At 47.5% G+C, this 51,380-nt stretch overlaps 1 protein-coding gene and 4 long non-coding RNA genes across 10 annotated transcripts; 2 read left to right on the plus strand and 3 right to left on the minus strand.

Annotated features, from left to right (window-relative positions):
• Positions 1-730: 730 nt before the first annotated feature.
• On the minus strand, positions 731-19,180 carry NQO2 (N-ribosyldihydronicotinamide:quinone dehydrogenase 2). The gene is made up of 7 exons (XM_077886251.1): positions 19,027-19,180; positions 14,267-14,408; positions 12,049-12,213; positions 6,367-6,497; positions 3,790-3,903; positions 2,828-2,929; positions 731-1,194 (listed from the first exon to the last, which is right to left on the minus strand). The coding sequence occupies exons 2-7, from the start codon at positions 14,271-14,273 to the stop codon at positions 1,018-1,020; spliced, it is 696 nt and encodes a 231-aa protein (XP_077742377.1). The 5' UTR covers positions 14,274-14,408; positions 19,027-19,180; the 3' UTR covers positions 731-1,017.
• Positions 18,238-22,091, plus strand: LOC144306730 (uncharacterized). 2 transcript variants are annotated; one of them, XR_013373822.1, is made up of 3 exons: positions 18,238-18,911; positions 20,572-20,740; positions 20,843-22,091. It is a non-coding gene; the product is annotated as an uncharacterized LOC144306730 (long non-coding RNA). The 2 variants fall into 2 exon arrangements; XR_013373821.1 differs by having other exon boundaries at positions 18,239-18,915.
• Positions 22,092-23,097: 1,006 nt separating this feature from the next.
• On the plus strand, positions 23,098-35,022 carry LOC144306341 (uncharacterized). Of its 2 annotated transcripts, XR_013373412.1 has the most exons (4): positions 23,098-23,329; positions 31,820-31,874; positions 33,410-33,690; positions 34,847-35,022. It is a non-coding gene; the product is annotated as an uncharacterized LOC144306341 (long non-coding RNA). The 2 variants fall into 2 exon arrangements; XR_013373411.1 differs by lacking the exon at positions 34,847-35,022 and having other exon boundaries at positions 23,099-23,329; positions 33,410-34,355.
• LOC144306342 (uncharacterized) lies at positions 24,889-39,015 on the minus strand. The gene is made up of 2 exons (XR_013373413.1): positions 38,887-39,015; positions 24,889-25,127 (listed from the first exon to the last, which is right to left on the minus strand). It is a non-coding gene; the product is annotated as an uncharacterized LOC144306342 (long non-coding RNA).
• Positions 39,016-39,308: 293 nt separating this feature from the next.
• LOC144306340 (uncharacterized) lies at positions 39,309-50,832 on the minus strand. 4 transcript variants are annotated; one of them, XR_013373408.1, is made up of 6 exons: positions 50,279-50,832; positions 49,807-49,998; positions 44,174-44,272; positions 43,985-44,092; positions 42,783-42,957; positions 42,184-42,603 (listed from the first exon to the last, which is right to left on the minus strand). It is a non-coding gene; the product is annotated as an uncharacterized LOC144306340 (long non-coding RNA). The 4 variants fall into 4 exon arrangements; XR_013373407.1 differs by lacking the exons at positions 42,184-42,603; positions 44,174-44,272 and adding an exon at positions 39,309-39,751; XR_013373409.1 differs by lacking the exon at positions 44,174-44,272 and having other exon boundaries at positions 43,985-44,089.
• Positions 50,833-51,380: the final 548 nt, after the last annotated feature.

The raw sequence follows: 51,380 nt of genomic DNA on the forward strand, positions 1-51,380 counted from the left end.
TGCTTGGTGGGGAAGGCTGTGGAGATTCAGAGGAAGAGGAAGGAGATGCACACGGAGACGTGTGTGACGGTGCACCAGCGGGAAAATGGGAGGAAGGGAAGGTGGATGGGAAAGGGTTTAGAGGTGCTGAGGAAGAGAATGCAATTTGTCATTGCATTTGTGTCCCCAGCAAAGCAGGGGACAGGGTGCTCAAGGATGAGGGAGCCAGCATGAGGGAGTGTCATGAGGAGCCGGGGGGCAGCTGAGTGGCCAGCCCGACGAGGGGATGGTGGGTGGCACCAGGGACGCTAAGGAAGGAGGGCCCCTGCGCCCAGGAAGGGGCTCCATCCTCGGAAGTGATGACGATAAGGAGGAGAAGCACATTTAATCTCTTAAACCTGCTTTTAGGGAGACCCTTCCGCTACCCATGCCTCTGCCCCAGGGTAATTACTAGTAGAGCCACTCAAACACATGTGCAGGGAGGGGAAGCCATGGGAGCGACGCTGGGAGACTTTCCTGGTAAGCCTCCCCCCCCCACCCGATGATTTTACATGCACGTTAACCAGCTGTTCACTGAAAACTTCACAGCCATCATGCATGCAAGTAAAAAAAAGAAAGAGAGAGAGAGATGGAAGAAATAAAGTCCAAACACGGCACTAAAGCACTTAGCTAGGAAAGATTAAACCTTTCTATGAAAAACCAGAAATTCCCAAGTTGAGTTATGAAATAAGGCAAAAGAAAAAAAAAACTATGCCACGCCAGGAGAGCTGTTTGAAAACAAGATTACCCACGAAGGTTGAACACAGGGAGATGGAAAGACATCAGAGGAGCCAAGCGAGCCTGGTGAATGATACTGTCAGTCGGGGGAGGATCGGTGTAAGCAGCGACGGCTGACAGGCTGGGTCTGGGGGTGGGACGCTCGGTCCCACCTGACATCAAACGTATCCAGTTCGCTTTGTTGTAATTTCGTTTTATTACAGGGTCATCTCCTCTTTGCCAGTGCCTGCAGCTCCCGCGACGCGGACGCGGCACGAAGGGTCACTGCCCGAAGTACCAAGGAGGCGAGCAGTCGATGGGCTCCTCCTCCCAGATGGTTCTCAGCCTCTGCGCCCAGGATGTCACCATGGCCTTCCTTTCTTCCTCAGAAGCGATCTCAGGGGCAAAACTGATCTGCGGGGCGAGGACTTTAAATCCACAGAAGTGCAGCGCCCCATGCTGTGGCCACAAAGACAGCAGAGAACCGATCAGAAGCCGCATCCTTTACATGTTGTTCAGTTAGAGGATTAAAAGGGGGGAAAATGGCCCGGAAATAAGCCTTCCAAAAATAAGAGCACAACTTGACTGCTGCTACTAGGTAACCGAAAACAACTGAACTGCCCTATAACCTCATGACGTGGGCCCTTACGAGTGAGACATGGAACTCTGGGCAGCTGGAAATTTCAGATCCTGAGATTAATCTGTAATCTTTGCATCTGACTCAGGCAGTACTCCTTATGGTTTTGAATGCTTAGGTGAATCATGGTACATTCATACGATGGATTATTCTGGAATGCTATGACATTATTCTAGCTATTGTGTCCATGTATGGTGTTTTGAGATGTGTTGACTAAATATAATAAGAAAAATGAAGCAGTGTTTGTGGTATACCATTTATGTAAAAACATACACATGATAACCCTAAAAATAAAATACAGGCATATAAAAATATGTATGGGCCAGGAAGAAATACATCCAATTATTAAAAGTCATTATTTTTAAGGGAGGAATTAAGAGGACTTTCCGTTTTTATATTTTATGGCCTCACTCTTTTTTAATAATATGTACTTCTGAAAAATGAAAAAAAAAATACGAAGCTGTTTTAAAAACAAGAATTTAAGCGTGGCTAACAAGCCCTAAGAGACTAGCTGAGCTGTGGAGAAGGAGGTCGAGGCCTGTAAGTTGCTACTGTCTTCAGCGGAGCGTCCCTGAATGGGATCACCATCCCGTCTCCTTTCAAAGAAGACAATGTTTCTCCATTGTTTCTCCAACCTCAATCTCCCCTCTCTGCACTCCTCCCCTTAAAACCCACAGCTTTGCCCAGGCTTGCCCTACCAGGGGGCAAGTCAGCAGGGCGAGAGGCCCACAGGTCATGGTCTCCATTTTTAAAGCAGGTCACAACTGCTGAATGTGTCACCTCCTCCTCCCTGGACAAACGTGCCTTCGTGACAATCCCAGAAGAAGGGTTTACATCTCAGTTTCTGGGTGCCCAGGATGTGGCCACCTGACCGGAGCCCGCTCCTGGGCCTTCAGCAGGGGTGCCTGACCCGGGGACACCCCGGCCTGCTGGCATATGCTCTGCCCCCCACCCCCCGTCCAGGGACGGCCCAGGGAGTGCAGAGGCAGGATGCTATCCCCCCGAGAGCAGGCCCCGAGCCCCGAGTCCCGGGAGCCCGGAGAGGGGTGTGGGCCCTGGGGACGGGCACAGCCTCCAGGGGGTGGTGGGCGTGAGGCCATCGGGAACGCTGGCCCTGGGGGCCTCCTGCCAGGGCACTGCCAGGGGATGCGGACGGCCTCCCTGTGCTCAGTGCACACGTGGGGTGACTCGGGGTGACTCGATTTGCTGCAGGGCAGATGTCAGCTAAGCAGGTTCGGCTGAGCTTCCACCCAGGAGATTCAAAGGCTGTCACTGTAATAAATACAAGTTTTCCCTGTTGGCCGACTTCTTTGGTGCTAAGGAAGAAATTTAAAAGGGCAAAATGTTCTAACTGCTTCTGCTCGGTGTGGGGGGAGTCACAATGGTCTCAGTTTCAGGCTTGTTTTGGACCCGGGGAGCGGCAGGGGCCCGGAGGGGCGGGAGGAGCGCGGGTACCTGGAGAGGCCACAGGAAGTACCGAAAGTCCCCGCTGACGCCGCTCCTCGAGTACATCTCGGCTGTGGCCCCCGTGGTTAAGGAGACGAGGGCCAGTTTATCCTGCGGAGGAGAGAGCAGACGCGTTTGCGCGGCCTCCGGGGGAGACGAACAGACGGGACGCCGGCACGAAGGTGCAGCACGCCCAGGACGGAGGTCCGAGGTCAGTTCCCTCGGGAGCGACAGGCGGTGACCCGCTCGAGCCCAGCTACAGGTGGCGGCCACCCCCCGCGGCCACAGGGGACGGACCGGAGCGAGCGGACCCAGGGCTCTGATGCGCCCCGGCCTGGAGCACGGCGGGCTGGTGATGCCTGGTGTGGACAGGTGGGACCCAGGTGGGGCCCAGGTGCTGGCTGCGGGGGCTGCCGTGAGGCTGAGCGAGGCCCTGGCACCCAGGACCACTCCCTCGGTGGTGGCATGACTTCACCATCCACGACGGACCTTGTGACCCTATAGTTTCCTTACGTGCACTTATCTTCTGAGGCTTTCCGAATTTAAAATGTTATTTATTTTAGTAAGAAATGATCTGAGTAAGAAATCCATAGCTACTGTGCACTGCGCACCCCCCGGGTTCCGTGCAATCCTCGCCCTGCAACACGAGGGTCACATTATCCTGAAGCCGAGAGGCAAGGAGGCAGCCGGCGGCTCAGTTCCGCGTCACGGAGCAGATGTCCTCTCCCGTGGGGCCCGCCGCGGCCCTCCCGCGGCACCGGGCCAGGCCTTCCTCGGCCAGGTGGGTGACTAGTTGTGGATGCATCTATATTCCTCGCTAGACAAAAGCCCCGTGACCTTAGAAACCACACTTTTCTTGCCCAAGTACACCATAGTTGGTGTTCAATCGGTATTCTGTTTACAAATAAGCAAACTAGAAACATGACCTGATGGGATGCCCTCCCCACCCCCCAGTACACAGTGATCCGTACCTTGAGGAAACCGGAATCGTAGAATCCTGGGATGTCAAAGGCGAACCCCTGGCACAGCACCCTGTCCATCCAGCCCTTCAGGATCGCCGGCATGCTGAACCAGTAGAGCGGGAACTGGGGACACATACCAAGGAGAAACAGGTGCTGCGGGCTGCTCAGGTTTCAATCCCACCATTGAATCCTTCCGGGTGGCTGGGCAGGTGAGGACAAGAGGGGGGCAGCACAGGACTGGGCATTTCCTCCCTTTCACCCCGAGACAGGCAGTGTGGTGGGGCCGGGCGAGGCAGCGCGGACAATGGTCCTGGGCGCCGTTCCGGGTGGCTCTGTGTCCCCCGTCTGACAGCCCCTCGGGCTGGTCCTGGAGCGGGTGGGAGGCCCTAGGACATTGGCCTAGCCGGGGACGTTGGCTCTGTGGCTACAGTGCCTGGGACGGATCCGATCAAGGGGCGCAAGAGGAAGGGCGCAGCAGAGTCTGCCCTCTCCGTGCCCGGGGTACCTGCCGTCTGGAGTCAGCCTGAGGGAAGTTCTGAGAAGCTCCGGATTTCTGACACAGACCAAGGCCTTACCCTTGGATTCCATACCCCAGCAGTACGATCTACCTAACGCCCACCCTGGTCCCCATAGAAGCCCTAACACTACGTCCCGAATCATCCTGAATGACGGGAGACAAACACATAATAACCCGTGACGAGCAGAAGGAAGCCCGTGTTTCAGGTGCTTTTGCTATAAACCTAACACAGGACTTGGCAGGGACGTTCAGGCGACACAGCCCGCTGCTGTGTGATGCTGGCGAATCACTCAACCGCTCTGTGCCTCCTTTTCCTGGTCTGCAGATAGGGCTTCGTACCAGCTACTAGGTGACGGCATCGTGGGGAGGATTTAAGGCCGCGATGCAGAGCTTGGGAGCAAGTGGATGCGTGGCCGGGGAAGGGGACCAGTCACTGAGCAGCGTTGACCAGTGACACTTTCCTTGCTGTTGTGCGGGAGGAACAATAGACGGACCATGCAGGCGCTCTGGGCAAAGCATCAGGAGAAGCGGAAAAGCAGAGGAAAAAGCTGTGAAATGGAGCAGGGAGAAAGAAAGGCCACTTCGAAAGAACAGGCCTCGGCTGCCGGCGCTGCCAGCGCGAGTGGGCGCCCCGTGGCCCGACCGGGAGGGGCGAGGACCGGCGGCCGAGGATGGCTCTGCGGGGCCGGGGCAGCCTCCGGGGCAGCGGCGCACCGCATGCGGCCACGTGGGAACCAGCTGGGGAACCGGCTGCCCCCGCCGCATCGGCAGCTCCGGGCCCGGACCCGAGAGGCCCAAGGGACCCGAGAGGCCCGAGAGGCCCGGCGCCAGCGACGGTGGAGAGGCAGCGGCAGCAGAGGCGGCGAGGCGCTCCCTCCTCCCGGCCCGGAGCCTCAGGTTACGAAGGGTCCGCGGACTTTGCCTCTGGCCACGTGGGTCCCCCCCGCAAACTGGTCACGCGCTCGCCCCCCGGCACGTGGTGGTCCTGGTCCCTCACCCACGCCCTGCCCTTACGCAGCGCTGGAAACACACGATCTGGACCAATTGGACCCACCCCCGGGGCTCCGGATGCGGAGACTGCAGGCCCTGGGGTCAGCGGGCGAGGACAGAGGCGGCATGCGGCAGCGGCGGGTGACAAGCAGACGGGGAGCGCAGGGCTGACCGAGCCTCGGTTCCAAGGCCCCTGAAGCCCAGCTGGTCGTCCTCGGGTCCCAGGAGACCCAGGTGCCCATGGCCCTTAGAATAAATTCCTTTCTCCTAGTCGACTCGGATTTCTGTCCACCCGACACCTTCCAAAACGCACGTGTTTATTCTGCTGCCAGGCTCAGGGCTGGCTCGTGGGCACACGCGGGTCTGGCTGTGCGGGGAGCAGCCTGCAGGAGCTAGGGCCCAGGGAAGCAGTCCTGGCCTGTGGCGATTTGTGAATGACGCACAGAAGGTGGGCTGCTGAGGCAACCAGGGCCAGGAAGGACACAAAAGAAGACTTTATCTTCATGATCAGGATATTTAGGGCACGACTTGCATTTGGCCCGAATTACCTGCATAAATGCTCGTGTGGACAAACCTGGTTTTCATGCAGCCTCTGCCTGTGTAGGGTGGGGATCAGACGGGAATGAAGGCAGTTCCACTTGCCTGATGCAGAGGTTTGTGGACTTCGGGGATAAAGGGGAATTTCCCACTATTTACCCGGGTGTCGGGATTTTTATTTTATTTTTTAAAGATTTTATTTATTTATTCATGAGAGACACCGAGAGAGAAGCAGAGACACAGGCAGAGGGAGAAGCAGGCTCCATGCAGGGAGCCCGATGCAGGACTCGATCCCAGGACCCTGGGGTCACGCCCTGGGCTGAAGGCGGCGCTAAACCACTGAGCCACCTGGGCTGCCCGGTGTCAGGATTTTGAATGAACAATACTGGCCACGTGGATCTCTTTACCCAACTAGACATAAATAAGTGTGCAAATGTGCTAACAATATTAATACCATTTCTAGAAGTGTGAAACTCAGTCATTGAAAAGAGCTTGTACAGAGAATGAATCTAATTCATTATAATAATCAGGGGGAAACAAACCTGAAATATCACTAGATCAGCCTCCTGAACCTTTTTCTGTTCATCGGTTATGTCACTGGCCAGAGACCTCTTCTTAAAGGCTTCATATGCTTCCATCCCGTAATTGAAGAGTTCGGGATTAGAGAGATCACCTGGAGAAGAACAGGCCAAATGTTCTCGCTCTCACAGACGCCCCCACAGCCCGTCCTGGCCGATCCCACTGGCATCGCGGTTACCTGGACTCCCCAAAGCAAGTCGCCAGATAGTCACTGAGAGCCCACCAGGTGTAGGGCTTTGGGGTCAGGCTATGGGAATCAAGAGGGGAAGCTACTGTCCTTACCTTCAAGGGACTCAACATCCAATAAGAGTAGATAAATACCCAAGTGATTAACATAAGAAACAAGAGTTAGCAAGCCCAGTCTGACGTTATGGCCAGATAAGCCTCCCAGCTTACAATCACGCATGTGGCCTGACTCAGGACAGCAGTGGCTGGCTCTGCTTGGTTGGGTTAGCGAAGAGCTTTGTAAACCAGGCTTTGAAGATGGAGCAGGAGTTTACCAGGCAGCCTGGAGCCCCGGGGGGAAGAGACAGGACGTTCTGGGCCTTAGACACAGAGAAGGCAGGGTGTCCGACAACCCAGCTAGCCCAGGAAAGGGCCACCAGAGGCACCCCTGGGGAAGCGGGTGAGGGGCCAGAAGGGCTGCAGGTGATGAGGGCAGAGATGCGCCAGGTCTTGTTAGCCTCATTAAGGAGCATGAACTTTTCCTGCATGTGAAGAGCCAGATGGCTCATGCAGGGAAAGTAAATAAATGCTCTGAATTGAGTTTGGACGAGCTCACTGTAGCAGCAGTGATTGAAGAGCAAGTTTGGTGGGGGGTGGACACAGTCAGGCGGCAGCGGTGGGCCGTGGGAGGACGGGTCTCGGCTAGAGCCTACAGCACTGCCCACGGCAGCTAGAACGAAAGAGATTTCGAGCTACGCCTTCAGTTGGGATCTAGTCAACCAGAAGGATTCATCAAAGGCATTAATCAGCATTAATTTGGGCTTACCGTTCGCACGAGGACCTCCTACCTATCAGGTGCTGTGCTCCACACACATTGCCTTTTCTATCTTTCCAGTCACCGGTAAGTGGAATTCCCAGTCTACCAAAGAGGAAACCGAGACTTGAGAGAGAGGCTGGTGGCTAGCTCAATGCCACCGAGGTCTCAGTGGCAGCAGGACGAGGTGGGACAATGAGGCCCGTGTGAAGCACTCCGCCACACGGGGTCTGGAGAGGAGCAGACAAAGCCCCAACCGTGTGGAGGAGAACCAAGAAAACGGAATCCATGGTCTTTCAATAGACTCATAATTTAGAAATATGTCCGTGTTCTTTGCTTCTTTTTTCATCTGCCTGTGTTTGATTTTCATTCAAAGAGCATCTACTGAGTCTGTCCTCAGTATAAGGTTCTGTATTGACAGGAAACCCCAAGAGGGTAACTGCTGTAGGCAAGAGGTCATGTTCTCTCAGGCAGGTTCCAGGTGGGGTTTTAGCTACTCACAACACGTGGAACCTACAGCAGAGCCTGGGGGTGGTTCTGGTAATGGTAAATAGAGATGATAAAACGTGCGTAGGCCAACTGTATTCTAGGTAAATTTAAAAAGTAAATCTCAAAGTAAAGGTATCCAAGTATCAGAGGAAAATAAGAATATTTTTATAAGTGTGGGTTTGGGGTGGCCTTTCTAAGCAAGACAACGAAACCCAGAGCCATAAAAGAAAGACTGGCACATGGCTTGAGATAAAAGTTGGGAACAACGTAAATACAAAGCAACAGGGGAACTGGCAAGTAAGTCATATTACGTATGATGGAGCACTGTGCAATCATTAAAAAGACTTCCAAGGCTCTAAGTGAATAAGGCAAGTCCCATGACGTGGCACCATTTAATTTACGTCTGTACCTGTAGAGTTTTGAAACTATAATTGACATGGATATTTGATGTAAGATCCATGGTAATCTACACCAAAAGGTTAAATTAATTTGTCTCTTTGGACAGTGTAGGACGATGGAGTACAGGTGAAAAGGGGCTTGTACTGCTTACCCTACGTTCACCTTGTTCGCTGTATTTTATTTTTTTTTTTTAAAGATTTTATTTATTTATTCATGATAGTCACAGAGAGAGAGAGAGAGGCAGAGACACAGGCAGAGGGAGAAGCAGGCTCCATGCACCGGGAGCCCGATGTGGGATTCGATCCCGGGTCTCCAGGATCGCGCCCTGGGCCAAAGGCAGGCGCCAAACCGCTGCGCCACCCAGGGATCCCTGTTCGCTGTATTTTAAAATATTTTTTACAATAAGTTTGTATTACTTTAACCACTTAAAAACCAGTGGCTCCTTAACATAATAGTCTGTTTTCCTAGTCCTTGCTCTGTTGTTCTTTTTTTTTTTTTAAGATTTTATTTATTTATTCACAGAGACGCAGAGAGAGAGAGAGAGAGGCAGAGACACAGGCAGAGGGAGAAGCAGGCTCCATGGAGGGAGCCCGACATGGGACTCGAGCCAGGATCTCCAGGATCACGCCCTGGGCTGCAGGCAGCACTAAACCGCTGCGCCACCAGGGCTGCCCTCTGTTGTTCATTAAGTGAAAATTGTTGATTGATTTATTAAAACAAAAGAAAGACACGAAGACACAGGATGTTAGCTATTACCATCAATACTAAATATTAAATCTTCAGATAGCATTACTACAATTGCAAACAGAAGGAAATTAAAGGTATTAAATACTGGAAAAGCTGAGGCGAAATTGTCATTATTTGCAGATGATTTGGCTGCATTATCAGGAAAGTCCCAGAGAATCAGCTGAAATCTACTACGAACGGTGAGGAAATTAGTCATGGCTGGATACACACACATGCGCGCGCGCATACACACACACATATGCACACAGGCAAACAGTAATCCTCTTGACTTAGAGAAACAAAACCAATTAACAAAAATCATGCAAGATCTGCATGAAGAAAACTTGTAAAGAGAGCTGCAGGGTTGTAAAAGAAGCTGTGAGCAAATGAAAAGCCATACTATTCTCCTGGATAAGATCACTATAATAAAAATTCATCTGTAAATTTAATGGAATCTCAATAAAAATATCATCTGGTTACTTTTTGAATCTGGGAAGTTAATTCAAAAGATTTTATAGAAAAGTAAAGTAAAACTAGCTAGAAAAAATAGAAAATAAGGCAAACTAGGTGACCTAGTTCTATCAGATATTGTAGCATTTGCCAAAATAATTAGAGCCACGTGGTACTGAATCCATGAGCCAATAGGAAAAACAACAACAACAACAAAATACAAAGTATAGGACAGGATCAAATGTACCTGAGAATTTAAATCACAATGAAGGTGGCATTTTAAATGAGAAGCTGGATCATATAATAAATGGTGACGAGACAACTCAGTAGACGCTTAGAAAAAATACTGGAATCATACCTCACATCATATACCAAAATAAACTTTAAGTAGACAAAATATTTTTTAAAAATATTTTGAAATTTGTCATATTGAATATGTCAAAAACTAGGCAAAACTATCAATACTTTGAAATTTGTCATATTTGAAATAGGTCAAATACTAGGCAAAACTATCAAATTAAAAAAATCTTAGAATGTAGATAAGCGTGACACAAAATCTAGAAGTCATGGAAGAAAAAGACTGATCAAAAGCCAACTAGGTAAATAAAATCCTGCATGGAAAAAAAAAAAAACAAACACCATAAGCAAAGTCAAAATAAAAGAAAACATAAATTTGGTAAAAATGTATTCACAATTCATACCCCACACTAGAAACTGACTTTTTAATATAGAAAGAGCTCTTTAAAACCAGTAAGAGATAGAAGAGAAGAATAAACAAGGGATATACACAGACAATTCCCAGGAAAGAAAATATTAAATATTTTATTAAAATACTAATATAAATATTTATAAGTATAATACAAAATATTAATATAAATGAAAAGCTAAAAGCTTTTAGCTTTTCAAAAAGAATACTTAAGAAAATGCCTTCAAAACATCATGTAAAAAATCCAGTCAAGAAACGGGCAGAAGACATCAACAGACATTTCTCCAACAACATCCAGGCGGCCAACAGACACATGAGAAAATGCTCCACATCACTGGGCATCAGGGAAATACAAATCAAAACCACAATGAGATCCCACCTCACACCAGGGAGAATGGCTAAAGTTAACAAGACAGGAAATAACAGACATTGGAAGAGAAAGGGGAACCCTCTCACCCTGTTGCTGGGAATGCAAGCTGGTGCAGCCACTCTGGAGAACAGTGTGGAGGTTCCTCAAAGAGTTAAAAATAGAGCTGCCCTACGTCCCAGCAATTGTGCAAGTGGTTATTTACCCCAAAGGTACAGATATAATGATCCGAAGGGGCACCTGCACCCCAAAGTTTATAGCAGCAATGTCCACAATACCCAAACTATTGCAAAGCCCAGATGTCCATCAACAGATGACTGGATAAAGAAGATGTGGTGTAAGGAATATTACCCAGACATAAAAAAGAATGAAATCTTGCCATTTGCAACAATGCGGATGGAGCTAGAGAGTATTATGCTGAGTGAAAGAAGTCAGTCAGAGAAAGATACCATATGATAGCACTATGTAGAATTTAAGAAACAAAACAGATGAACATAAGGGAAGGGAAGGAAAAATAAAATAAGGTAAAAACAGAGAAGGAAACAAACCAGAAGAAGGAAACAGACTGAGGGTCGCTGGAGGGGAGGTAGGTGGGGGATGGGGTACCTGGGTGATGGGCATGAAGGAGGGCACATGATGTAATGAGCACTGGGTGTTGTATGCAATCGATGGATCACTAAACTCTACCTCCAAAACTAGTAATCAAAAAAAAGAAAAAAACCCCAAAAAACCCCATTATGTCGTATACCTTAAATATATATAACTTTTGTCAATTATGTCTCAATGCAGCTGGAAAACAAAGAAAATGCGTCTTACATAAACACAAAGGCAGTATAGCTCTCTTACAATAAGAGGAAGGCAAATCAAAACTATCCTGGGAGACCAGTTTTCACTTGACAGTCTGGCAATGATCAAAAATCGGTAATGCAGAGGAAGTGAGCACTTGCGAACATCGCTGGTGCCAAGTGTAAACTGGCACATTTACCATTTGATATTATCTATGAAAATCAAGAATGCACCTTCCCTCTGGCAGCAATTCCACCTCTAGGTGACATCTGTATACGTAGGAAAATGTGTGTGGCTATGATTCTTCCTTGCGGCGCTGTTTGTGACAGCAAAGATCAGGAATGCCCTGGAATGTCCGTCAGTAGGGGCCACCTCACCTAGGACACTTCCACACAATGAATACTCTGATAGTAAAAACGGCTGCAATGTGCAAAACAACCTGTAAAGCCTGCTACCACTCTGAACAAACAAAGGGGACAGACGATGGATGGATATGCCCACAAACGCTTTGCACAGCACAGGTGTCTCTGGAGGAACAGAGACAAGTGAGCACCCTGGTGACCTGGGGGGCAGACACTGGGTGGCTGGGGACAGGGATGCGAAAAAGACTTGCCACGTGGACTCGTTCTGCTTCAGAACTGGGTACTATGCACCATGGTTAGTTTTTTCAAAACATTTTTTTCCATGAAACACCTAGAAAGAAGAAAGTTAAAAAAACAAAAACTGTTCACCCCGTGACTCACCTATGACATCTTTCCTCGTGGCCCTCGGCTCAAAGTCCATGGCATACAGATCGGAAACGGTGATGGCGCAGCCCTGCCTGCTGAGCTCATCCACCGCCACTTTCTTCAAGGATCCATTGAAAGACTTGGGTTCTTGGTGTGCATAGACAATGAGGACTTTTTTGCCTGAATCAGAAAAGAAATGACTCTCTTAAAGAACAATTCCTCTTTGTCAAAATTCCACGAAGACTAAGGTAACAACGAAACATGTAGGCGCATCATAGGCTCAAGCTGAGAAACACCAACCTCTTTTATGGGTGATAGTTTTTAAAATAATGAATGTTTTCTAAAATCCAATTATAGCTCACCATCGCCTGGGTTTACTAATATACAAACATAAAATGAGTCAAATTATGATTCCTCAAAAATAACACCACGAATTTCCTTAAAAGCCCAAGCTATTGTGGGTCTTCCCCATCAGAGGTTTTTGCTCTGTGGACGAACACCAAAATTGAAAGTCACCACAACTAATCTCTCCTGCTAACCCTACTTCAGCAGGCACCAGCTACGGACACACAGCTCTGCTTCCTCCTCCAGGCCCACTGAGATGGAACACCTCAACAACGTAGGGAAAACAGACCCTAATCCCAGGGGGAGGCAGGGCCCAGATGGAGCCCTGCTTTGGGTGGCAAGGCTGATGACAGAGATTCTAAGAACAGTCCGGTCTTACGGGTCCTGGCTGTGTCATGAACACCAACAGCCTGTGAAGCAGGATTTCCCTCGCTCGGGTGAGATTACGTACTGACTGATTTCTCCCGGGAGGCGGCGTTGGTTTCTGTTCACATTTGCCCTTGGTAATGTCGAAGGCTAAAACGCTTGAACTCTTGATTCTTTTTTTTTTTTTTTTTAATTTTTATTTATTTATGATAGTCACACAGAGAGAAAGAGAGAGAGGCAGAGACACAGGCAGAGGGAGAAGCAGGCTCCATGCAGGGAGCCCGACGTGGGATTCGATCCCGGGTCTCCAGGATCGCGCCCTGGGCCAAAGGCAGGCGCCAAACCGCTGCGCCACCCAGGGATCCCTTGAACTCTTGATTTAAAATTTTTCATTATAGGCCCATGGGGGGAAATACAAATGGTACTTTGAAGCATACAGTTTTGGGCACTCACATGGGTGTAAAGGTTGGATTCTATGGGTTAGGTTAATGGTTAACATTTTCATTTTAACTCCTCAGACTCATCCGTTACACAGGAACTCTACCGACGGATATAAATGAAACATCTCCATCGATGGTTCTCAATGGGGGCTGTGTTGCCTGTCTGGGGGGACGGTCCCCAACGTCTGGAGACACTCTGGGTTTTCACAACTAGGAAGAGGGCGCTCCTGGCATCCAGCAGACAGATACCAGACGTGCTACTGAACATCCTACAATGCACAAGATGGCACCACCAAAGGATTACTGGCCCAAGATGTCAGTAGTGCTGAGGTTAAGAAACCCAAATCTACACCACACTGTGTCAAACAAGGTGCATTTTTACATTCTGAAATGAAAGAATTTTTATGTCATGGATTGTTGAAAGAAAAAAAGGTGCAGAATGGAGTGTGTGTGTGTGAGTGTGTGTGTGTGTGTGGTGTTTAGCAGGGAAAAAATTAAAAATTGAGTCATACTGAATTTTAAAACCATGGTTGGGAACCCTGGGTGGCGCAGCGGTTTAGCGCCTGCCTTTGGCCCCGGGGCGCGGTCCTGGAGACCCGGGATCGAATCCCATGTCGGGCTCCCAGTGCATGGAGCCTGCTTCTCCCTCTGCCTGTGTCTCTGCCTCTCTCTCTCTCTCTCTCTCTCTCTGTGTGTGTGACTATCATAAATAAATAAAAATTAAAAAAAATTTAAAAAAAAATTAAAAAAAAATAAAACCATGGTTACTCCTGGGGTTCATTCGCTCAATAAACATTTACCGAGCATGACTATAGTCTGGGTATCGTTCCAGGGACCAGAGGCAGAGCAAAAACAAGAGGAGCGTGGCCGTCACTTTTGGGGAACTTATATTCTGATGGGGTTGAAATGGACAATAAAATGACTAAGAAAATATAAAACAAGGTAACTCCAAACAGCGTTTCCTATTAAAAACAAAACAAGTTTTATACATTTCGGTGTTGTCTGGATTTTTATTACATACTTAATTTCTAATTAAAATTTTTACTTAGAAAAGTTTATCTCCCTGCACAGCTAATAGTCACCTGCCATGTCCTAAGAAGACGGATTCCCCGCCTCTGACTACTACCAAAGGGAGGGTCTGCTGTTGCTCCTGGGCACAGAAGGATCGAGCGTGGCGAGCTGCAGGCTTTCAACGTGGTCGATCACCTCGGCGACCCCAACAATCTGGAAGAGAAAACAAACACCTGAACACTTGAGGGAAGCGTGGAGATGTGGTGCGGTCAACGTACCAACGCCAGGCCTCAAGAAGGACAGGCCGACGTGTTTGAAAAAAAGCTTTCTCAAGAGGGACAAGGAACCACCTGGAGACTTTAAGTCTCAGAGGACAAATCACACAAGGTGCCAAAACCAAGACTTTTTTTTTTTTTGAGAGGACTAGACCCTTCCATGAAGGCAGCCAAAATGAAGGGGTTCTAGAAAATGAGATATGATAAGAAGCAGGAAGATGCCTCTGTGCCCTTCCTCCCTCTCCCACATTCCCCCTCCCCCAAATAATCAACACAGCTGAACAAAGGGCAGGAGCATTGGCAAAAACTCGTAGTTACCATGTCTCCTGCAGTGTGCACAGTCCCAGGATGACTGCGAGAGCGAGACAGGTGGGCGTACATACGGCGGCGTGCAGAGTTAGGCCCTGGGGAGGACCCCTGGGTGGCTCAGCGGTTTAGCGCCGCCTTCAGCCCAGGGCCTGATCCTGGAGACCCGGGATCGAGTCCCACGTCGGGCTCCCTGCATGGAGCCTGCTTCTCCCTCTGCCTGTGTCTCGGCCTCTCTCTCTATGTCTCTCATGAATAAATAAATAAAATCTTAAAAAAAAAAAAAAGGCCCTGGAAAAACGTGAATTCTCTCGAAAGGCCCTCAAGGCCAAGAAAGGCCTGGCTCCCCCCTCCTGGCTCATCAACGCCAGGAGACACCCCCGCTGCCTGTGCCAGGAAGGGCACCCCCAGAGCCCGTGGCGGTGGAGGTGCTGCACCCCGCTGTGCCAGGCCGCTTCTTTCTCAGAGACAAAGGCCGAGGGAGATGGGGCTCCTCATGGCCAGGTTGGGGTCCGGCCCAGGCTCAGCAGCTGCCGCCAGCCCAGGCCCGCAGGGAGGTGGCCAACAGATGGGCAGTGCCAGAACGCCGTGGCTCCTCAAAGGGGAGTTCAAATCCTTGCTCATTTGCTCAAGTGGACTCCTGCCCCAACAGTTCTGACTCCGCCTCTGGCTACCCAGCACCCCCTCTTGTTTTTTTGCCAACAGTCCCTGAATTCATTCATTCATTCATTCATTCATTCATGTAGCTACAACATTTCCCGGCCTTCCACTCAGGGGTGAAGCAGCAGCCACTGTGTGGGCTCCTGGGGTGCATCCCTGGAGGGGGAGACCGGGGGTGGGAGGGCATTCCAGCCCCTGCCACTGGCCTGCATCCGAGCTGCACTGTGGAAGGTGGCTGGGGTTCAGTCACCTGGGGGTAGAGGCTCTGGACGAAGAATGGCAGAGCAGAAATATGAGAGCAACTGGATTCCTGATGCTTTCTTGGAGCCGAGATGGTTCTGAATTGGCAACCTTCAGACCTCTTGGTAGAGGAGAGCAACCTCTGAATCGGGTTTATGCAGTTGGGAGTCGACTTTCCATTCACAGCAGTGAGTGGGACACAACTCAGTCTGTGCAGTCATTCAGCTGGGTCACCGGCCGGCCGGCCAGCGACTGCACTAGGTGGGGAGGCTGAGACCCCGGGGGTAAGACCAGGGAGAAAGGAACATTCTACTCTGGCCGGGGCTGGTGGGGGTGGGGCACACAAAACCAGCAGGCAGAGAAGGCAACCAGAACCTTCTAGATAGTGATGAGTGCTAATAATGCTAAGTAATCGTGACCGTGACAAGACGACAAAGTACTTTTGCGACTAAAATGGCAGAGGTGCATTTGCTATTTTACATAGAACAGTCCAGGAAAGTATCTCCGGGAATAGGGAGGTGAAGAATGATATGGGCCTTGTTGGGCAAGGATCAGAGGTTCAGGCAGAGGGAACAGCAAGTGAGGAGCCTGAGAGACGGACTGGCCTGGAATGTTCAAGAAAGCCTGTTTGACTGGTCTGTGGTTCCGAAAGAAGAAGAAAGAACAAGAAGGAAGAAGAAGGAAGAAGAAGAAGGGTGGGGTCTGTGGGACAGGGGCAAGGATTTTATGATTTTATGCCAGTCCTAACTGCGCACAAGCAGGGGGAGCGGCAGGCAGAGAGAGAGCCATTGGAGCATCTTCAGTGGGAGAATGATAGGCTCTGATTACTTTTTAAAAGGTCACTGCAGGCTCAAGGAACACCATAACCCAAGATTCCATTTTGGTTTGCAGAAAATGCTTTAATTTTAATGCCCATGACAAGGCATGCATTCTTCTTGTAGGCCCAGGCCCCACCATTCCCTCTTGTTTTGCTTAGATCAGTTTACGTATTTACATCACACCCTTGGCCACCTGGTGTTTGAGTTTGTGACTCCCATCTTGTCCATTCTTCTATTTGTAGAGTAAGAAACGGGCCCAAGAAATGAGCGACTTGTCCAAAATCAGAAAAAAGACTCCAAACCAGGCTCTTTTACTAGATGTTTGGTGCCCTTCACTCCTGCCTCACCTTCCTTAACAGGCCCCTGCACAGCAGCAGTTTTCTTTGTTAGAAAGGAGGCACTTACCTGGCTCAATGAAAAAAGGAACCGTGTGGTGTATAAAAATTAATAAAGGGAGATCTCATTTACAATGGAGTCAGGACACCTGCAGGGAATCTGTCACCACACTTTCCCTCACAGCTTAACTCACTTCCTACACATTCATTTCACAACCCCAGGAGGAGGAAGAAAGATTTTCTTGCCCAGTTTTCAGTCAGGGACAAACCACCAGAAACCATCACCACCCTGAACTCCTGCTTTCCTCTAACGGATTCAACAGATCTTTGTTCCAAGCAGCCCTTCCCAACTTCCTCCTTTTTCTTTATAAAGTAAGGTTCTTCTCCTTTGTTCTCCAGACTGATCTATGGTTTGCCATAGTTTGCATGTTCCAAATTACAATTCCTCTGTTCTTTCTGAATAAACTCATTTTTTTAAAGGTTTTATTTATTTATTCATGAGAGACACACAGAGAGAGGCAGAGACACAGGCAGAGGGAGAAGCAGGCTCCCTGTGGGGAGCGGGATGTGGGACTCGATCCCAGGACCCCGGGATCACACCCTGAGCCCAAGGCAGACGCTCAACCAGTAACCCACCCAGGCATCCCTGAATAAACTCATTTTACTGGTAAAAAAAACTGGCTCTCTTTTTTAGGTCAACAGGTTCTTAAACTACATGTACCACAGTAAATGGGCTCTGATTTTTTTGTTTTGTTTTGTTTTGCTCTGATGTTTTTTAATGTATACTATTTCATCTTAATCAGCACCTAGGGATCCCTGGGTGGCGCAGCGGTTTAGTGTCTGCCTTTGGCCCAGGGTGCGATCCTGGAGACCCGGGATCGAATCCCACGTCGGGATCCCAGTGCATGGAGCCTGCTTCTCCCTCTGCCTATGTCTCTGCTTCTCTCTCTCTTTCTCTCTGTGACTATCATAAATAAATAAAAATTAAAAAAGAAAAAAAAATCAGCACCTAGAAGCTGATTTTGAAACGTTTTCAGTTGATTTCTGTGAAAGTTAAAAGGAAAGGTCATTTAGAAAGGAGTCGGAGGCCAGCAGGAGTCGCTCTCACACGCCATCACTGGATCAACCATAAACCCAAGAGGGAGATGCACCTTGCGCATAGATGCTACATTTAACTGTCCCAGCCAGGAAAGAAAGGTTTGCTCCTGCCCCAGCAACAGTCCAGCCAACGGGAGGCGGTCACAGTCAGCCAATGAGAAGCCACTATACTTGGAACTCTGGATTGACTCCAATGGACTTTTTGGTTATAACAGCCTGCCCAACCTCCCCTCTCCCAGGATTCCTCCCTTTTCTTCTGGGGATTTTCCTACGGCTTTAGCTAAGCTTCTGTCCCAGATTTCATTCCTCCGCAATTCCCAAATAAACCCATTTTTGCTCCTAACATAACTGTCACTTTTACTAAGGTTAACGTTTCCTACGCCTCTTTCCCTGTAGCCAGGCTCTGGAGCCGGCCACTCCAACAGCGAGGTACCATCTCACTAGGCATGCATGCCCATTTGTGACCACTTCTCTTCTGGGCACCTGAGTTATTTCTATTTTCCCCTCAATTATAAATAGCACTCCTAGCCGGTGTATCCTTTAATACATATTCTTTTCGTTGTTGTTGTTTTTTAAAGATTTTACTTGACAGCGCACCAGCAGGGGGAGCGGCCGGCAGAGGGAGAGGGAGAAATAGACTCCGCGGAGCAGGGAGCCCTATGGGGGACTCGATCCCAGGAATCTGAGATCATGACCCGAGCTGGAGGCAGACGTCCAACCACTGAGCCACCCAGGGGCCCCGACATCCTTTTCCTGTACTTCTTTAGCGAATATCCTCAGAAAGACAAAAGGCTGGAGATTATTTTTCTAGGCTCTGCTACCGACTGCCACGAACCCAGCACAGCCCAGGCCGGCGCCCCGCGGGCCTAGTGACGACACCCCCGTCCACACTGACCCGGGGCTGCCCTGCCTCGTCGGTAGCCCCAGGGTCCTCCCAGCACGGCGCTCCCGGGGCAGCGGGCCCGCTACCGCACCGGCCACGCCGTAGGTAAGAGCTCAGTCCAAGGCCGGGCCCAACGGGGAATGGCCCGCGGTGCGCTCGGCGGCGTCCGGGAAGGGCCGCTCCTCAACCCCGCACCCCGGCGAGCGAGGCACTCACCCCGCGGGCAGCGGCAGGACCCAGCCCGCAGCCCTGCACACCGCAGCTCCCGGAGTCCGCGCCGGGTTCCCGCCCCGCGGGGCGCCGCGCACCTTCAGCCGCCGGGCGGAGGCCGCGACTGCGCTCGGGGCGGCCGGGCCGCGTGGACCCGAGCTGCCCCCGAAGGCCCCGGAGCCCCGCCCACGTCCCGGGCCCGCCCCCGCCCGCCCCCGCCCGCCCCCGCCCGCCCCCACCTAGGCTGTCCTGACCTTGCCTCGCCCCCGCCCCCGCCCCCGCCCCCGCCTGGGCGGTCCTGACCTTGCCGCGCCCCGCGTCCCTGCGCCCTACGCCCCGCCCCCCGCCTGGGCGGTCCTGATCTTGCCCCGCCCCGCGTCCTGGCGCCCTGCGCCCTGCCCCGCCCTGCGCGCCGAGCCCCACCCCCTCCTGGGCGGTCCTGACCTTGCCCCGCCCCGCCCCCGCGGTCCTGACCTTGCCCTCCCCCCGCCCCCGCCTGGGTGGTCCTGACCTTGCTCCGCCCCTCCCCGGCTCGCCCCGCCCCCGCCCGGGCGGTCCTGATCTTGCCCCGCCCCGCGTCCTGGCGCCCTGCGCCCTGCCCCGCCCTGCGCGCCGAGCCCCATCCCCTCATGGGCGGTCCTGACCTTGCCCCGCCCCGCCCCCGCGGTCCTGACCTTGCCCTGCCCCCGCCCCCGCCTGAGTGGTCTTGACCTTGCTCTGCCCCTCCCCGGCTCGCCCCGCCCCCGCCCGGGCGGTCCTGACCTTGCTCCGCCCCTCCCCGGCTCGCCCCGCCCCCGCCTGAGTGGTCCTGACCTTGCTCCGCCTCTCCCCGGATCGCCCCGCCCCCTCGCCCCGCCCCCGCCCGGGAGGTCCTGACCTTGCTCCGCCCCTCCCCGGCTCGCCCCGCCCCCTTGCCCCGGCTCGCCCCGCCCCCGCCTGGGTGGTCCTGACCTTGCCCCGCCCCTCCCCGGCTCGCCCCGCCCTCTCGCCCCGCCCTTCGCCCCGCCCCCGCCTGGCGGTCCTGACCTTGCCCCGCCCCCGCCTCACTCCGCCCCTGCCTGGGCGGGCTTGACCTTGCCCCGCCTCGCCCCTCTGGCGGGGGCACTGGACCTTGGTTGCCTAGGCAGGTGTCCAGGTTCCAAAATGAAAGTACTTGACACAACACAGCAGTAAAGAGGCACGAACACCCAACAGCCTGTGAAAAAACCCAATCTCGAGAGGCTCCCTGCTGTAGGATTTATGTGACATTATTGAAATGACAAAATATAGAAACGGAGAACAGATTAGTAGTTGCCAGGGCTTGGGAAGGGGGTGGCTGGGGGCCACAGGGACGGTTGGGGTGATGGGAATGTCCCGGCCTGTCTCAGCGTCAGTATCCTGGTTGTGATACCGCACTATCCTTTGGCCGAATGTTCTCGTTGGAGGATTCTGAATAAAGGGCACAGGGGATGTCTCTGTGTTGTTTCTTTGTTTCTTTCCCTCCCTCCCTCCCTCCCTTTCTTCCTTCCTTCCTTCCTTCCTCCCTCCCTTCCTTCCTTCTTTCCTTCCAAGGCTCCTGGACCCTGAGATCCAGCCCAAGCCCGGAGCTGAGATGGAGGGTGTGATGCTCAACCGGCTGGGTCACCCAGGTGCCCCTCTGTGTTGTTTCTTAAATTGCATGTGAATCTACAATTTTCTGCAAAGAAAAAGATCAAAAGAAGAAGGTCCAAGGCCAAGAAAGGTGCGTGAACCAGAGCCTCTCTGTGTCTGTGTGTCTGAGAGAGAGAGAGAGAGGTGGCTGGTGAGCAGCTTAGGCTCATGATCTCTTTTTCTTTTTCCCCAGCTCTTTCTGGTTTATGCTACCTCATTTGAGAACCCACCTACCATTGTGACCTTCTCAAGGACCCTCCCCAAACTATGCTTTGATTTCTGGTGTCCTCAGATGACCCTATAAAGCAGAAGTAAGGTTTCCCCTGTGTTCATAATGTTCCTGATGAAAATACCTGCAGCTGTTTGTAGGCCAGTTGGGTTGCTATGGATGTTTCCTGCTGTCGATGTATCCAGAAGTGAGAATATGGCCTCTCTGAGATGCCCTCGTGCCTTATCCTGTGAGCCCAGGAGGCAGCTTTCATTTTAAAATAACGCTTGTCAGAGGAAAAAGTGCTCGAGGCATTGTCTAATGTGCTATAAAGTCCCCAAAGGTGAAATATTTTATCTCCTTTTCTCTTGACTCACTGAGGGGACGTCCTCAAATCATCTCTGTGTCACAGAAAGAAATGAGTCATCCTAAAATGTAGATGCAGGCTCCCTGCAATAACTGAAGGTAGATATCCTTGCGAGGAGGGCAAGTAACCCTATTGTCAGGTCTCTTGTGCTACGGGGACGTGTAAGACCTCTGGGTGGTGTGGATGCCATGGGAAGACCAGGGAACCGAGGAGCAGCAAGTGCCAGAAGCATCTTGGAAGTTCCTGGTATGGGAACTGAAAGAATCGGGCCCTAAGGGGGACCCAGACTCAAGCTCATCTCTGAAAACAGCAGGTGCAAGGAGGGGTGGCCGCTCCGGGTTCATTATGCTTCTGTGTGACCGGACAGCACCATCTCGTGGTTACGAGGAGCAACCACACAGGGGACCCAGCAAGACCCTCCCTTGAGGACAGCCACTGGCCCTCCCTTGGCTTTTTGAGCAGTGTGAACCCACGTGGTTGATTCCAGGACAGTCCAGTAGGAGCCCATCTACAAAGAGAAAATAACACAATTTCCTGCTAATCTGGCGCTGGGAGCTGAGCATTTACTGCAAACCAGTAAGACATGACTGTAGCTGTAGTCTGAGCTTAATAAGCAGGTGGTGCTATTAAAACAAAATGAATACACTTGGCGGCAGCAATGATGAACGTCACCTCTAGGGGGTTCTCAGATTTCTATTTTCATTCCACCCCTTGCTATGAAGAAATGCAAGAATTAAATTAAGTATTCTAGACAAAGAAACAGTTAAGCTAGTAACACACTCCCTTTTCTTCCCAACTCCCTAGCCTCATGTTTTGGATGAAAATGAATATCGGAGGTTTCATTAAAGCTCATATAAGCAATTTGAACTATCTCCTAGAGGAGTAGTTTTTTGGATTTTATTTGATGACTTTTCTTTCACTTTGCTAATGGCATCCCCTTTCCTTTGGGAGGTGAATTCTTTGTAATAACATGTTTTTTTTTTTTATCGTAGTAAAATGTATGTATGATTTGCCATTTTAACCATCATAAGCACACAACTTGGTGGCATTAGTTATATTCACAATGTGCTGGAACCATCACCATTACATATATCTCCACATTTTTAATCACCCCACAGGGAAGTTCAGTAAGCGTTAAGCAATCTCTCCCTACTCCTCTGCCCCTCCAACAAGTCCTGGTAACCTGTTTATTTTCCACCTCCATGAACTCGCCTATTTTTGGATATTTTTACAAGTGGAGTCACACACTATGTGGCCCTTTGTGTCTGGGTTATTTCGCTTAGCATGGTGCTTTTGAGGCGAGAAATGTTGGGTCCAAGGATCCAGATGGGGCATCCCACAGGACCAGCCAAGAGGGCCCTTGGCTTTGCACAGGATAGAAATCAAACTCAAGCTCGAGAGAGATTGTGGCAGACAGCATGTCTGGGAGAGTAGGAAAGGGAAAATGAATGGGTCTGGTTGTCGCTAGGAGTTAGGGGTTAATATAGGCAAGGGGTCCAGAGTACACGTTCCTTCACGAATCAGGGTAGGGTCTGATCAAGGGCGAGTGCAGGTGAGTGACAGGTGTTTCATAAATCCTCAAAGGCAGGGGGTATTGGTGCTAGTGTTGGCCGAGGCTTCTTTGAATCTAATGTCCTGGAACACGTTTGAGACCCGGTTCTTCTTAGATGTCATCAGGTGTTTGGGGCCCTACAAAAAACTCCGAGAACAATGAACTCTTCTCCCCTGCGGTGGTTTACTCAGATGCCAAGTACACAACCCGAGTACATGGAGTCTGATAGAAAAACAGAGAGAGCGCCTTACTGAAAATGCAGTTCCTCAGTTTCCCCGTGTCATCCTCAATGTTCGTCCATACCGTAGCACGCATCGCAACTGCATTGCTTTCTTTTTAAACAAGATCCCTGTGCTTCCCTGCCGTGAGGGATGCTCCCCGCAGGGGAAGTGTGCATGTGCATAGCTTGATGAACTGTGACCCGGGGAGGCTGGAGGCACTAAAGCTGTGTTTGAGGCAGAAATGAGTCACAGGGTGAGTCACCAAGCAGGAGGCTCGAGGGCGTAGGCTCCCGGCAGCCTCTGGCACCAGCTCAGCTCCAGCCTGACCTTGGGTACATAAAAATGACCAAATAATATGCCATTGTACGTGTATAACGCATTTTGTTTTTCCATTCATCTGTGGGATTTGGATTGTTGGGCTATTGTGGATAATCCTGCTGAAAGTACTGGTGCACAGGTGTCTGAATCTCTGTTTTCAAGGCTTTTAGATACATACCTAGGAGTGAAATTGCTGGCTCTTCCAGTAATTCTGTGTAGCTTCTTAAGGAACTGGCAATCTGTTCTCAACCGTCGGTCCTCCATTTCACATTCCCACCAGCTACGTGCAAGGGTTCTCATTTTTCCACATTCTCACCAACATTGCTTTTTTTTTTTTTAATTTTTTTATTTATCTATGATAGTCACACAGAGAGAGAGAGAGAGGCAGAGACACAGGCAGAGGGAGAAGCAGGCTCCATGCACTGGGAGCCCGACGTGGGATTCGATCCCGGGTCTCCAGGATCGCGCCCTGGGCCAAAGGCAGGCGCCAAACCGCTGCGCCACCCAGGGATCCCGCTTTTTTTTTTTTTTAAGATTTTATTTTATTTATTAATGAGAGACACAGAGAGAGACAGAGAATGGCAGAGACACAGGCAGAGGGAGAAGCAGGCTCAGGGAGCCCGACATGGGACTCGATCCCGGGTCTCCAGGATCATGCCCTGGGCTGAAGGCGGCGCTAAACCGTTGAGCCACCCGGGCTGCCCCTCACCAACATTTCTTATGTTCCTTTGAAAAATTATTATTATACCTAAAAAACTTATGTTGACCTTAAATGAAACAGTTATTTCTTTTAAAGATTTTATTTATTCATGAGAGGGAGACTGGCAGAGACACAGGCAGTGAGAGAAGCAGGCTCCATGCAGGGAGCCTAAGGTGGGACTCGATCCTGAGACTCCAGGATCAGGCCCTGGGCCCAAGGCAGGTGCTAAACCGCTGAGCCACCCACGGATCCCCCTGAAACAGTTATTTTAATGGCAAAAACAGGTTTATTTAGGAATAGCACAGAATTGCAATTTGGGACACGCAAACTATGGCAAAACCATAGGCAAGTCCAATAAATAAAGGAGAGGAATGTTATTTCATGAAGAGGAGGGAGAAAAGTGGGAGGGACTATTCTGAATGAAAGGTCATCGGAAGGGCACCTGGGTGGCTCAGTTGGTTAAGCTTCTGCCTTTGGCTCATGTCATGATCCCAGGGTCCCAGGGTCCTAAGGTCACGCTCCCTGCTCCATGGAGAGTTGGCTTTTTCCTCTCCTTCTGACGTTCTCCTTGCTTGTGTTCTCTCTCTCAAATAAATAAATAAAATCTTTAAAAAAGAAAGAAAGACAGACCACAGGAGAAGAACAAGAGTTCAGCATGATGACAATTTCTCGTTGGCTGAGTCGCAGGGACCATCGGCTTCTTATAGGAGATGCAATGCCCATCTTTTCCCTTTGGGAGCCTATAGTTGATGATGATTCTTTTGGGGTCTGTAGTGGGTAATTCTACCTTAATTGGCATCAACTGCTATTGTTACAGGACCCTGAGACCAGGTTCTTGAGTCTCAATGTCATAGAAATGAACATTGAATTGGAGAGAAAGAAAAGAAGTGGAGTTTATTAGAGATAGCCTGTGCACGAGGGAGCCGGCAAGAGGAACGGCACTCCCTACAGGGGTAGGGCGCCCAGCTTATACGGGCACTTTTGCGAGGGGTGAGGGGCTAGGGGTTGGGCAGGGCCCTTCAGACTCAGGCTCCTTCTCTTGTCGTTACTCTTCAGTGGTCACAAGACAATCACAGGATGCCTTTCTTCTTGGCTGGCTTTTTTTAGGGCACCTGAAAAACAGAAATACTTGTGCAGGCAGGTTTGAAATGGTTATTTCTGTGTCAGCTGTTACTTCTGTTTTTGCTTAAACAACCATTTCTCCCTGGTGACTTGTTCTCTCTCCTTTGTTCTCTTTCCAAGAAGGAAGTATTTGTCTCTAAGCATATGGAAACTTTGCACCCTTGCCTCCCACCAGTGACTTTCCAGGGATTAAGTCTCCCTTTTTCCCTATACTGCCTCTGTAGGGCTCCCCTTTCCGGCCTCAGGACTCATACTTTAATAGGATTTCCCTTTATTAATTTTCACACATCCTAATAGGTGTGAAATGGTATCTCCTTGTTTTGATTTGTATTTCCCTAATGGCTAATGAAGGGGAGCATTTTTTCATGTGCTCATTAGCCGTTTGTATGCCTTCTTTGTGGAAATGTCTCTGCATGTCCTTTACGCATTTTTTAATTGGGTCGTCCATTTTTTATTGAGTTGTAAGAGTTCTTGATATATTCTGTATATTATCAGGTAAAGAATTTGCAAGTATTTTCTCCCACTCTGTATATTGTCTTTCACTTTGAAGGGGTGAGCGTCCTAGTCCTCTGAAAGCAATTGACCAGATATCCTTTTTCTGAATTCCCTTTTATTGATATTTTACCTTGCTGCTGAGTTCTCAGGAAATAGATCCTGGATGTGGGAGGGAGGTACAATTTCTGTTTAATGAAAATACTGGTCATCCTGAATATTTTCAAGTTTCTTTGGATATTTCAGGTTAAGCAGATGTCATATATTTTCAGGGTGTTCTTTGTCTCTAACTGAAGATCATCCAAACTTGGGAATGTCATGAGGGAATCCAATGGCTTTTTCCTCAAACTTAACTGGAAGACATTGACCCCTTCCAGTTAGTTTCTTTGAGAAAAGAGCTATTACGTCCATCTCCTTATAAAACCCCTGGTTTCTAAGAAGTTTCTGTCCCTGTGGTACTCTGGAAATGGAAAGGTTTGTCAAAAAGTGTTTGTCAAGAGTGATCAATATTGATTCCTCAAATGTTGTGGGTAGGACTGTAATGGCAACATGGTATGAATTAACTTTTTGCATTAATGTTAAGTGGATGGCATCTAAACAAAATGGTAGAGACTAGATTCACATTTTGTTATTAAATAGTTCATGTTTTTCCCTTTTAAAATGTTTTTAAAAGATATTATTTATTTATTTGAAGAAAGAGAGAGCAGGGGGAGGGGCAGAGGGAGAGGGAGAAGCAGGCTCCCTGTATGTCGGGGCTCCATCCCAGGACCCTGAGAACATGACCTGAGTGTGGAAGGCAGATGCTTAACCAACTGAGCCACTCGGGTGTCCTCCACCCCAACCTTTCAAAGATTTTATTTATGAGACATTGTTATTAAATAGGTTTTTGATGTTAGCCATTCTTACTTTGAATAATTAATGACTCAAATATGAGAACACAAAGCTCTCATATCTTAACTTATTCTGAGGATTTAGCTGACAGCCAAACACTGGCAAATTCAGCATGCCTTTAGAGATCACTGCTGCATGTACTGGGGCCCAACCCAAACCTTGAACTTTGTATCACCACCCCAAATCAATCACAACGTTTTGACAATTGTATGAATAGAAGTATTAGGCTTTCACTGTACACACTGATGTATAATGGGTAAAGTTTTGATTAAAAAATGTAGGTAGGGATCCCTGGGTGGCGCAGCGGTTTGGCGCCTGCCTTTGGCCCAGGGCGCGATCCTGGAGACCCAGGATCGAATCCCACGTCAGGCTCCCGGTGCATGGAGCCTGCTTCTCCCTCTGCCTGTGTCTCTGCCTCTCTCTCTCTCTCACTGTGTGCCTATCATAAAAAAAAAAAAAAAAAAAATGTAGGTAAATGATAGGACACCTGGATGGCTCAGTCCATTAAGCATCTACCATCAGCTAAGGTCGTGATCTGGGTTGGAGCCCTGCATTGGGCTCCCTGCTGGGTGGGGAACCTGCTTCTCCCTCTCCCTCTGCTGCTCCCCCTGCTTGTGCACTCTCTTTCTCTCTCAAATCAATCAATCAATCAATCAATAGAAATACATAAATAAAAATAAAATCTTATTAAAAATTGTAGCTAGGGACGCCTGGGTGGCTCAGTGATTGAGCATCTGCCTTTGGCTAAGGGCGTGATCCTGGATTCGCAGGATCAAGTCCCACATCAGGCTCCTTGCATGGAGCCTGCTTCTCCTTCCTCTGCCTGTGTCTCTGCCTCTCTCTCTGTGTCTCGCATGAATAAATAAATAAATCTTTTTTAAAAATTGTAGCTAAACGGTACTTTAAAGTTTGCACCATGGGAATAGCAAATATCATTAAGCAAGAATTTTTTTTTAAGATTATTTACTTATTTGAGAGAGAGCTCAAACTTGTATATTTTCATCAGGTCCTTACCACCTCTCAATATAAGTGTTATGTTGTTGCAGTGTCTTAATTTACTTCCCTGCAGTAGACTTTCTCATTTCCTGGCTACTCCAAACATCATGGATAATTCAGTTTTCTAAATCATTGCTTTTCCTTGGCACATAATACTCCAAAAATTTAAATGTCTTTCTATTGTTTAGAGAATGATTTTTAAAAACTTTTTAGCATTCCACTCAATCTTTGCTTTGACTATTTCTCACCCAAGCTCTAAAATAAACTGCTTCTACTGCCCTTAAAAAACCTTTGTTCCAGGGATCCCTGGGTGGCACAGCGGTTTGGCCCCTGCCTTTGGCCCAGGGCGTGATCCTGGAGACCCGGGATCGAATCCCACATCGGGCTCCCAGTGCATGGGGCCTGCTTCTCCCTCTGCCTATGTCTCTGCCTCTCTCTCTCTCTCTCTCTCTCTGTGACTATCATAAATAAAAATAAAAAAATTAAAAAAAACCTTTGTTCCAGAAAGAATTATCTATTCATTCTCACTTCCATATCTACTTCCTTTTGGCTAAATGTGAAGTAAGAAAATGGTTAGAGCAAAGCTCTACCAATTATAAGCTGTGATGCTGCACTAGATTTAAAAAAAAATTTTTTTTAACTGCACTAGATTTTTTTTAAAAGATTTTATTTATTTATAGAGATACAGAGAGAGAGAGAGAGAGAGAGGCAGAGACACAGGCAGAGGGAGAAGCAGGCTCCATGCAGAGAGCCTGACTTGGGACTCGATCTAGGGTCTCCAGGATCATGCCCTGGGCCGCAGGCGACGCTAAACCACTGCGCCACTGGGGCTGCCCACTGCACTAGATTTTTAAAAGCTTTTTGAGCTTTCAGTTTTCTCAGCTGAAAAATGTACATGATAATAAAGCATGATAGCAGGTGATCTGGATGTTACGCTACAGAAATGGATAGGATATGGCCACTGTCCTGAAGATATTTACCCTCTAATTGGAAAAGAGGGTAAATTCATTTTGCCCTTAAGACAAAATGAATTTTAGGGTGAACTTCTTGATGGCAGGGTACATGTCTGATTACTCTAAATTGGTGGTTCTAACACTTTCCATAATTCTTTGTGCATACTCCACACCATTTATTTTCTTACAATGATAGAGAAATGTGAAATGGGGAATTTTTTATTAATTTTTTATTGATTGTAACATTATATTACCTTATGATATAGTTACCTGATATTTGTACACATGGTGAAATGGTCTCCATAACAAACCTAGGTAACATCTATCACAATAAACAGTTGCAAAAAAGTTTTTTTTTCTTGTAATGAGAACTTCTGAGATTCACTCAGCAACTTTCAAATGTGCAATATGATATTATTAACTATAGTGGCCATGCTTATGTATTACATTCCCATGATTTCTCTATTTTGTAACTGGAAGTTTGTACTTTTGACCCCCTTCACCCATTTGTCACATCCCCATCCTCTGCTTCTGGGAACCAACAATCTGTTCTCTGTACCTGAGCTTTTTTCCACCTTAGAGTCCACATAAAACTGAGATCATATGGCATATGTCTTTCTCTGACTGTCTCATTGCATTTAGTATAATTGCCCTTAAATTCCATCCATGTTGTCACCAATGGCAAGATTTTGGCGGAATAATACTCCATTTTATATATGAGACACACCTTCTTTACCCATTCATCTACTGATGAACACTTGGGATATTTCCATGTCTTGGCCATTGCGAATAATGCTGCAGTGAACGTGAAAGGTAGAAATAACTTTTCAGATAAGTATTTTTGTTTTCTTTGATTAAATACCCAGAAGTGGAATTGCTGGATCATATGGTAGTTCTATTTTTATTTTTTGAAGAACTTTCATATCGTTTTTCTTTTTTTTAAAATATTTTATTTATTTATTCATGAGAGATACAGAGAGAGAGAGAGAGAGGTAGAGACACAGGCAGAGGGAGAAGCAGGCTCCATGCAGGGAGCCCGATGTGGGACCCAATCCCAGGACTCCTGGATCACGCCCTGGGCTGAAAGCAGGCACTAAACCACTGAGCCACCCAGGATCCCCCCATATCGTTTTTCATAGCGGTTGTACTTATGTTCCCACCAACAGTACACAAAGATCCCCTTTTCTCCACATCCTTGTCCACAATTGTTATTTCTCATCTTTTTGATACCAGGCCTTCTAACAGGTGTGAGGCAATAATCTCACTGTGGTTTGGATTTGCATTTCCCTTATGATGAGTGATGAGCATATTTCCATGTAGCTTTTGACCATCTATTTGTCTTTTTTGGAAGAATGTCTATTCAGATCTTCTGCACATTTTAAAAATTGAATTGTTCATTTTGCTGTTGAGTTGTATGAATTCTTTTTATTTTTTATATATTAACTTATTAGCAGAGATATGATTTGCAAATATTTTCTCCGATTCAGTAGGTTGTCTTTTCATTTTGTTGATGGTTTCCTTTGCTGTGCAGAAGCTTTTGAGTTTTATGTAGTCCCATTTGTTTATTTTTTGCTTATGTTGCTTTTGCTTTTAGTGTCCGCTTCAAAAACTTATTGCAAAGGTTAAGTCAAGGGTCTTACCAGGAGTTTTATGGTTTTCTTCTAAGAATTTTATGGTTTCAGTCTTACATTCAAGTCTTTAATCCATTTTGAGTTAATTTTTGTGTATAATGTAAGGTAGTGGTCCAGATTCATTCTTTTGTGTGCGGCTGTCCAGTTCTCCCAACACCATTTATTGAAGAGACTGTTCTTTCCCAATGGTATATTCTTGTCTCCTTGTTGTAAATTAATTGACCATATATGCATGGATTTATTTCTAGGCTCTCTATTCTATTCTCTTGATCTGTGTAGTCTGTTTGTATGCCAATACCATACTTTTTGATTACTATAGCTTTGTAATATAATTTGAAATCAGGGAGCATGATGCCTCCAGCTTTGTTCTTCTTTCTCAAGATTACTTTAGCTATTCTGGGCTTTTCATAGTTCTATATTTACATTAAGATTTGTTTATTCCATTTCTCTGAAAAATGCCATTGGAATTTTGATAGGAATTGCATTGAATCTGTAGATTGCTTTGCATAGTATGGACATTTTAATAATATTCTTCCAATCTATGAGCACAGATTATCTTTACATTTATTTTTCTTTTTCAATTTCTTTCATCAATATCTTTTTTTTTTTTTTTAAAGATTTTATTTATTTATTCGTGAGAGACACACACACACAGAGTCAGAGATGCAGGCAGAGGGAGAAGCAGGCTCCGTGCAGGGAGCCCAACGTGGGACTTGATCCGGGTCTCCAGGATCACGCCCTGGGCTGGAGGCGGCGCTAAACCGCTGAGCCACCCAGGCTGCCCCACATCAGTATCTTTTATAGTTTTCAGTATAAGGTCTTTTACCTCCTTGTTTATATTTACTCCTAGGTATTTTATTCTTTTTGATGCAAGTATAAATGGGATTGTTTTCTTAATTTCTCTTTCTTATATTAGTGTACAGAAATGAGGCAGATTTTTGTATACTGATTTTGCACCCTGCAACTTTACTGAATTTGTTTATTCCAACAGTTTTTTGCTGGAGTCTTTAGGATTTTCTATATGTAATATCATGCCACCTGCAAATAGTGACAATTTTACTTCTTTCCCGGTTTGGGTGCCTTTTATTTCTTTTGCTTGCCTAATTGTTCTAGCTAGGACTTCTAATACTATGTTGAATAAACACAGTGAGAGTGGGCATCCTGTTGAGAGGTTTTGCTTTACTGATCCGATCTCTTTACTTGTTATGTATCTGTTGAGATTTCCTGTTTTCTTCAGTCAGTTTATTTTTTTTAAAGATTTTATTTATTTATTCATAAGAGAGAGAGAGAGAGAAAGAGAGAGAGACAGGCAGGGAGAGAAGCAGGCTCCACGCAGGGAGCCCGATGTGGGATCGATCCCGGGACTCTGGGATCACACTCTGAGCCGAAGGCAGGCCCTAAACCGCAGAGCCACCCAGGGATCCCCATCTTCAGTCAGTTTATTGTAATTTGTGAGCCTCTAGGAATTGTCCTATTTAGGTTATTACATTTGTTGGCATACAAGTGTTCATAGTATTCTCTTGTCATTATTTTTACTTCTATAAGATCAATAGTAATGTTACCACTTTCATTCTGTTTTTCTATTTTTTATTTTTATGTATCTCTGCTCTAGTCTTTATTATCTCCTTCTGCTAACTTTGTGGTTTAGTTTCATTTTCTAATTGTTCAAGGTGTAAAGTTAAGGTTTTGATTTCAGATCTCTCTTCTTTTTTAATGTAGGCACTTACACCAAGAAGTTTCTGAGTGCTGCCTTTACTGCATCCCATAACTTTTGGTATGTTGTTTGTCTCATTCATCTCTAAGTATTTTCTAATTTTGTGTGATTTCTTCTCTGATCCATTGGCTATTTAAAAGTGTGTGGTTCAATTTCATTTTTTTTAAGACTTTATTTATTCATGAGAGACACACAGAGAGAGGCAGAGACACAGGCAGAGGGAGAAGCAGGCTCATTGCGGGGAGCCCGATGCGGGACTCGATCCCAGGACCCCAGGATCACGACCTAAGCCAAAGGCAGGCATTCAACCGCTGAGCCACCTAAATGCCCTCTGTGTAGATGTTCTATCTTTTTTTTTTTTTTTTATGATAGTCACACAGAGAGAGAGAGAGAGAGAGAGAGGCAGAGACACAGGCAGAGGGAGAATCAGGCTCCATGCACTGGGAGCCTGACGTGGGATTCGATCCCGGGTCTCCAGGATCGCGCCCTGGGCCAAAGGCAGGCACTAAAACGCTGCGCCACCCAGGGATCCCAGATGTTCTATCTTTATTGAAAGTGGAGTATTAAAGTCTCTATTAATGCACAATAGCTTACTTCTCCTTTAAGTTGTCATTTTTGGCCTCTTATACTTTGAGGGTCTGTTCTTAGGTGTGTAAATGTTTTAAATTGTTATATCTTCTTGCTGTACTGAGACTTTTACCAATATATAATGTCTTTCTTTGTCCCGTTACAGTTCTTGACTTACAGCCTATTTGTCTCATGTTAGTATAGCCACCACAAATCTCTGTGGATTACATTTTCCAGGAATATCTTTCTCTATCCTTTCACTTTCAACCTATTTGCATATTTGGTTATAGGTTGAATTTCTTATAGATAGAATATAGTTGGATCATGTTTTACTAACCTAATCTGCCAATCTCTGCCTTTTATTAGAGACTTTAATCCATTAACATTCAAAGTAATTACTGATAAGGAAAGATTTACTTCTGCCATTTGGCTGTTTACTATGTCTTTTGTCCCTCATTTCCTCCACTATTGTCTTCTTTGGCATTTAGTTGATTTTTTAAAATGAATTATTTTGATTCCCATCTCACTTCCTTTTGTGTGTATTTTTTAGATATTTTGTTGTTACCATGGGGATTACATTTAATATCATAATTTATAACAATCTAGTTTGAATTGATACTAACTTAATTTCAATAGTTAAACTCTTCTCTATACAGCTCTGTTCCTTCCCTTATATTATTGTCACAAATTATATCCCGATATATTTTGTGCCTAATAACAGATTTCTATTTTATACATTTGTCTTTTAAGCATTTGAAAAGAAAAAGTGTAATCACAAAACAAAAATACAACAATGCTGGCTTTTATATTTCCCACGTATTTACCTTTACAGGAGATCCCTCTTCATATGGCTTTGAATTGCTGTCTGATGTCATTTTGTTAGCATTTGTAGTATGGCAAGTCTAGTGGTAACAAAGGCCCTCAGACTGTGTTTATCTGGGAGTGTCTTAATTTTTCTTTCAGATTCAAAGAACAGTCTTGCTGAATATAGAATTCTTTTTTTTTAAGATTTTATTATTTTTTTAAAGATTTTATTTATTCATGAGAGACACACACAGAGAGAGCAGAGACACAGGCAGAGGAGAAGCAGGCTCCATGCAGGAAGCCCGACGCGGGACTTGATCCCAGGACCCGGGGGTTCAGTCCTGAGCCAAAGCAGATGCTCAACCGCTGAGCCACCCAGGTGTCCCTGAATATAGAATTCTTGACTGAGTTCTCCTTTCAGCACTTTAAATATGTCATCCCACTGTCTTTGGGCCTCTATCATCTCTGATGAGAAACTCCTTGTTAATCTTAGGGAAGCTCCTTGGTATGTAAAGAGTTGCATCTCTTTTTCTTACCTTAAGAATCTGTGTCTTATAACCAATTGATAATGTGTCTCAGTGTGGATCTCTTTGAGTCCCTCCTTGGAGTTCATTGAGCTTCTTGTATTTATAGATTTATGCACCATGATACAACGTGTCATTTAAAAAAAAACCAAAATTACTGGTTTTCTCATAAATAAATCTTAAAATGATGCACTCTAGAGATATTAGCATATCTATATAGCAAGAGAGAATGACAAATTTTATTTTTATGTCTTAAAATGTTTTGTGTTAATGTGACTTTTATTTATATTTATCTTTTAACATTTTGGGAATAGTCTGTTCAATTTAATGCTTTATAATTCTTGAAGTACCATTGTCATGTACATTTCCTATGCATTGAGCAGTGAAAAACATCTTTACCGAGGCCTAATTTCTCAGCTATATCAATAATATATAGTTGAAGGTATGCTATTGAAGTTTCTCAAGAATATATCCAATAGTTTATAAATTACCATTGTAAAATTAAATCCTCTTTTTCTGCTATTAATGGAAAAACTAGTGAAATCCAAATTATGGTCTGGACTTTAGTAAATAGTAAAGTGCTGACATCTTAGTTTTACCTTTGCAACTTTTTTGTGAATCAAAATAAAAATTATATTAAAAATAATTATTATATCTAAATATTTACATGTACTAACATCCTTGCTTTTAAAAAATGTCATGAGCTAGAAGAGTACATTTCATTCATACATAAAACAAACTATAAGAAGATATTCTTCATAATACTAAGATCTTCAAAAAAAAAGGTATTTTGCTAATTTCTTTTAAAACCCTTGCTACACAATTGCTTATCAGCTATTACTCTAATTTGAGAGTTGTTTTTTCCTAGATTTATCTGATAAAATGAAATATCAAATCTGACATGAACAGCATATGAATTAGTACAAGGAAATCTGTTTTCTGAATCAAATCTTGGTTCTGTAATACAGGATTAAAGAATGGTGTTGTACCCTACCACCAAAGGCAGAAAATCATGATGTTTTATCACATCTTTATGAGACATTTTGACAATAGAGGCAAAAAGTATTATGATATATTATGATAGAATATCTCATATTAAGTATCAATGGGAGGAAATCTTATGTTTTTGTTTTCTAGTAAATTCAAAGTTTTTGACTCTTGGATATCATTGTGAACTCAAAAGAGAAGTAGACAGCACAGGAACTGACAACATGGAAACCAAAGCAGAATAAAGGAAGACACACACTATCTCAAAGCCTGACAATTAGATCTTAAACATATTTAAAAAATAAAAGTAAAGGTTGACTCTAGAAGTTTCAGATTGGTAAGATTCATTCATTCATTCAAAAAGCGTTTACTGGCCACCTTTCCTGTGTCCGTCACTAGCTGGAGCCTGGAGGACTCAATTCTGAGCAAAAACAGACCCTGGTGCCTCGGTTCCCTGGTCCCCTCCTGTCATGCAGTTTGCAAACTAACAGGGCAATGGGCTTGAACAGGAGCTAATATAAAGAAAAATTGCAAAACAAATTATGTGTGTACTTTTAATTTATGTCAGGATTTTTATTTTATTTGTTTTTAAAGATTTATTTGAGAGGGAGCTAGCACATGCACTTGAGCATGTGAGTGGGGAGAGAGGCAGAGGGAGAGACACTCTAGTGGACTCCCCTCTGAGTGGGGAGCTGGACTTGGGTCTTAATCTAACAACCTATAAGATCATGACCTGAGCTGAAATCCCAACCGCCTGAGCCACCCAAGTGCCCCAATTTATGTCAGGGCTTTTAAATAAAGAAACTTTATGTAGGGAATTATTTGCTGATATTACATATTCTCCTTCAGTGCAAATATATATAACGAGCCTATTTCACAGACTTTGGGAACCTCCTTTGTTTCCAGGGAAAACAATTTCAGAGTAGTGACAGACGGGGGTCTCAGTTTCTCTTAGAGATTTTTTTTTGATAGTATGGTTCCCTTTATTGACAGTGTGATTCCATTTTTGTAATAACATTATATAACTGTAGGTATTTCCACACAAACATATTTTAATACATACAAGGGCATCTAGGAGAGAAAGGAGAGGGACATTTATTTTTTTAACTCTACTTTTCTGGATTGCTTGATTTCATTACAGGGACAAATATTGCTTTTGCAACGTTATGAAAGTAAGCTGTATGTAGAACAGCCTGGACTGAGCTTGGAGTGGAAAAGGAGAGGCTCTCATTTGCAGAATTAAACTAGGATGAAAACATTCTGTTGGGGGAGGGTAGACTGAGCTCATGATGAGGCCTTCACATCCACATCCCTACTAATAGAAAAAAAAATTTTTTTAAACATAAATAAATCTTTAGTCCCATAGAAAACAAGAGGATCCTTGGTGGATCAGAAAACAACAACAACAACTCTTAGTAAGGATTAAAAAATAAAAACCTGGGATTAGCAAAGAAGTACACGGCTGAGCAAAAACTCTCACAGGGTCATCTGGTTTTAAAAAGTAGGAACAGCTCTAAGAAAAGGTTCAGGCCTGCCCTGTACCCTGGGGGATACAGGGATATAGGCACAGCACCCTGGTCTTCAGGCAGCTCACCGCAGGGGATATTAGGGACCCTAGGGGATTCCTGGGTGGCTCAGGGTTTAGCGCCTGCCTTTGGCCCATGGTGTCATCCTGGGGTCCCAGGATCAAGTCCCACATCAAGCTTCCTGCATGGAGCCTGCTTCTTCCTCTGCCTGTGTCTCTGCCTCTCTCTCTTGGTGTCTCTCATGAATAAATAAATAAAATCTTAAAAAAAAAAAAAAAAAAAGAAGGTATTAGGGACCCCAGCAGGAACAATCAGGAAGATCAACTCTTGAATGATAGTGCTACTTGCTCAGCCATGTGAAGAGCAAAACTTCACAAAACTTACTTGGATAACTTTACGCATAATACACCCAAGTAAGTGACCAGCAAGACGAATCTAGTATTTTAAGAATTTGCATAGGATAATGAAAATTCTACTTTTGGGTTGAAGTTAAATTATTATACCTTGTGATGTTTTGGAAAGTGCTGTAAAAATGGGTCTCAAGTGTAGGTAAGATCTCAAATATTAAAAGTTGGAGGAATCCCTGGGTGGCGCAGCGGCTTGGCGCCTGCCTTTGGCCCAGGGCGCGATCCTGGAGACCCGGATCGAATCCCACGTCGGGCTCCCGGTGCATGGAGCCTGCTTCTCCCACTGCCTATGTCTCTGCCTCTCTCTCTCTATCAAAAATAAATTAAAAAATTAAAAAAAAAAAGTTAGAGGGGAAACAGGAAGCTGAGCCTCAGGACTGCCATGAACAGACTGGGGCGGGGGGTGGCAGGAGGACTTGGGGAGAATCCGATGGCCTAATGCGCTGTCTACTGAGAAAAGGACTTAAACAGAACAAACACCTTTATTTGGGGTCTCGGGATTGCAGTTTGGGGAGCACAGACTCTGCAGTAATCAGAGTGTGTTGTTCCTGTGGGAAAGCAAGGTTTTTTTTTTTTGTTTTTTTTTAATGAGAAAAGAAGGCACCATGAGATGATTTAGGGGAAAAAAACTTAATTTGGTGCTAATTTTGATGACTAATCGAGTATTTTATTGGCGCTATCAAACGAACCACACCTGGTATGCGTAAGTTTTGGGTGTTCATTCACTTGTATTAACCCTGTAGGCTTTTCTGAGCAAGTGCGTGTAAGGCCCCGAGCGCTTCCAGCGCCGCCCGGTCCACTCGGAGCGTCGGGCTCTTCCTCTCCCCGGGGCTTCCAGGCTCCCTCCTCCGGCCGACGCCCCGCGAGCCCGGCGCCCTGACGGGTCAGCCCCGGGCGCTAGAGGGCGCCCGCGCCTCTCCCACCGATCACCCCCGGCGGCAACCGGGCTGGCCCTGCGGGGTCGCAAGCCCGGGAAGGGAATCCCGAGGGCGCCGCGGAGGAAACGAGCGGGCTCCTGGGCGGCCACGAGTCCCCGGGGGCCCAGCCCCGCCTGACACCACCCCGGGGCCCAGCGGGGCCTGATACCCCCCCGGGGGCCCAGCCCCGCCTGACACCCCCACAGGGGGGGCCCCGCCCCGCCTGACCAGCCCCGCCTCGGGGGTCCAGCCCCGCCTGACAACCCCTCCCCCAGCCCAGTCCCGCCTGACAACCCCCCCGGGGGCCCAGCCCGGCCTGACACCCCCTCGGGGGCCCAGCGGGGCCTGACCACCCCTCCCCCGGGCCCCAGCCCCGCCTGACTACCCCTCCCCCAGCCCCACCCGCGCATCCCCCTCCCCCCGCGTCCCCTCCCCCTATCCCCCGCCGCCCCCCGCCCAGCCCAGTCCCCCCTCCGAGGCCCCGGCTCCTCCGGGCGCGGCGCGGTGGGGGCGCGGGGAGCCCTCCAGGCACGGGGCGCGGCGCGGGGGCGGGGGCGGCGGGGCGCCTCGGGCGAGGCGGGTGCTGGGGGGCGCGGAGGTCGCCCTTACAGCCGCGGCCTGGGGGGGGGGGCACCGCGGCTCGTGGGCCGGGTGGGAAGGGCGGGGCTCGGAGCCCGGGAGCCGCTGGGCCCCGCTCTGCCCCGGGGGGGACGCGCCCCCCCGCCCCCTCCCCCTCCCCCTCCCCCTCCCCCTCCTTCCGGGGCGTCGTGACCCGCCTCGGCCCCGCCGCTCTCCGGGTCACCCGGCGCCAGCCTCGCCTTCCCTGCAGCCCTCGGGCCGGGCGGGACCGCCCCGGACGCTGGGTGCCGCGCCCCGCCCTCCGCGCCCCGCCCCGCGCCCCGCCCCCTGCGCCCCGCCCCGCGCTCCCGGGGCCCGCAGCGGGGGCTCCGGCCTGTGGCTCAGCTTCGGGGCCGCCGCGGGGAGCCGCCGTCCGCGCCCCTCCGGTCCGGGCCCTGCCGCCTCCGAGCCCTCCCTCCGCTTTGCTGTGAACGACGCCCGCCCCGGACCCTCCCGGCGCCGCGGCTCGGCCTCTTCCCTCCGCGTGGGCCTCCCGGGGTCGCCTGCCCCGCCCCCCGCCTCTCCCCAGCCCTCGGGGGACCCCCGCGCTTCCCCGACCGAAGCAAAGCCCCTCCCTTCCCCAAGGTCCTTTGTCTTCCGGGCTCCCCCTCCCGCCTCGCTCGCTGTCCTGGCCCTGCCCCGCGGGTGCAAGTCTCCAGCGGAGTCCCCGGGCCTCGCCCACCCGCCCGGCCACCCAGGGCCCGGCCCACCTTCTCCCTGACCTGCTCGTCCTTGTGTTAGGAAGAAAAGCGCGGGCGCAGCCTGCTGTTGCTCAGGCCAGGCGCGTCCCCAGAGCAGAGCCTCATCCCTGACCTAACTGCAGTTTCCACCTTCTCCAGAAGCGTCCTAACGGCTGGGTCAGGAATTTTCTGATGAGTGTCAGTGAGTCTGTCACATGGCCCCCTCCATCCCCCCAAAAGAATAGGAGTTAATCTGATTTAAAAAAAAAAAAAAAAAAAGAAACAAAAAACCCTGCTCTTCTGCCTCAGGAAAAGAGACTTGGCCTGGAACAATCTTTTTATTTGCTTCTAACTCTCTTGCCCCACCGTCCTTCCTATAAAAACTTTCCATTTTGTCTAATTCCACAGAGCATCATCCCTCTACCTGCTAGACGGGACACTGCCTGAGTCAGGAATCATTTTGTTTTTATAAAGGTTTTATTTATTTATTCATGAGAGACACAGAGAGAGAGAGAGGCAGAGACACAGGCAGAGGGAGAAGCAGGCTCCAGGCAGATGTGGGACTTGACCCCAGGACCCCAGGATTACACCCCCAGCTGAAGGCAGGCACTAAACCACTGAGCCACCCAGGCGTCCCAGGAATCATTTAATAAAGCCAATTAGAGTAAACTTGAGGAGTTTAGTTTACTCAGTTCAATTTTGTTTTGTTTTGTTTTTTTAATACTTCCGTCCCCTCCACCCCCACGGCCCCTGCGCTCATCAGGGTCTTTCAAGGATTGCAGCTCTGACTCTTCAGTCTTGGCTCCCTCCCATCCCGCTTGTCCACATTCCTGCAGCGCAGTCTTCCCAGGACAGAGCTCCGCTTATGGGTCCCACAGCTCAGAATTCTTCAGAGACTCTGCAGCCTCTAAAATAAAATAGAAATTTATTGGCGTGACCTGTAAAGCCCTTCGTGGGTGTCTAGTCTGGGCTGCCTCATCGTTGATGCTGCTGCAGTGGTTAGAGGTTTCCTCCAACGTGCGGACTCCTGCAAGTTTCCCTGCCTCCTAGCTTGGAACACTGTCCCCTGCTCAGCTCAGCCTGAGTCTGCGGATCCCTGCCCAACTGTGACTGAGTGTGGGACGCCTTTCTTGATTCCTTAATTTGTTAGAGTGGCTCACAGAACCCAAGGAAACACATTCACCCGTTTACTGAAAGATGAAGGATATAGATGAACAGATACAGGGGCGCCTGGTAGCTCGGTCGGTTAAGCATCTGCCTTCAGCTCAGGTCAAGATCTCAGGATCCTAGGATTGATCCCTGGGATCCGCCCTTGGTGGAGCTCCCTGCTCAGCAGGGGGTCTGCTGCTTCCTCTCTGTGCCCCCTCCTCTCTCAAATAAATAAATAAATAAATAGAATCTTTTTTTTTTTTTTTAAGATACATAGGACAAAGTCTGGGAGGGTCCCGGTGCAGGATCTTCTGTCCTTCTGGAGTTGGGGGTGGGGTGCACCACCCTCTACCAATGTGGTAGCTCCCCAAACCCCATCCTGCCTGGATTTTTGCAGAGGCTTCATAATGTAGGCATGATCAGTCATTAATTCCACTTTCAGCCATTCTCCCTTCTTAAGAGGATGGGGAATGGGGCTGAAAATTCTGAGTTTCCAATCATGGCTTGGTCTTTCCAGCAACGGGCTCTCATCCAGGAGCCGTTCACAACCCCACCTCCAAGAGCCTCATCAGAGAGAGACACTATTACTACCCAGGAGGTTACATGGATTTCAGGAGCCCTATGTCAGTAGCTGAAGTTAACGACCAACAATTAGAACAAAAGATGTTCCTAGTGTTCTTATCACTTAGGAAATTACAAAGGTTTTAGGAGGTTCCTTGTCCAGAGCAGGGGACAGACCAATATACATGGTTTTCTGTTATCTCACAGTATCTATTTGATATCTCGAGGTCAGGGACCTTGTCTTCTGTCATCATACTGCCAGTGTAGCGTAGCTCCTGGCCTATAGTGGGTGCTCAATAAAAGTTTGTGGAGTGAATGAAATAACTAGTCATACCACCAGTTAGGACATGGCGTCCCAGGTAGGACATCACTCACCATTTCATGAATGCAGGTAGTTCATGTAATAAAGCTATTAAGGCTGATGAGCAAACATCAGGTTGTCCAGGAATACCATTGCAAATGATCCAAAAGACTTTGCTCATCATATTACTTCGATAACTCATAGGATAAGAACTCCCCACAGTCCTTGTGAGGACCTTATTATATTGCCTTTGGAACCTGAGGGCCCCGGGAGAAAGTTGTATGTGGCACAACAGTGATGGGGTGATAGAGCTCCTCCCTCAGCCCTTGATGTTTTGTTCCTGGGGCTCAACAGATAGTTAGTTGTCCTTCCTAATGGGGAACTGAGGTTCTCTACCTCCCGGACGGGCATCTAGAAAGTGGTGGAACTGCCTGCCTTTGTTTAAAAAGAATGAAAATGTTCTGACCGCCTTTCACCAAGTAGGAGTAATGAAAATGCGTATCTCATGTCCCTTTTCGCTTTCATTCTGTGATACCCAAACCTGCATTTTGAAATTAAACCTCATGCCCTTTGTGCAAAATCTATTGCATCATCATGGGAATCCCACTCCTCCAGCACTAAACCCTTCTGAGTTTCCAAGGTAATGCAAGTCCTAGTTTCAGCCTCTGTCTCCCAAAGCACGCCCTGTGATAGGTGACAGGGTCTGGAGGGGGATTTTTACACCTTGGCACCAGCCACAGGCTGGCTGAAATTACACTCATAACGGTTGAGCCCTGCTTTCAATGGTTTTTGTTTGTTTGCTTGCTTTTTAAAGTTTTTTAGGAGCTTCGTTAGTACAGGGCCCCCGTCAGGACTGCCCTGACCAAGCACACTAAATCCCTTTAACGTTTGAGGAAACCGGTTCCTTGGGCTTCTCACGCAAATCCATCCAGCTGCCTTCAGCGATGACCTGGACCCCAGGCGAGGCAGCTCAGAGCCAGGGGGACCCTATCCCAGGACAGAGGGTTCCCATTCACCTTTCTCTTCATTTGCATTCTGAAATGGATCACCCAGGTGATTCCAGACCATATAAGAAGACAAGCTCATCTTGTGAGGAAAAAAGTAAGAGAGAGGAGGAGAGAGAGGAACCTCTAGTCAGTTATTTGGCTATTTTTTTTTCTTTCTTTTTTATTTAGCTATTTCTTAAAATCATATGATCACGAATATTAAACAGATCTCCGGGGTAATAAGATTCTCTTGATATAACTCAGATTTTATTTTATTTATTTTATTATTTTTGTTTTTTATTTTATTTTATTTTATTTATTTATGATAGGCACACAGTGAGAGAGAGAGAGAGAGAGAGGCAGAGACATAGGCAGAGGGAGAAGCAGGCTCCATGCACCGGGAGCCCGATGTGGGATTCGATCCCGGGTCTCCAGGATCGCGCCCTGGGCCAAAGGCAGGCGCTAAACCGCTGCGCCACCCAGGGATCCCTAACTCAGATTTTAAATAAGAGAGCATGATTTCAAAAGAAATATGTGAAAAATAAAATGAATGAAATAAAATAACTGAAACATGGATTCTGGAAAACACCTCTGGACTTCAGGTAGATCCATTCACACGGTAGATGAACCAGCTCTGAGCCCCTACCTCTGGGCCCTTCCTATGGCGCCTCTTCCTAGGGACACCTTGTCTTTCGGGTGCTAGGTTAACATGTCGGGGCTGGAAAGTGCAAATGTCACCTGAGCCCTTGGATTAAAGACGGCCTAAAATAACAAAGAATAATGTCAAGATAGACATAAGCAGCGTGGCTTTGCTTCACCACCGTACTCTTGAGAAAGCAATCATTTCTTCATTTCACGTTTTCCTTTAAACCAGACAACTTCTTAGTATTTTCCCTGCTGTTTCTGACTGTGATGATTCAGAAGGCAGATGGCATGCTCACCTCTGCTCAGTCCTTGAAACACGTCCTTCCAGTTGACCTCCAGCTCCAGCCCTCTTAGTCCTCACCTTGAAGTTTCTTCAAAGAGTATCTGAAGACAGCGGTCTCCACCTGTCTCTGCATCTTGAGTCCCACTCACTGTGGTGGTTGTCCTGCCTTCACGAAGGTAACTGTTGACCTGGGAATGAGACTTCATTTGAAGTGTCCTCTCCCCGCTTCCTCCAACATGAGCTGCTAATCCCATTGACCTCACTCTCTCATGCCCAGTTGCTTCTGCTCTTCTAAATCCTCTTTGCCCTATGCTTTTATCCCCTAGCAATCTTTTAAAGTGTTGGTTGCTATTGCCTCGGCTTCTGTCATCAGACAGGTGCCTTCGTGATGGACAAGCTTGTCTGGGCCGATACATCCCTCTGCTGGCTTCTAGCCCCTGTATCCCATAGCTTTGCCTGTATTTCTACCTAATGTGTCACCTAAGTGTGTCGCAAGCACTATAAAGCCCTTTAGACTCAAACTAATTCTTTAATTGACCCCTGAGCCTATCCTCCTCCCCTCATATTCTCTCTTTCTGTTAATTATATCATCTTGTATCTGATTTTCTGAGTTAGAATGCTAAAAATCATCTGGAACTCCATTCTTTTCCTTGTCCCTTCCCCATAAATCCACTTGGGCATTATATCCTATGGTTTCTGCTTCCTGATTAGCTCCCTGCATCACCATCATCACTGTTGCCAACTACTTAGGCTTAGGCCCAAATGGCCTGTGCTCTGGGCCCCTAAAACCGACTCCTAACTGACCCTGGCTGCCACTTTCTTCTGCATCCAAACTATCCTAAAAGCTGATGCTAGGATCAGAAAGGGAAACGGAGGGAGGGACAGAGGAAGGGAGAATAGGGAAAGGACTGACTGACTGAATGAATCAATGAATCATGTTATTCCTTTAGTTAAAAATCCTATAATGGTTCCCCATTGCCTGGCCAGTAAATCCCAAACTCCTTAGATTGGCGTAAGGACCCTTTTCAGGCCAGCCCTACCTTGCCTATTTGACTCTACTTCTCCTCAGTGTGAGACACCACATTCACATAACTCTTATTACATATGTTGCTATAATGGTTCTATTTTATTATTAGTTGTTAATATCTTGCTGTGCCTTATTTGTAAACTATACCGTATGGTAGGTATGTACCTATAGGAAAAGACAGAGTATACCTGGGGTTTGGGATGAGGCAGTTTCAGGCATCCACTGGGAGCTTTGAAACAGATCCCCCCACTGCTGAATACTGCAAACACAGTCTCCCTTGGCATCCAGCTCAACTGCTGAAAAAAAGGATCATGTTTTATTCAGTTTTATGTCTCAATTTCTTTGAAACCTGATACTATCCACTGAAAGAAACCAACCTCAAAGTAGGTTAGTAAATGCTTTATTCATTGTCTTACTGAGGACGATAGTCCAGGAGGCAGTCTTTCAGATTGCTCCGCTGCTCTGAAGCTTGTTCGCTGCAAGGAGAAGGGGCACCTGCTAGCAATCGGTGCTCCAAGTGCTTGTGCATCACAAATATAATTTGTTAGGGTTGTAAAAAGTAAGGCTTACTGATTTACACATAGATCTGAGAAAGACCCTAAACACAGTATATTTCTGTTATATCTGATTGTTTAAAAATGTTGCTTGCCTGCGTCTGCTGAACAGGTTTCCAGTTCTTCCTGGTTTTGATTCCTCCTTGAGTCAGTTCCAGGAGGTCGTAACCTCCTGTAATCAGTCACCTCCTACAGCTTTAATGTACAATACAATCCTCAGTATAATAAATGCTTAATATGTGAAGTTTGGGGCTTTTCAGCTCTTCTATCTAGTGGGGCATTGAGAGTCTGAGTTTGCTGGGGGAGGATTTACAAAATACAAGCACCTGAATGTGAAAAGTAGCTTGTTCTTAAAAAAGAAAAAGTCACATTTTCTCATTTTTAAAAACAGTATGATAGAAAACTGTGAGGTAGCACGAGAGAACATTGCCTCGTTGCATCTCTCTGTCCTTTTACCCTTTTAATTGTGGAAGTGGAAGAGGCAAACCCACGGTGGATTTTCCCAAGAATTACAGCAAAGGCAAAGAACATGAATGCTGGGTCTATTTTGAAGGACCACGGAGTTACCTCAGTTGCAGGACTATGATCACATTTTAGGGAAGGAATGCCAGCAGGATAAGGAATCTTCTCTAGCACGTGCTCCCTATGAGTCTGGAAAGAAAGCTGGGGGATGGTCACCCCAAAAATGTTCCAGGGTTGGTGTCCAAACTTCTGCTAAGGTATTTGAGGAAAGACGGCAGGTAGTTTTGTTTTTTTTTTTTGTTTTTTTGTTTTTAAGGCAGGTAGGTTTTTTGCCTCAGTCCCAGAATGCACTGGGAGGAGGCCGAGCTCTTTGAGTACAGGTGCAGGGAGAGTGGAGGGAGCAGTGCCGGCCAGCACTCACAAGCCCGATTGTACAGGGTTCAGAGTCTTGGGTACTCCCCCAATTCTCCTTAAACAGAAAACGCAGAGAAGCTGGCATCTACCTCTCAGCTCTGTAGCTATTATTCCAGAAGCTTTTCTGGGGTAGAAAAAAATCAAGACCTCAGTTTTCCAAGTGTTTTTCCCCTGGGAAAGAGGGTCACCACCTCCCAGTGGAAGGGAGTGTGCAACCTTTGTTCACCCACTGCCTGCAGACTCCTTGGATCTCTGCTTCTCACGTTTTGCCCACTTGGGGCGAAGTTTTATTTTATACTTTTAAGTTTTTCTTTTAGTTCCAGTTAGTTAATATACAGTGCTGTTAGTTCCAGGTGTACAATATAGTGATTCAACAATTTGTACATCACCTGGTGCTCATCACAAGTGTCCTCCGTAATCCCCATTGTCTATTTCATCCATCGCCCACCCACCTCCGGTGACCAGCAGTTCTCTAGACCTAAGAGTCTGTTTCTTGGTTTCTCTCTCTTTTGTGCTTTGCTAGTGTGTTTTCTTAAATTCCATAAATGAGTAAATTCATATGGTATTTGTTGTTCTCGGACTTATTTTTGCTCAGCATCACATTCTCTAGTTCTGTCCGTGTCTTTGCAAATGGCAAGATTTCATTCTTTTTTATGGCTGGGTAACATTCCATTGTGCATCTATTACCACATCTTCTTTAATGGAGGGACATTTGGGCTGTTTCCGTATGTTGACCATCGTAAATAATGGTGCTATAAACACAGGAGTGCATGTATCCCTTTGAATTAGTGTTTTTATATTCGCTGGGTAAATACCTAGTCGTGCAATTGCTGGGTCATAGGGTCGCTCTATTCTTAACTTTTTAAGGAACCTCCATACTGTTTCCCACAGTGGCTGCACTAGTTCGCATTCCCACCAACAGTGCAAGAGAGTTCCTTTTTCTCCACATCCTCTCCAACCCCGGTTGTTTCTTATCATTGATTTTAGCCATTCTGAAGGGGTACGGTGATATCTCATTGCAGTTTTGATTTCAGTGTGTTATTTTATCAGCCTCTTTGATGACCTTTCATGGGCAGAAACAGAATTAGGTTTTGTTCTTAGCAGGTATCAGCCTTCCAGCAACACTCTCCATGTTCATGGCCTCTGTTCTCTTCTGCTAACCTGGTCTTTCAGAAGTGACCTATGACCTGAACATGTTTGTCAAGTGAATCTCTAGGAGAGGCTGCTACAATTTGTTTGACAGAACATTAGATATGAAGAACTATTAAGTATTGTGACGTTGTTCACAGGCCACTGCCATGTCATTTGAATTACTTTTATGTTGTTCATAGGAAACATTGCAGTCCTTACTATCTGTAAGGAAAACCAAACAGATATTAGTTGCCTGGGAAGTTATTTTACATTCTTTACGAGAGGGCTGAGGTTCTAGTTCTGGGCCAGTGTCATAGTTTTGCACTACAGATGTGTGGTAATATCCATGGAATTTAATTGGGTTTGCTAAGCAATTGACCTAATCAGGGATGGTCCGATCCATTAGCGTTCTTTTATTTATTTGAGAGAGAGAAAGAGATAGCAAGAGAGAACATGAGCAAGGATGGGGGAGAGGGAGAAGCAGACTCCCTGCTGAGTAGGGAGCCCAACATGGGGCTCCATACCAGGACCCTGAGATCATGACCTGAGCTGAAGGCAGATGCTTAAGCAACTGAGCCACCCAGGTGCACCCAAGGCATTAGGCTGCGGTGGTGGCAGCTGCTGCTTCTGCTTCTTCTTCTGCTTCTGCTTCTTCTTCTCCATTTAACTCACCTAAGGCCCCATATGACTATCTAGACACTTAGTGTTGCTTGGCTTATTTATGGTAACTTGGTTTTTAAAACGTATGCCTAAATCAATACAAATCCATCTCTACCACTGAGATCAAGGTAAGCATTTCTACTCATAATGAAGCAAATGGTAAATGCTCTACAGTTTTATGGAAGTTGTTTCCACACAACACAACAATCTCATATATTCTATGAGAATATACATAGAGAACAACAGGACTACATGACATAAGTGTCATGGTAACACGTTCCCAGTTATGAGAGGTGTTTCCTTTCTTCTCCTTTTGTATTAGGGTTGAAGTATCAGCAGAAGAGAAGACACTTATTCAGGGCGATGGTTTAGTTACTGTTCTTTGATCTGGTCACAGGTGAGTTACTGTGCTGTACTCTAATGTCAAAATCAACTTGTGTTAAATGAGCTGGACACAGGTTGCCACGTGCTTTTTGAATAGGTTTTTGTCAATCTACTATTTCCAACATTTAAAAGGGGGATTATTTTAAAAAATAAAACAGCAAAAATATTTACCTGTAATAATTCCAAATTCATAAGTAAAATAAGCTGTGTTTAGTATCATAATCAAGATTCTTGGTTAAATGTTTATTTCCAACTTACTGATCGTAAGTTCAGACTGCTTTATAAACACCTAAAAGATTCCATTTACTTCTATTTCACATGGACAACCAAAGTCCTTTGAAACTGAAATTGAATACATCCCACATCCAGGGAAGTTTGGGGAAATAAAATGCCGTGCTATTGCCAAGAGTCAGAGCCATTTGCTTTCAGTCAGGGTTAACAGAGACCAATTAGACTGGGATTGGAAAGAAAAAGACATTCTCTGGAGTCAAACCTTTTTTTTTATTTTAAAGATTTTATTGATTTATCCATGAGAGACACAGAGAGAGGCAGAGACAAAGGGAGAAGGAGATGCAGGACTCAATCCCAGGACCCTGGGATCACGCCCTGAGCCAAAGGTAGATGCTCAACCACTGAGCCACCCAGGCACACATGGAGTCATATCTTTTTGTTGACATCATTGCTGTATTTGAAGTGAATTTTCTAAACATTAGACACTGGTGAATCAATGAGTACTGCTGAGGGACAAAAGTGTGTGTGGCCTTCAGCACATGGACTGGGGTACTCTTGCCTTCTACTCTTCCCTGCTCTCTCTTCCTCCAGCCATCACCTGGGATTGAAATGAAACTATGCAAATACTGGAAGAAAACATCGGTGAACTGTATAAGCTAGAGAAAGCCTTTCTAACTCTGAAAAATCTAGAAGCAGTAAAGGAAAAATCATTAAATTTGACTATGTTAAAAAAAAAAAAAAGCATGCAGAAACTACCAGAAGCAAAATCAGTAAAGAGATGAGAAGCGAAAAAAAATAAAAAAATAAAAAAAAAAAAAGAGATGAGAAGCGAGAAGAAAATATTTGCAACTTATGTTACAGAGGACTAATGCTACTATATAAAGAGCACTTAAGAACCAAGAAGAAAAAGATGAAACAATTTTAAAAATGAACAGAAGTCATAAACATAAACATAAACAGTTCAGAGGAAGAAACTGAAAAGAGGTAATGCTTTTTTTTCTTTTTTTTAAGAGAGAGAGAGCAGGAGCATGCATGTGCACTCGAGTGAGGGTTCGGGAGCAGAGGGAGAGGGGGAGAGAATCTTTAGCCCCATACAGAGCTCCATCTCATACCCCTGAGATCATGATGCTTAACCAGCTGAGGCACCCAGGCGCCCCAAGGCAATGCTTTTAAACATATGAAAAGATGTTCAGCCTCACTCATAATAAAGCAAATGGTAATTAAAACTACGTGAGAGGGGATCCTTGGGTGGCTCAGCGGTTTGGCACCTGCCTTTGGCCCAGGGCGTGATCCTGGAGTCCCGGGATCGAGTCCCACATCAGGCTCCCAGCATGGAGCCTGCTTCTCCCTCTGCCTGTGTCTCTGCTTCTCTTTCTCTCTCTGATATACATAAATAAAATCTTTAAAAATAAATAAATAAAAAAATAAAACTACATGAGATAACATTTCTCCCCTATCAGATTGGTAAAAATCCAAAGATGTCCAAGTATCCCTGTTAGTAGGGCTGTGAAGAAGCCCTCAGATATAGCTGATGAGAGGACAAAATGATACAATCTCTATGGAAATGAATTGACGAAAACTAACAAAAATATGTGTATTTGTCCTTTGACCTTACAATCCCATTTCTAGGCATCTAGAGATCTGGATTAATAGATATTTCTTCATTAATACAAAACAGTATTTCCACTATCTTGCTACTGGAAGTGTGGTCTGACGAACAGCAGCCTTAGCTACCTGGGAGCTTGTTAGAAGTGCTGTATCTCAGGACCTACTGAATCAGAATCTGCATTCAATACCCTAGATCGTTTACATGTGCGTTAAAGTTTGAGAAACACAGCACTAGGTTATTCGTGGCATTATTTACAGTGACATAAGATTGGAAACAACCCAAATGGCCATTAGTGGCACACGATGGAATATGATATAGCCATGAAAAGGAATAAGGATGGTCTCTGCAGCAAATACAGAGATCTCCAAAGTTTACTGTTAAGGCAAAAAAGCAAGTTGCCGACTATTGATCGATAAAAGACGGATGGATGGGTAGCTAGTAGAACAGCACCCTTTTGATAAGCGCACACAAGTACATGTTTGCAAAACGGTAAGCTGGAAAGATCAACCTGAAGCTATGAAAACTGGGTTGAAAAGGATTGGAGAGGATAAGGGTAGAGTGATACCTGTGGGTACTCCTTTATGTTTCGCTGCTCCAAAGATAAAACAGTCACAACTGGGAGAGGGATGATGGGGTTTGCTACCCGCATGTGGTGGAGAGAGAGGTCAGGGATGCTGTTGACCGCTCTACAGTGTCAGAGCACAACCCAGAATTATTCAGCTCAGATGTTAATAGTGTCCATGTTGAGAACCCTGGCCTAGGGTAAGAATGGAGGAAGCACAGAACAGTCTGAGGTTTCCAAAATTGAATTCATTTTTATTAAAAAAAATTTTTTTAAAGATTTTATTTATTAGAGAGAGCGAGAGAGCACAAGTAGGCAGAGGGCAGGGAGAGGGAGAAGCCTGCCCCCTGAGCGGAGGCCCCCCGGCCAGGGGACCAGCACCCAGCAGAAGGCAGACACTCAACCGTCTGGGCCACCCAGGCACCCCTGAACTCATTGTTAAAAGGTGACTCGCACTTCCCCCTCCTCCAGTCACCTGAGCCCTGTCCCCGCTCCAAGATGGCAAACGTGGATCTCCTGTGCTGTGCGGTTCACGGTCAGTGCCCTGGAGTTTAATGCCACGTGGCTCAGCAGGCTGCAGAGTCTGGACGGAGTTTGCTCACTTAAAATCTCTGCCCCGGGGGCCCGGGCGGCTCTGCGGGTTAGAGGCCCACTCTGGATCCTCACTCGTGACCATGAGTCACGACCGCAGGGTTCCGACCCAGAGCCCGGCCCTGCTGGGCACCTGGGGCGGGGCAGGGAGGCGGCAAGTTCTCTCCCACCCCCAAAAAACCCCCCCAAATTTCTGTCCTGCACTGTACAGCTGTGGCCCCGTACCAGGGGCTGGCACTTCTCTGGCGGCTGGGACAGGGTCCCCGGTCTCCACGGAGCCGCGGCAAGGGCTGGCTGGCCGCAGGCCTCGGGAGGGTCACGCCCTCCTGATTCACCTCCCTGGGGGCCCGCGGGCAAGGCCAGCCAGCCCCGCCCAGAACCCGCGGCCCCACGGCGGGCAAAGTGCGCTGGCGACGCCTCCCGCACGCACCTGGCCCCCGCCCCGCGGGCACGCACCTGGCCCTCGCCCCCGCCACGCACGCACTTGGCCCCGCTCCGCCCGGCACGCACCTGGCCCTCGCCAGGATCAGCAACGCACCTGGCCCTCGCCCCGCACGCACCTGGCCCCTGCCCCGCCCCACACGCACCTGGCCCTCGCCCCGACCAGCAACGCACCTGGCCCTCGCCCCGCCCCGCACGCACCTGGCCCTCGTCCCGCCACGCACGCACCTGGCCCTCGCCCCGCCACGCACGCACCTGGCCCTCGCCCCGCCCCGCAGGCACCTGACCTCTGCCCCTATCAGCAACGTACCTGGCCCTCGCCCCGCCCCTCACGCACCTGGCCCTCGCCCCGACCATCAACGCACCTGGCCTCTGCCCCATCAGCAACGCACCTGGCCCTCGCCCCGCCCCGCACGCACCTGGCCCTCGCCCCGACCAGCAACGCACCTGGCCCTCGCCCCGCCACGCACGCACCTGGCCCTCGTCCCGCCACGCACGCACCTGGCCCTCGCCCCGCCCCGCACGCACCTGGCCCTCGCCCCGCC

This window comes from Canis aureus, chromosome 37 (assembly GCF_053574225.1).
Source record: "Canis aureus isolate CA01 chromosome 37, VMU_Caureus_v.1.0, whole genome shotgun sequence".
In the NCBI taxonomy this organism is placed as follows: domain Eukaryota; kingdom Metazoa; phylum Chordata; class Mammalia; order Carnivora; family Canidae; genus Canis; species Canis aureus.

Excerpts from the sequence above, each read along its gene's own strand:
- NQO2 (XM_077886251.1), bottom strand. Across the intron at positions 2,930-3,789 it reads ACGATTCCGGTTTCCTCAAG|GATAAACTGGCCCTCGTCTC; the intron begins GTACGGATCACT and ends TCTCCTCCGCAG. Across the intron at positions 1,195-2,827 it reads ACTTCCTGTGGCCTCTCCAG|CATGGGGCGCTGCACTTCTG; the intron begins GTACCCGCGCTC and ends TTGTGGCCACAG.